We start from the raw sequence: 72,089 nt of genomic DNA on the forward strand, positions 1-72,089 counted from the left end.
GGAAATTATACAGGAGGTGGTCAGAGGCTGCGAACATGGTACAGGAGGTAGTCAGAGGATGCGGACATGGTACGGGAGGTGGTCAGAGGCTGCGGACATGGAACGGGTGGTGGGCAGAGGCTTCTGACATCATAAAGGAGGTGATCAGAGGATGCAGACATGGTACAGAAGGCGGTCAGAGGCTGCGGACATGGTACATGAGGTGATCAGAGGCTGTGGACATCATACAGGAGGTAGTCAGAGGCTATGGACATGGTACAGGAGGTGGTCAGAGGATGCAAGCATTGTACAGGAGGTGGTCAGAGGTTACAGACATGGTACCGAAGGTGGTCAGAGGCTGCCGACATGATAGGGGAGGTGATCAGATAGGGGAGGTGATAGGAGAGGTGATCAGAGGGAGGTGACGTCAGCCCCCACCTGAGCTTTCCTGAGCCTGACAGGCTTCGGAACAGTGCATGCGCAGTTGCACGTCGGCCCACAGCCATCCTTTTTACGGGCGCTACTGCCCGTAACGGGCATTTACGGGCAGCCCGAAAATGGGCTGAAATTTACGGGCTGCCCGTAAATTAACGGGCGTTCAGAAACACTGCCTCACTCCCAGTAACAGAATGGGATCCCGCCATGTTTTCTGGATCCCCGGTGCCTCCGACACACTGCAAGGTACAGCAGAGCAGCACTCCTTCAAAGGATATACGATCAAGAGGCACCAAAAAGGACCAGACCTCAGCCTTCCCCCCCTTTTTTTTAGATCACAGGTGGGAAGGCTGGGACCAAAAAGCCTGGGAACTTAGCACACGCACTACACTCTCCCCCCCCCCACTCAGCCTGGGTCAGCCACTAACTAACGCAGCAATAAACAACCTACTTGCACTTGCCCTTGCCCTTCCCATTTCCCAAACTTGACTAACTAATAAATAATGATACATTACAAACATGGCAATATTCTAATAGTACAACACAGTTTTACAACTAGTAACCATATGAAGTAAAACTACATTTATGCTTAGACATAATAATCGGGGGTCAGCCAGAAAGACCTGTTGTCCTGTGACTGCATGCGTGTCTGTTATCTGGTGAATGACCGGATAGACATTGCCAGGCTTGACCAGCTCTATCCACTCCATATCATTGTGCCGTCCAATGTTCCAGCCCTGGTAAAGTTGCTGGAAGTGGGCCTTGATAAATTAATTCTGGAACTGGAACTCTCAGAGATGTTCCTGTACACAGAGTCTCTCCCAGATGGCCTGACTGTATATTTTTGGTCCTTCCTCTTCCACTTGCCAGACCCCCCGGTTCAGTTCGCACCAGAACACCGTGAACAGAGGAAAAGTTTTTCAAATAAACAAACCCATTGAAGTCTATAGGACTAGAACCTCGAAAATCAAACGGCCTCATTTTGAAGGCTTAAATGCAAGTTATAGCCCCAAAAAAGTGTATGGGATTCCGGGTACTGCCCTGGGTAACATGTAGCAATGAAAAAAACTGTTTTTAAAAGTGATCGTTTTTAAAGGAGCAGTGATTTACTGATTTTAAAATATCGTGCCTGTGGGGGGGGGGGGTCCCCTGAATGTGCCTGTAAAGTAGTGCATCTGTACGATGTATGTAGCCTGCTGCAACAATACTGACATTTCTCAAGCAAAATATGTCATGTACAAATATACATACAAATTTCAAATCGCATGTACTTATACAGGTGCAGAAAAATTGGGCCTTGGTTGTTGGTGGTGCCTGAACACCGTAACCCGCTCACACTTACTCTTCCTGAGCACAGGAACAGGCCCTGCTGCTAAAATATCCATATAAATTTGAAATCGCATGTACTTGTCATACAGGTGCAGAAAAATTGGACCTTGGTTGTTGGTGGTGCCTGAACACCGTAACCCCTCACAGTTACTCTTGCTGGGCACAGGGACAGGCCCTGCCATTAGAAATCAGATAAGAAATTGAAATCGCATGAACTTGTCATACAGGTGCAGAAAAATTGGGCCTTGGCTTTTGGTGGTGCCTGAACACCGCAACTCCTCGCAGTTACTCTTGCTGGGTGGAGGAACGGGCCCTGCTGGTAAAAATTCCATACTAATTTGAAATTGGCAAAGATCAAGTGTTGTATGTGTTCTTATCAGTGATCTAGTGGGGCGCTGTGCTGTCATCTGACCTGGCCAAGGTTGGGTGGTGGCTATGAAAACTGGTTGGAGTGATGGGGACCTGGAAGGTTAGTATCGGCCAGAACTGAAACTGAAATTAGGCCTTGGTTGTTGGTGGTGCCTGAACACCGCAACCCCTCGCAGATACTCTTGCTGGGTGCAGGAATGGGACCTGCTGGTAATAATTCCATACAAATGTGAAATTGCAAGTGCTATACAGGTGCCAAAAATTGGGCCTTTGCTGTTGTTGGTGCCTGAACACTGTAACCAAGCCCTTGCAGATACTTTTGCTGGGTGCAGGAACGGGACCTGCTGTTATGAATTCCATACAAATGTGAAAATGCATGTGCTATACAGGTGCCAAAAATTGGGCCTTTGCTGTTGTTGGTGCCTGAAAACCGTAACCAAGCCCTCGCAGATACTTTTGCTGGGTGCAGGAACGGGACCTGCTGTTATGAATTCCATACAAATGTGAAAATGCATGTGCTATACAGGTGCCAAAAATTGGGCCTTTGCTGTTGGTGGTACCTGAACACCGTAACCAAGCCCTCGCAGATACTCTTGCTGGGTGCAGGAATGGGACCTGCTGGTAAGAATTCCATACAAATTTGAAATTGCATGTGCTTGTCATACAGGTGCAAAAATATTGGGCCTTTGGTGTTGTTGGTGCCTGAACACCGTAACCCCTCACAGTTAGCAGGGCACAGGGACAGGGCCTGCTGTTAAAAATTGCATACGACATTTAAATTGTATGCACCTGTCATACACGTGCAGAAAAATTAGGCCTTGGGGGTTGGTAGTGACCTAAACCAATAACATTGTTGGAAGCTAGCTGAATCAAGGTTGAGGAATAGGATAGGCAGCATATGTAGTCTTCAAGGGGTGGCAGACCCCTAGAAAATTCAATCAGTTACATTAGCATTCAGGGGTTTGATAGCTCTTGTTGATCCAGAACTGGTTCAATTTGATAAAAGTCAGCTGGTCAACAGAGTCTGTGGACAGACGCACTCTTTTGTCCATCACAAAAACTCCAGCAGCACTGGACGTCCATTCGGAAAGCACGCTGGAAGCAGGACAGGCCAGTAGCTCCATTGCATATTGAGCAAGTTCTGGCTAGTGGTCCATCCTCAAGACCCAGTAACCCAGTGGATGCTCAGCTGGAAAGGTCTCCAAGTCTGCTCTTATAATCATGCACCATATGAGTGAGACGCTGCTGATGGTTGCTTAAACCTAACAGCCCTGGGTGCTGCTGAGGACTAAAGAACTGTTTAAAGGCATCGGTCAGCTGATCGCCTTCTTCACACGTCCAGAGAATGTTGACCTCCCAGTGTCTGGAAAGGTGGTCGTCTCCTCTGTGAAGGCAGGATGAGCTCTGCAACTTTACCCTTGTAACGTGGATCAAGAAGGGTTGCCAACCAGTAATGATCACTCTCCTTGATAGCACGAATCCTCGGCTCCTTTCGCAGGCTTTGCAGAATCAGGGTGCCCATGCAACGTAAGTTGGAGGAGGCATTAGCTTCTGAGTCCTCTGGGTCACTAAGGATAACATTGTCAGCAGGAGCAACCTCTCCCCAACCACGTACAACTCCTGGGGTTTCTGGGGAATCAAAACCATCCCTTGAAGACTGCTGTATGCTATCCTCTACATCCATGCTGCCTAAATCCTCATCCTCCTCTTCCTCCTGTGTGTTTTGTGTTCCTGCAGAAATTATATCTGCATAAAGGGGGCCTTGTGAAGAAAGGAAGTCCTCCTTTTTCTGCCGCTGTTCTGCCTCGATTGCCCTGTCCATGATTCCACGCAGCGTGTGTTGTCCAGAAGGTAGACTAGCGGGATAGTGTCACTGATGCATGCATCGTTCTGGCTCACCATCCTTGTGGCCTCCAAGAATGGTGACAGGACAATGCATGCATCCTTAATCAAAAGCCACTGGCGTGGCAAAAAAAGCCAAGCTCCCCCAACGCTGTCCTTGTGCCATACTCACACAGGTACTCATTGATGGCCCTCTGTTGCTTGTGCAGCGCTGCAGCATTGCCAACGTTGAGTTCCACCTGGTGGGCATGTCACAAATGAGGAGGTTGGTGAGCAGGTTGAATTCCCCTTGAATGTCAGATAAGCGAGCCCTGGCATTGAACGAACGGTGGAAATGGCCACAGACTTTTCTGCCCTGCCTCAGGAGATCTTGGAAGTCCGGTTATCTGCTCAAGAAATGCTGCACCACCAGATTCAGAACATGTGCCAAGCATGGAACTTGTGTCAAGTGTCCCTGTTGGAGGGCGGAGAGAAGGTTGGTGCCATTGTCGCATACAACCATTCCTGGCTCTAGCTGTCGTGGCGTCAACCATCTCTGAGCCTGCCCCTGCAGAGCTGACAGAATCTCTGCACTGGTGTGACTCCTATCCCCTAGACAAGGAGTAGGAAACCTATGGCTCTCGAGCCAGGCGTGGCTCTATTGATGGCTGCATCTGGCTCACAGACAGATCTTTAATAAAGGGGGGGGGGCGGACGTGAGCCGCGCTGGACGTGTAGTCCCAGAGCTCCGCCACGTCTACCACTCAATCCAGTGCCATCCGCGTAGCTGTGCCTGGTGCCAAGGAGATTTCTGCACCCAGCGACGGTACATTTTGTGGGCTACCCACCGCTGCCCACAGTTCATCTCTGGGTGACTGGATTGCCATGCTACGGACCCCGCGGCCTACTCACGGTACCACCGTCGGCTCGTGTGCTGTGCATCTGAGGACCTTGGCAATCACCGCCTGGTAAGGAGACCTGTCATCCGCTCCCTGTGCCCCGACAGACACAATCTCCTTCTCCTCAGACACCCGGGGACCCGCGGGAGCTGCCTTTCACATCCACTTCTGAGGCCTTCAGCGGCCGGCCGCCATTTTCTCAGGGCCTATACTCACCTCCATTACTCGCAGGCCTGCAGGTGCTTCACCACTCCGGCCTCATTGGATACCTGCCTGCTCTGCTCTCTTCCCGACCAGACTCCAGGCACTTTCACACGGCTCAATCTACTCACTGTATAGCTGCGGCCCATGAATATGAATATTAAATAAAGGTTCCCGACCCCTGAAATATAGTGAATGGCTCTCACGGAATTACATTTGAACATATGTGGTGTTCATGGCTCTCTCAGCCAAAAAGGTTCCCGACCCCTGGAGGTGGTGGAGTAGCCAGATGTGGCAGAACCAGCACCAGCTTTTTGGAGACATGGTGGCAAAATAAGCTGCAACACCGAACCCTGTCCTACATCCTTTCCAGCTGCCAGCAGAGTTACCCAATGCGCTGTGAAAGAAATGTAACGTCCCTGTCCATGTCTGCTGGACCAAGAGTCAGCAGTAATGTGCACCTTCCTGCTGACCACGTTGTCCAACGAGGCCAAAACACTACCTTCCACATGACGGTAGAGAGCCAGAATGGCCTTACACAAAAAGAAATGCCTTTCTGGGACCTGCCACTGTGGTGCAGCACATTCCACAAATTTGCAAAAGGGAGCTGAGTCTACCAGATGAAAAGGCAGCAACTGTAATACTAGCAATTTGTTCAAGCTAGCACTAGGACGCTGAGCATATGGATGGCTGGGACAGTATTTCTTTCTACGGTTCAAAAACTGGGGTAGTGAAATTTGCCTGCTGCTCAAATCAAGCATTGGTATACTGTTAGCAGATTGGGTGCAAGTCTCTGTGGCACTCATTGCTATACCATCATCCTTCTCAATGCTGGTATTTGAGAAGGCATGAGGTATAGTAGGGTTACAGATCACAGATGTGGAGCAAGTTGATATATGCTTGTTTTTATCTGGAGCCTCTTTCGTGTGCTGTTGCCAACAGACTGCATGGCAGGTCATCATATGCCTTGTCAAGCATGTGGTGCCCAAGCGGCTGGTGTTCTGGCCACGCTTGATCCACTTTAGACAGATGTTGCAAACAGCAATGCTGTAGTCTACTGCACATGTGCTGAAAAAAGCCCACACTAATGAACTTTTGAGAGTCCGCGGGGAGTTTGCAGCACCCTGCACCTGTGCAGCTCTGTGCTGTGACACAAAAGGTTGGCTACTGCTATGGCGGCCCCTGGAGCACATTCTGCCTCATTGGAGTTGTGTGTCCTCCTCACCCCCCCCTCCTCTTCCTCTTCCTCTATCCTGTCAGGCACCCAAGTACAGTCAGTGACCTCATCATCCCCTCCCTCCTCGTCACTGGAGCAAACTTGGCAATATGCTTCAGCTGTGGCAACATGACTGCTGGTTTCTTGTCTGTCATTGTCACCCCCCTCTCTCTAGGCTCACATTATTCCCTTCATCAACCTTCGAACCAACATCACCGATTTCAAATTGCTGCGCATCCTCCAGCAGCATGTCACTGAAACTATGATCGAATAGTTCAGGTGACTCCTCTGTGCATGATGGTGGGGTGACAGAAGGAGTAGCTGTGGAGAAGGAGCCTATGGAACGGGCTGCTTTGGCAGCTGCGGTGGAAGGCAAACTACTGTGAGCATGGGTGTCAGAGGATGAGGAGGATGAGGACAGCTTACTGACCCACTCCACCAACTCTTCCACATGTTGTGGCTGAATAGCATGGGCAGCACCAGAAATAAAGGACGGGCGTACCCCGCCTGCAGAGGATGCACTATGTCGACTGTGACCACCACTTTTCACAATGGACACAGAGGCTGCTTGCCCTCTTTTCGTGGCCTGTGAGCGTCGGCCTCTCCTTGTCGGCCTTTCGGACATGATGTTGATACAGATCAATATAGGGTATACACAACTGACCAATAGATACTCAATGACCTGATATGATGTAATCAATAGCCCTATAGATGAGCTGTGCTGCTTATAGGTGTACGCAAGTGACCGATTAACAATACCCTCACTGATATGATGCCATCAATAGCCCTATAGATGAGCTGTGGTGCTTATAGATGTACGCAAGTGACCGATTAAGAATACTCTCACTGATGTGATGTAAATAATAGCCCTATAGATAAGCTGTGGTGCTTATAGATGTACGCAAGTGACCGATTAACAATACTCTCACTGATATGATGCAATCAATAGCCCTATAGATGAGCTGTGGTGCTTATAGATGAACGCAAGAGACTGATTAGCAATACTCTCACTGATGTGATGTAACTGATAGCCCTATAGATAAGCTGTGGTGCTTATAGATGTACGCAAGTGACCGATTAACAATACTCTCCCTGATATGATGTAATCGATAGCCCTATAGATAAGCTGTGGTGCTTATAGATGTACGCAAGTGACCGATTAACAATACTCTCACTGATATGATGTAATATATAGCCCTATAGAAGAGCTGCGGTGCTTATAGATGTACGCAAGTGACCGATTAACAATACTCTCACTGATATGATGTAATCTATAGACCTATAGATGAGAAATCTCTCTCCCTCTCTGCTAGGAATGAATCACTGGCACTGCACTGTCTGACAAACCGCAAAGAAACGAATCTCTCCATGCTTCAAACATGTTCCTGGCCCTCCCTACACTGCTAGCAATGTCTCAGTGGCGCTGCACTGTCTGACAAACTGCAAAGAAACAAATCTCTCCTTGCCTCAAACACGCTCCTGGCCCTCCCTACACTGCTAGGAATGTCTCACTGGCGCTGCACTGTCTGACAAACTGCAAAGAAAGAATCTCTCCTTGCCTCGAACACGTTCCTGGCCCTCCCTACACTGCTAGGAATGTCTCACTGGCGCTGCACTGTCTGACAAACTGCAAAGAAAAAAATCTCTCCCTGCCTCAAACACATTCCTGGCCCTGCCTACAATGCTAGGAATGTCTCTCTGCACTGTCTGACAAACAAGAAAAGCTACTTTCGCCCTGCCTCACACGCGTCCCTCTCCCTGTCTCTCCGCCCGCACAATCACACTACACGCTGCAGCTGCACAGACAGCCTTTATGTAGTGTGGGGCGTGTACTTGGCCCCTGAGCCATGATTGGCTAAAGGCAGCTTGCCATTGGTCCAATCATGGCAGAGATCATTTGATTGGCCAAAGCATGAGGTCAGGGTGCACGCTTTGGCCAATCACATAACGTGCTGCGTGCGCAGTGCATTTTGGGAATCTTGAATTTCCCGCAAAGAAGCACATTTGTTCATCATTCGACAAATGATCAAACGACCGATGTTCGAGTCGAACTTAGCCTCGACTCGAATTTGAAGCTCATCCCTAGTGTACAGTATGGTGACAGTGTATGGTGATCAGTGGCAGTGTGCAGTATGATGACAGTGTATGGTGATCAGTGGCAGTGTACAGTATGGTGACAGTGTATGGTAAAAGTGATCAGTGGCATTGTACAGTATGGTGACAGTGTATGGTGAAAGTGATCGGTGACAGTGTACAGTATAGTGACAGTGTACAGTATGGAGACAGTGATCAGTGGCAGTGTACAGTATGGTGATAGTGATCAGTGGCAGTGTACAGTTTGGTGACAGTGATCAGTAGCAGTGATTGGTGACAGTGTACAGTATAGTGATAGTGTATGGTGACAGTGATCAGTGGCGGTGTACAGTATGGTGACAGTGTATGGTGACAGTGATCAGTGGCAGTGTACAGTATGGTGACAGTGGTCAGTGGTAGTGTACAGTATGGTGACAGTGTATGGTGATTAGTGGCAGTGTACAGTATGGTGACAGCGATCAGTGGCAGTGTACAGTATGGTGACAGTGTATTGTGACCGGTGACAGTATACAGTATAGTGACAGTATACAGTATGGTGACAGTGATCGGTGACAGTGATCAGTGGCAGTGTACAGTATGGTGATAGTGATCAGTGGCAGTGTACAGACAGTGGTTAGTGGCAGTGTACAGTATGGTGACAGTGTATGGTGACAGTGATCAGTAGTAGTGTACAGTATCGTGACAGTGGTCAGTGGCAGTGTACAGTATGGTGACAGTGTATGGTGATCAGTGGCAGTGTACAGTATGGTGACAGTGATCAGTGGCAGTGTACAGTATGGTGACAGTGTATGGTGATCAGTGGCAGTGTACAGTATGGTGACAGTGATCAGTGGCAGTGTACAGTATGGTGACAGTGTATGGTGATCAGTGGCAGTGTACAGTAGAGCGAAAGTGTATGGTGACAGTGATCAGTAACAGTGTACAGTATAGTAACAGTGTATGGTGATGGTCAGGGACAGACTGACCATTCGGGCAGTCACTCAGGCACTGCCCGAAGGTTTGGGGCCAGCTGGGGACCCCATGAGAGGCTCCTGGTACCTTTATTGGGTCGCCAGCTTTAAAGTGGTTGTAAATTCTGTTTCACCACTTATATCTACAAGTAAGCTTATAATTAGGCCTATAATAAGGCTTACCTGTAGGTACTGAGAACATCCCCTAAACTTTCACCTTTAGAGCCCGTGCCATAAATGGCAGCTCCCGTGCACATGTGTGGGAGTGACATAATCGCGCCCTCCAGCCACTCATGTAGCCAGAGGCTGCATACCTAGAAGGAAGACTGGGTGAAGATGGAATCTAGGGCTGGGGAATATAATCGAAAGATCGATGCATCGCGATTCGACCCTTTGCGATTCTGCATCGCTCCGGGCTGCCGGCATAATCGATTATACGAAGTGACGTCATCAGCCGCGGCCACGCCCTATCGCGCAAGGGAAAAAAAAAAAAATCACAAGATCGGCAGCTGATTGGTGGGTTAGTGGCGGGAGCTTTATAAAAAGGCTCCGCCCCTCCCCTTCCGTCTCTTTGACCCGGGCCGAGGCGCAGCAAGACATCCCCCGCGTGTATCGGCGTCCCACCTGCGGCCTTGCAGAAGCCAGCCAGCCATCCAAGCCAGAAGCCGCCAGTCCAGTGAGTCCACACACAGGAGCGAGGAGCCCCAAGTGCGTCCCCATCGCAGCCAGCCAGCGCCGCCAGCCTCACCTCACCGTAGCCGACAGGCCCTGGAGGCCCAGCCGCCACGCCACTGCCAGTGACGCCAGCCGCCCGCCACAGAGCCCAGAGAGCAGCACAGCACCTGTCCTCCTCTGCAATGCAGTGCACAACAACCCACACAGTCACACAGCAGGTATGTCCAAATAAATTGTGTAATCATTCATGGGGGTCTCTCGTCTGTATCTCTGGGGGATGTCTGTGATGGGGGGGGCCTGGGACAGGGGACGGTCGGTCGGGGCCCGGGGGTACTGTTCTGCTGTGGCAGTCTGGCAGCCAGGGGGGTCAGTCAGTGTCAGTGGGGGCCTGTGGGGGTCTATGTCAGTGTCAGTCAGCTATGGGGGTCTGGGCAAGGGGGGGACTCACTCAGTGTTTGTCAGTGCTGTGGGGGATTGGGGAAGGTGTGGGGGACATCCAGGTCTCTGTCAGTGTGGGGGTCTGTGCAAGGGGGGGGGACTCACTCTCAGTGTTTGTCAGTGCTGTGGGTAACGTTTTCTGTAAAGTAAGTGACATAAAAGTGACATAAGTGAATTGATAAGCTTAAAGCTTATATTTGTAACTCCCCTCTAGCAGCCAATCCATCAACTCACTTGAGTTGACTGGCAGTTGCAGAGGGAAACAAACATCACGGTGAACATGGAAGTTATGCAGCAGTGCACTATTGCCAGGTTCACCCTTGATGTTTGCTACTAGTCAGGAAGTGCTCTGTTTTGTAGAGGACAGGTTATGGCACACCTGGAATTTATTGCAATGCATATTCACATAAAAGGATTTATATATAATGTTTTGTGGGAATTTATGATGACCATTTTCACAAGAATATTAGCTTGGCTGGCTGGCTGGATTCTTCTATCTTGGCTTGCCTTAAAGTACAACTATAGGCCAAACGTTATCCATAATCCAAAAAGTTTTGCCTTTAGTTGTACTTTAAATGGTGGTAGGCCTGGCTGTGGCTTATATTAATATTTTCTTTTATGAAGCAGTAAACTGCACTACTACAGTTTTTTTTACTAATTTTACTGTTACTTCTAGTAAAATACTAGTGTTGTTGTCTGTCTCTGCTATGCTGTTTGCATTTTCAGACCTTCCTATATGTTTGCAGTGCAAGTGCACTAAAGTATGCAGGGCTTGCAGGCCATGACAGGGTCCAGGAAAGTGTCCTTTGAAGCAAATGAAAATAAAAAGGATTCTTTTATTTGTGACTGCTTGATTGTTTGTTTTTTTTGATAAAGTTTTGAAAACCATTGGGCAGTGGGCTGGGCATGGGCATTGGGCAGTAATCGTGATGCATCGTGATGCATCGCGGAATCGAATCGTATCGAATCGCGACCCTAATAATAGTAATCGCATCGAATCGTGAGGTAAGTGAAGATGCACAGCCCTAATGGAATCCCTCTCAGCCCTCTGACAGCGTGCCACTGGAGGGCTTCATTTTAAGGTAAGTCTCTCATAATGTGCTAGGATGCGATGCATACTAGCACATTATGACATTGCCTTACAGGGAATGTTTTCTTCAACTGCTGTTTACTACCGCTTTAAGTCTCCTGCGGCCACATAACTACTGTACAGCCTGGATCAACCACAAACCTTATTGGAAAGGGGGCCATATTAGCCCCTCTTTCTTATGGGATGTTGGAAGGGAGAGTTATTTAATTAAAGATGGATGTCAGCTATAGGAATTAGTTTAAAGAAGGCTAAGGAGGAGATATGGTGTCCTTTTGACCTATATGTTGTTTTCCCTCAGCGCTTCCCGCTCTGGGTTTCCCGCCGGGACGAGTAGCCAGGCAGATTAGTAGGGTATCCAGGCAGTTTAGTCTCCCCTGGGATAAACTAGCGAATAAGCCCCTTTCTCCGCCCGCTCTATTCCACCTATGGGAAGTAAGTTACCTCAGGAACAGGTCAATATAAGCAGCTCCCCGATCCCCCTGGGCTCAATCCTCTTCAGAATCCCATCACCTGTGTTCCTGCGCTCCTGTCTTCTTCCACCTTCGGCCTGTGCCTGATTCCAGAGCGATGTCCCTCATCCGTCAGCTGATAGAGAGAGCGGGAGAGGACGGCGGAGATTAATGGGTCCGGAGGTGCTTACAACTACCCCGGGTGTCGGAAAATGACGGACCGCCGGCAACAGCATCTTAAGTTGCGGCAGCGGCGGAAGTGAGGCGTTCAGCCGAAAGGTCGGAGGGTGCTTCCGCGAGTCAAGGCGAAGCGGCAGGTCCGCCGGAAATGGTCACCGATCACCGGACCCGTGACGTAGACGAGGAGGCGGATCGTGGGACTAGTTCCGGGGCAGTTGGCCCGGTGAAGAGGAGAAGAACCCCGAGGAGAAGATATTCCCCAGCAAGCCCGAGGCGTCCGGCGGGGAGGATCGCAGACGACGCGGAGCGGAGAGGCCCCCCGGAGGATGTGGAACCCAGGAGGAGGATCGTGGCGGCGGGCTCCAGGCCGCCCAGCAGCCAGCAAGCGGGTCGCCAGTCGGGAAGAAGGCCGCCCGCTGCTTCTCAGGGTGCGGCCCCCAGGACCGGAGGTTATCCCTTCCCAGCGCAGCAGGAAGACCAGGCGGCGGTGTCAGCGCCAGTGGACCCGGACCCCCCAGGACATCAGCCTGTCATAGGTGGTGAGTTACCGGGGTCCTCTGACCCAGAGGCTTTATTTAATTTATTTAAAAACTTTTGTCAAAGTTTACAGACTTCTAGGCAGGTGGAGGTGCCCCCTATGGCTGAGGTGTGGGCGACACCTAGTGGCTCGGAAAGGAATTTTATGCTTTCAGCTGCTAAAGAGCAAAATTTGCCCGAATCTATGTTAAGGGAAGTTATGCCCTGTGAGGTATCTCCGCTGGGCTTTCATTTGGCTGACAGCATAAAAGAAAAGATTTGGCTAAGGGGCTTATATAGATTTATTGACCTTGCTGCCGTCTGCCAGAGAATTTATGTCTAGAGGAGACAAGAAAGAGGAGTAAGGTGATAGGAAGAGATTTGTACCCAAATCTATTTTTAATTGGTTGCAGGCCTTCTGCATTTTCTCCTCTGTTTATTGTGAGAAATTTCCTTCTAAAAGTGTGGGTTTGTTTCACCACATCGAGATCATTCTTGAGGCATACAAAGGGTTTGGTGGGGTTGCCTGGTTCCATTATGATGTAGCTTTTAGACAAAAGATGGCTGTGCACCCTGGTTTAAAATGGGGTAGTAAGGACGTGGGTCTATGGTTAGATTTATTTTTGCCTCCAAAGCCGGCCTTTCAGCCCAGGCTGGTGCCGGGTACCCCCCCAACAGGCTGCAGGCCCTGCTGTTTATAAGCTGGGCATCTGTTTTAGCTTTAATGACTCGCAGTGTCGATGGCCGGGTACGTGCAAGTACCGGCACGAATGCGCTTTTTGCGCCGGACCTCACCCGGTCGCAAAGTGCTTCAGGAGAATGGCTGGGGCCCAGCAGGGAAGCATTCCAAAAGGCCCCAACCCCGGTGAGACTGTCAGAGCTCCTACTGTGGCTACAAGTGTACCCCGATCGTTGGAAGGCGGAGCTGCTAACTGATGGATTTCAGTTTGGGTTTCGGCTTCCGTGTTTTTCAGGGGAAGGGTGTTCTATAGTCAGCAATTTGAAATCTGTTGTTGGTATGTCTACTGTAGTGCTTGATAAAATTAATAAAGAAATAGCGGAAGGAAGATTTGTGGGTCCTTTTTGTTCCCCCCCTTTTAGAAATTTCAGGATCTCCCCAATTGGAATAGTGCCTAAAAAAGAACCAAACTCTTTTCACTTAATTCATCACCTGTCATACCCTAAAGGTGATTCATTAAATGAACAGATTGATTTAGATTATGCATCAGTTTCCTATACAACTTTTGAGGATGCTCTGGGCATTATTAAGGGTTTGGGTCGGGGGGGCACTGCTGGCGAAAGCGGACATCAAGTCCGCTTTTAGGCTGTTACCTCTACACCCGTCCTGTTTTAATTCTTTTGGTATCTTTTTTGAAGGTAACTTTTATTTTGACAGGTGTCTCCCCATGGGATGTTCACTGTCTTGCTACTACTTCGAGTGCTTTTCCACATTTTTGGAATGGGTGGTTAAAGCGGAGTTCCGGGCACAAAAACGATATTTTTTTTTTGTGCCCGTCCGCTAGTTCAGCCTAACCTGAAAAGGAATTGGATAGTTAGATTTTTTTTTTTTCAAAACTCACCTTGTAATTGACGATCGTAAATACTCACCTCAGGGTACTTCCTCCCTCGGAGCCGCGGCTCACCCCGTCACTTCCTGCGCTGCGATGATTCCTGGGAGCTAAACGTCATCGCTCCCAGGAATCAATGCGCCGGCACCGCCCCCGGCACCGGCCCCGCTCGTCACTTCCGGGCGACGCCGCATTCCCCTGCTAAACAGCTTCTGGGCAGGCCGGTGCGGCGCATTCTGGGAGAAGAAGACGCGGAAGAAGACGCAGAAGAGGACGTGCCGGCTTCAGCTGCCCACAAGAGAGATGGAAACGCTGTGGAAGAAATTTTATAAGTAGGTATTTCTTCTAAAAGGTAAGTGCGAACCGGGACAGATCAGAGGCTAGCCATTGTGGAATGTGCTAGCTCTGACTGTCCCGGGGGTATGTTCATTAAAAAAATGACATCTGTGCCCGGAACTCCGCTTTAAGCAGGTAACAGGTACATCCCACATCTTGCATTATCTTGACAATTTTTTGTTTATGGGGGGAGCTGACACCTCTGATTGTGATTTTATTTTGAAAACATTTTGTATGTTATGTAAATCTTTCGGTGTCCCTCTGGCCGGGGAAAAAACGGTGTGGCCGTGCACCTGTATTGAATTCCTAGGTATCACCATTGATTCGGTATTAATGGAATTCAGACTGCCATCTATCAAGCTCCGGAAATTACGAGGTATGTTGTATCTGGTAATCAGAAAGAAAAAAGTTTGTTTGAAGGAAATGCAGACGTTGCTTGGTTTGTTAGCCTTTGCTTCCAGGGTTATTCCTGTTGGCAAAGCTTTTTCCAGGAGATTGTATATTTCAATATCAGGCCTAAAGTCACCTTCTGCGCATGTGCGAGTGACACATGACATGAGGGAGGACTTGCTGGTCTGGCTACAATTCCTTTTGAATTTTAATGGCAGAGCAATTTGGCAGGAGGATTTTATTTTAGATAGGGATTTCCTTCTCTTTACCGATGCTGCGGGCTCAGTTGGTTTTGCCGCTATTTGGCGGACACACTGGTGTGCGGAGCGGTGGTGTGAGCGCTGGAAAAGGTTAAAATTAATCAAGAATGTGGTACTCCTGGAATTATTTCCGATTATAGTGGCCCTGGAGGTTTGGGGCGAGAATTTTCGCAATAGACGCATTTTGGTCAGCACAGACAATAGAGGTGTGTTGTACGCCATAAATTGCTTGTCTTCTCGTTCTCCGCCAGTCATTGCCTTGCTTAGATACTTGGTTTATAAGTGCCTTTCGCTTAATGTGTGGTTGAAAGCCACGTATGTTACGGGCAAGGACAATGACCTGGCGGACTCCTTATCTCGTTTTCAGGTACACAGATTTTTTCAGCTCCTCCCAGAAACGGACCATGTGGGTATGCCCTGCCCAGCTCACCTTTGGGATCTGGTTTAGATTTAGTGCGGGACAATATTAAACGTTCTTTAGCGCATAGCACTTGGTCGGGCTACCAAGCGGCATTTGCTATGTGGCTGGCTTTCCTCAACTCGGTGAACAGCCCTCGGGATGGTTTCTCGGAGGAGCTGGTTCTGTCCTTTTTGAACTATTTGTTTAGTAAGGGTTATTCTTGGACTCACATAAACAAAATACTAGCAGGAATTTCATTTTTTGTTAAACTGAGGGGCCTCCCGGCTTGCTCTTCCTTTTTCTCGGTCCAACAGGCTATGAAGGGTTATCGTAGGAGAACTGTGCAGGTGGATCAGAGGCGCCCTGTTACTTTACGCATGTTGCAGGATCTGTGTAGTGTTTTGTCTGGCGTTTGCTATTCGCCTTTCGAAACAGTACTGTTCAGGGCGGCTTTTTCCTTGTTGTTTTTTGCAGCATTAAGAATATCCGAACTTATTCCGGTGCGTTCTATAGTGGGCTCAGGTTTGCAGTTAGTTAATGTATACTGCACTAAAAACAGGTTAAGCATTTTTCTGGCCAAATCAAAAACTGACCAGTTAGGTGAAGGTCAGTGGTGTCATCTTAATAAGTTTCCAGGTTCCTCTGTTTGTCCCGTCTTACTGGTGTCAGAATATCTACAGATCAGGCCCAGGGGTAACCCCCTTTTTCTAGTGCATGAAAGTGGGTCACCCCTTACTAGGTTCCAATTCGAGTTTGTTTTAAAAAAATGTTTTCAGACACTTGGGATGGGTCAGTTGCGGTTTTCATCCCACTCTTTTCGGATTGGGGCCACAACTGAGGCATCTCGGATGGGTTTAGGGGTTGATTCAATCAAGCATATAGGGAGATGGAAATCTGAATGTTATGCTGCTTATGTACGCCCTGACCTTATCTTTGCTCCTTACAGGTGAACGTTTACGTGTGTGGATTGTTGGTCATTCATACATATTTTGGGCCCAACACAGAGCGAGGCGCCGGATATATTCTGAATACCTTGGCCTGGATCAAAACAAGTTTGAAGTATGCTGGTTAAGTAAGAGGGGAATGCGGTGGGCGGAGTTGTTATCTAATTTGGACATGTTATTGCTATCCCGCCCCCCTCCAAATATTCTGGTAGTTCATTTGGGTGGTAATGACGTGGGTAACGTGAAAACATTAGATCTGATATTCCGGATACGGGATGACCTGCAATTGTTGAAATTAAGATTTCCAGAGATGGTCATTGTGTTCTCGGAAATTATTCAGAGGTTAATCTGGTCTTCAGGTTATTTAAAGTTATTAGGTAAGGTCAAGAAAAGGGTCAATAAGGCATTGGAGAAGTTTTTGATGCAAGTGGACATCTTGACCTACAGGCACTCGGACTTGGAAGGGGGCATCCAGGGTCTCTATAGAGACGATGGGGTCCACCTGTCCAATATAGGTCTTGATATCTTTAATGCCAATTTGGGCTCGATAATTGAGATGGCCGCACTGCGGGGGTTTGGTGACAGGCAATGAGGTATTGCCTGTCTGGTGGATGTTTGATCAATCTGTGATTATTTATTATAAAGTTACAACCCGAATTGTTAATGACTGGGTTGTCTGTTTGTTATGTTGGAAAAATTAAACATGGATGTAATATATTGGTTACCAGTTAATAAACAAGCCGCGGCCTTATTTTACCACAATATGTGTCCGAGTGCCTTTTCTTAATGTATTAACCATTTAATGGCCAGTATGGTCAGTAGTATTGTTTTCTGTTATGTGGTTTTATTACTTAAAGGTATCAAGATCAAATCCACTCCTTCCTATCATCCCATGTTGTGACTTTTCCACAGCTGGCCCCTCCCTCTCCCCCTTTACATTAAGTCCACGCCTCCCTCCTCTCTCCACTTTTCCCACCCTGGTCAGCCCACTAAAAGGACAATGGTGAAGCAGGAAGGTGACATCACACAGCCATTCTAATTAACTCAATTGAACAGAATAAAAGCATGGGAAACACACCTGCACACTAGACCAGTTCTCATTAGAGGTGGCCCAAGGGAGTTAAGTTAAGAAGGCTGTCCAGGTGGCTCGGATCACTGCTTGACCTGTTCTTCACTTAGGTACATTGGATCTGAGCTGACTGGACACTTTCCAGGCCCGTGTATGGACAGTAAAGCGGTGTGTGGCTCTGGGGAGGACTTTTGTGGAGGGTTTGGGGCAAGTTCAGGACTGCTGGGCTCCTCCAGGTGTTTGCCAGGGCCATGTGTCAGCCTGCCCTGCAACTGCACGTCCCTCCATTGTTCGGTGTTATTGCTTGGCCTCATGTCTCTGTATGGGGAGTGTGAGATGCCTGCACGGGGCCAGATCTGTGCACTCTGCCTGTTGGAGGTTGGATGTGGGGGGGGGGTGCCTGGACACCCCATTATTGAGAGGTTTACCTCCCTCTCTGAAAATAAAAGAATAAATGGGCGCTAGGTCAATGTAGATAAAAGCATCAACAATTTATTATATATCCACTTACATGAAAGTAACTTGCATGCTGTGTGCAGGGGTGGGAGGTGTACTATTCAAAAGGGCAGTAGACAGGTTGGGCTGGAAGACAACTGTAATCATAAGCCTGGACCCATTAGGGTGTGCATGGGGAACCGGCGGTGTCAGCGAGATTTACGATCGCCACTATCAAAGCCAAGGAGTCCGAGCGCCGGGTGGAGGGGTGGCCACTCACACAAGCCGGACCTGCCGCATGGAGTAGCTGGAAAGCCGGCAGCATCAGCAAGCTCTCACATGCTGCTGTTAGCTGCAATTAGACCAGGCACAAGTTGGGGAGGGGGTGGGCCGCAACGCGTTATTGAGGCCTTTATGCCCCCTCTCTGTTTGCCATTGATGTAACCTATATCCTTCATTGCAATTTCTGGAGTGACTGAGGATAGAGATTACAGTGTGCACATGAGAGGGGTATATAGCCATTTTAGAGGTCATTGGAAACCCCAATATCTGCTGCCTGCTTCTGATTGGTAGGGTGCCCCCAATTGCAAGTAGCAGAATGCCACCTTTGTCTTATCAAAAGAAACTTGGAAATTGATTGTTCTGTTGTCTGATCATCTATTGCTACTTTTAATGGAAATGTGTGCTGTTAGATCTCAATGGAGGTGGCTTGTAACAATCTTAGGGGTCTGTGGGCACCCCAATACCTGAAGGCTGCTTCTGACTGGTAGTATGCCCCCTGATTGCAAGCAACAGATGCCAACCTTACCTGAGCAAAGATAGCAACTTGGAAAAGGTTGTGTTGCAGGAGGTGTGATCTTTTGGGGATCTGTGATGATCTGAGGGTATAGGGGGATATTTGGGGGGAGATGGGATCTGTAGTGATAAGAGGGAGGTGAGGAGACCAATCAGTGGGTGGCCAATGTGGCTGGCTGGTGATTCTGCACGTAGGCATAACAAAGGCACACTGATTGCACAGGAGGGGCCATCAGTGTAGCCTAACTTGCTATAAATTGTGTTCAGATTTTTAATACTGTATCCTATGGATTACTCTGAATTTTTTTTTTTTTTTTGGTGCATTTTGGAAATGTACCTGTGTTGCACTTTCTTTAATGTAAGTTTTATTTTTATGTATTTTTAAAATTTATTAGTGCCGGTGCACACTGAAGCGTCACGACTTCGGGGGCGACCTGTAAAGTCGCGTGCAGCGCGACTTCGGCGCGACTTGCACGGACTTCACAGAATGAATGTCTATGCAAGTCGCTCCAGGTCGCCCCGAAGTAGTACAGGAACCTTTTTCTAAGTCGGAGCGACTTGTGTTGCTCCTATTAGAACGGTTCCCGTACCACACAATGGACCGCGACCGACCGCGACTTGTCAGGCTGACAAGTCGCCTGACAAGTCGTATTAGTGTGAATGGACTCTTAAACATTTATTTTGAACATAGTGTAGAGAAGTTCTGTGACAAATGCATGTAATGTGGGCAGTGCAATATGTAGGTGGGGCTTTGTGTGGGTGTGGTATGAGTGTGGGCAGGGACACAGGGGGCACCCTGATCACCTATTACCCGGGGGCCCCATGAGTTGTCAGTCCACTCCTGCGCTGCAGCATATTTGGCAAGGAGAAAAAATGGATTTTTGTAAGATCTTACCGTAAAATCCTTTTCTCTTAAGCTCATTGACAGACGTAGTCTTCTTGATTCTCAAGAGCTGGGTTATGTTGTCTCCGCAGGAGTAGGACTAGGCAGAAAGACAAAACGTTCTGGCTCCACCTTAGGGGCAGTCCCTGAGGGTATATCCTCCCTCTCTCTGCTACAGGGAATCAGTTCTGTTTTAAAGCAGTACAGAGAATTTAACCCAACCCAACTCAATGATAGAGGGGCGGGTACTACGTCTGTCAATGAGCTTAAGAGAAAAGGATTTTACGGTAAGATCTTACAAAAATCCATTTTTCTCTATCGCTCATTGACAGACGTAGTCTTCTTGATTCTCAAGAGCTGGGACATCCAGAAGCAGTGCCACAAATGAGGGGTGGGATTGACGAAATCAAATCCAATCTAGAAGGCCCAACCGGTGCCAAACTAGAAGTTCTAAAGGCTCATTATAAACAAAGAATGAGACTAAAGAAAAATTTTCCAACGGAAAAAACCCTCGAGGTAGACCACTGGTCTCCTCAAATTGCGGCCTGCAAAACCTTGCGGCCAAACGAGGCATCAGACGATGCCATTACATCAACTTTATAATGTTTAGTAAAGGTATGCACCGACGACCAGGTAGCCGCCTTGCACACCTGGACCACTGACGCCTGATGGCGAAAGGCCCATGACGCACTAAGTGCCCGAGTGGAGTGCGCCTTAACAGGGAACGGGGGCTCCCGACCCTTAATAGAATAAGCCTGTACTACCGTCTGTCTGATCCATCTGGAAATGGTCGCGGCAGATGCAGGCAACCCCTTTTTGGGTCCATCTGGGATCACAAAAAGTGAATCCGTCTTGCGAAACGAGTCTGTCGTTTTCAAGTATACCCTGATCGCCCGGACCACATCCAAGGAGTGTAAAGCAAACTCCCGAGGATGACTGGGCTTAGGACACAGGGAAGGTAATACAATTTCTTCATTCAGATGAAATTCTGAAACCACTTTTGGTAGGAAGGATGGATTCGGACGAAGAACCACCTTATCTCTATGAACCACCAGATATGGTGAACGACAAGATAATGCGGCCAGTTCTGACACCCTGCGTGCAGAAGTAATAGCCACCAAGAAGGCCACCTTCTGGGACAACGTGGGTAGAGGAATCTCCCTAATATCTTCAAAGGGAGGTTTCTGAAGAACCGACAACACTAAATTAAGATCCCAGGGGGGTAACGGCGCGTGCACTGGCGGAGCCAGATGTCGCACCCCCTGGATGAAGTTCCGCACCAAGGAATGAGTAGCCAAAGGCTTCTGAAAGAAGATGGCTAATGCTGAGACCTGACCCTTGATAGTACTCAAGGCCAGTTTCTGCTCAACCCCTTGTTGCAGAAAAGCCAATATTCGACTAATCGAATAAGACCGAGGACGGAACCCCAAAGGTTCACACCATGCAATGTAGGACTTCCATGTGCGATGATAAATCTTTCTGGAAGTCGCTTTCCTTGCTTCAACTAGAGTAGGAATAACTGAAGCTGACAAACCTTTGTCCTTCAGCACCTGGGTCTCAATAGCCAGGCCGTTAAAGCCAGCGATCGTAAAGCAGGATGGAAGATCGGTCCCTGAGACAGTAGATCCTCCCTGAGAGGAAGTCTCCACGGGACGTCCGCCACCAGTCTGACCATGTCGGCGTACCAAGCTCGACGAGGCCAGTCCGGAGCTACCAGGATTACTGGGATTCCTTCCTCCTCTATCCTGCGAAGAAGTCTTGGCAGTAACGCGAGAGGAGGGAAGGCATATATTAGCTGGTATTGCCCCCACGGGGCGATCAGTGCGTCTGCGGTTTCTGCTAGAGGATCGCGGGAGCGAGCCACGAATCTCTGAACTTTCCTGTTGAATCGTGATGCCAACAGATCCACATCCGGGGTGCCCCACCGTAGGCACAACTGGTGGAAAACGTCTGGATGGACGGACCATTCCCCCTGATCCAGGGTCTGACGGCTGAGATAATCTGCCTGCCAATTCTCCACCCCCGGAATGAACACCGCAGAGATTGCTGGAACAAATCGTTCCGCCCAGCGAAGAATGCAAGCCACTTCTTTGGCCGCTCGGACACTCTTGGTGCCCCCCTGGTGATTGACATAAGCCACGGCCGTGGCATTGTCCGACTGAATCCGAACCGGGCTGCCCTGGAGCTGCTCGGTCCAGTGAATCAGACAAAGTCTGATCGCTCTCAGTTCCAATACATTTATCGGTAACCTGGATTCTTCCGGGGACCAAAGTCCCTGGACAGATAACTGACCGAGAATTCCTCCCCATCCGGATAGACTGGCATCCGTGGTCACTATCGTCCAATATATTGGCAGAAATGACTTTCCCTGGCTGAGCATCGGAGACCGAAGCCACCAGACCAGAGACTCTCTGGTCTGTTTGCTCAATCGGATCTGATTGTCCAGGGATTCCAGATTCCGATTCCATCTGAGAAGAATCTCTTGCTGAAGAATTCGGGTATGGGACTGGGCAAATGGGACTGCTTCGAACGAAGCCACCATCAACCCCAGAACCCTCATGCAAGTCCGAAGGGAAGACCAGCTGTTGGACAGTAACAACTGGACTGCTGATTGAATCTTTTGGAGTTTCCCTACCGGAAGAAAAACTCTTGTCCTGACTGTGTCTAGAATTAGGCCCAGATATTCGAGCCTCTGGGTGGGAACCAGAAATGACTTTTGCTGGTTCACCAGCCACCCGAATTCCTGTAAAGAAATCATAGTAATTTCTATGTTTTGTAGCAAGGTCTGAGGAGACTCTGCATGAAGCAGAAGATCGTCTAGGTAACCAAGGATCGATATACCTCTTTGGCGCAGAAGTGCCAACATTGGGGCCAACACCTTTGTGAAGACCCGCGGAGCCGTGGCGAGACCGAAAGGTAACGCCACAAACTGATAGTGGTTCTCCTCTACGGAAAAGCGTAGAAACCGCTGATGTCCTGTGAAAATGGGAATGTGAAGATAGGCGTCCTTGATGTCTATGGACGCTAGGACATCCCCTGGATGCAGGAAGGCTGCTACCGTGCGAATGGACTCCATTCTGAATCTTCTTATGTTGACGAAAGAATTGAGTGCTCTTAAGTCCAGAATTGGACGCACTTTGCCCTCTTTCCTGGGTATTGTAAACAGGTTTGAATAAAACCCTTGAAACCGTTCTGTCCAAGGAACGTGGACTACCACTCCTTGTTGTAGTAAATCTGTGACTGCTCTCCGCAGATCTTCTAAACGATCTGCGGATAGTCGGATATTGGAAGGGAAGAATCGCGCCGGTGGGAGAGATCGAAACTCGATCTTGTACCCTGACCTTATGACTTCGCAAACCCATTTGTCCGGGATTCTGGAAAGCCATGGATCCGGGAACCGGCGAAGACGTCCCCCCACCCCAGTTATGGGTGGGGGCGCACCTTCAGGCTTTGGATGGTTTATCTTCAGGTCTGGAGGGGGCGGGCTTTTGCTTGCCCGACCAACGACCCCTGACGCCTCCTGCAGGAGCTTTGGAGGACTTAGTTTTTTCACCCGCGGGACGAAAAAACCTCTTGTGAGCAGAAAAAGAAGGCCCTCGTCTTTGATGAGTTCCTCTACCTTTAAAATTTTGCGGTAAAAAGGTGCTCTTTCCACCCGTGAGATCTTTAATGATCTCATCTAAGTTGGCTCCAAATAGACGCTCTCCTGAAAAGGGGATATTAGCCAATGCTTTTTTGGAACCTTGGTCGGCTAACCAACCTTTTAGCCACAGTGTACGCCTGAGAACCACTGCTGAGACTGATGCTCGCGCCAATAATGGAGTGGCGTCTAACGCCGCATCACACACAAACTGTAACCCCTGTATCATTTGTTCCAACAAATCTGATACCGCCTGAGGGACCTCTTCTAAGTCCCGGCGTAACCACTTGGTCCATTCAGTTACAGCCTGCGAAACCAGACCAATAGCTATTATAGGTCTGAAAGCTGATCCAATCAAGGAAAACATGGTGCGAGACATAGCTTCTATCTTGCGATCCACTGGATCTTTAAAAGACGGAGCGTCTTCTAAAGGAATAACCGTGGCTTTATTCAATCTAGCAATTGGTGAATCCACCACAGGTGGTTCTGTCCATTTCTTAATAAGGGTTTCCTCAAACGGATAACGCCTGTCAATGCGTTTAGAAATAGTAAAAGTGCGTTTTGGCAGACGCCATTCTTCTTCGATTGGATTGCCAAAACATTTGGGCAATGGAAAAACCTTCGCCACTTTGATGCGTTTTTTAGTCCCAAAAGGGATTTCAGTTTCAGCTATTTCTGATGGAATACCCTGTAACCTTAAGGTCTCTTGAACAGATACAATGAGTGCGTTTACCAACGCTTCCTCTCGGGCTATGGCGGATGCCGAAACATCCTCCTCACTGTCTGAAGAGACAGGACCCGAGACACCAATCCCAGATGAAGTACCTGCAACTGCAGAAATAGGCTCAGAGTCTGAATCCGAGGTTTCAGATAATAAGGGGTTAGGCGGGGGTCGCTTTCTTGCGCCCTGTCCCTGACAAGCCACTTCCACCCGGGACACAAAAGTTTCCATAATAGCTGACAATGATTCAATTGTCAATGGGGTGCTGGAGGATCCCGCAGACCCCTCGAGGGGATCCGGAGGAGATACATGAGTGGCAGGGTCCATGTTAATACAGGACACCTTTGCCAGCAAAACAAAAAAACTTTTTTTTTTTTTTTTTTGTGTGTCTCCCCCTAGCGCAATAGCGCCCCTCAGAGTACCTGCTTCTCGATCCCACAGAGAGAGAGAGAGGGACCCCCAAGGCTCACCAACCGATGCAGTGCAGTTTCCAACCAACTGCAGTCAGCGTCTGTCTTACACAGACTGGAAGGAGCTGTTTGCTTTTTCCCGGGTAGAAGGCGTGGCTCCGCCCCCTGTGTACGCCTTCCGGCGTTCCCAGCTCTCCACGAGGTAGCTGGGCTCACAAAACATGGCCGCCCCCATAGAAGAGACATAAGACTCCAAAAACATGGCGGCCGGCGTGACCTGAGGACATACATGCATTCGGTCTACGGCAAAATGGCGGCGGACCGCCGAAATCGTTATCCCAGCACATCCACCTGCATCTCTGCTAAGAGGCGATATATGGATCTACAGAAGATACATTACACATAAGGTAGGATTATACCTCCTATGTCTGCTGTAATGTTACAGTCTGCTGGGTAGAGTGTTAGCTCTTAAACCAAGTCCATTTCCCACAAACACATGCTGTATTACAAGGGGGACTTGTAAGTATCAGATATATACTGACCATATATGGAGGGGCCCATAATACATACTGCCTCATAACGAGGAAAAAAGGGAACGTTTACTCAACATACCGAACCGACAGGCACCCTCTCTTCACAATACCCTCTCCACCGGGGTGGGGGTTTGTGGACCACTCCGGACGCCTCGACTCTCTGGTACCTGGCGTCCAAGCGAGACTTTTAACTCGCAAAGTCAGTCCCTTCACTGGGACTCCGTCGCGGCCGACCCAGCGCGGAGCTCTGGTCTGCACGCGCTCGTAGGCAGAAACCGGGGTGACCACTGGATCTCAACATCCAGCCCGTCGCCCGGCCCCGCATACTTACTTGAATATGTCGCGGCCGACCAAGCGCAATGCCATGGTCTGCGCGCGCTCGTAGGCCGGCTGGGGTGACCACAAGTGTCGCCCAGTCCGGCATTTTTTGCTTGAAGATCTCACAGGAAAAAACACTGGAGAAAACTACCTAAAAAAATGTCTTTTTCTTAAAGAAAAAAAGTCTTGCCAGGACCAAAAGATCCCAGCAAGGAGCTTAGGTCCTTACTCCTGACTAGACAGAAAAAAACTGATTCCCTGTAGCAGAGAGAGGGAGGATATACCCTCAGGGACTGCCCCTAAGGTGGAGCCAGAATGTTTTGTCTTTCTGCCTAGTCCTACTCCTGCGGAGACAACATAACCCAGCTCTTGAGAATCAAGAAGACTACGTCTGTCAATGAGCGATAGAGAAATCACTGTATATATAAAATAAAATGCAAAGTGGTTGGAGGGAAGTATTAGAATGGCAAATATGTTTTTTATTACAAATTATGTGAGCAGACTGCAGTTCCTCTTTAAGCCCTTTTTGTTTCTATTAGCACACACCTTTTCACACGTTGTTACTTTTATTTTTTTATTTTTTAAGGAGAAAATAAGGAGAAAGTTATAACTTGCTTTATTTTGTATTACATAGGACTTTTCAAAGTTTTTGTATTGAACAGTATCCATGATTCCACACCAGAGCCCTGTGGCATGTATTTGCTATGATGTTTTGGAAGAACCTTGAAATTTTCAAAGCAATGCCTACATTACCACATTAAAATAATGACCAGCTGCCTAATTATCCCTATATAGATTACATTTTAAAGACAAAAGCCAGCAAACAAACAAGGGATCTCTCCAAGTTGAAAATATAACTATGATCATCATTTGAACTGATAATAAATAGTAAAAATCACACCTTACATACACAGCTTTAGCAGTTCATGTGAACACATCTACAATTCTAGATGTGTGATATATTAATTGACGTATATGATTTGATTCTTACCTGCATGGAAAATGTATGTCGTTGCCAAGTTTACATCTGACTCCCAGGTATTACTTTGTCATTGCATATGGGCTAAACTCTACACATAGGAATTCTGATTATATTGTAGTTTCATATCATGGGAGATACACGATACTTTGGCACACTTTAGTGGTTATTTATTGAAATGACAGCTTGAGCAAACAATGTAAGGCATAATCTATATTTTAGAAATTGTACATAGAAAGAAGAAATTAATCTATTTAAAATATTGCAAAATAATTACGGCAGTGTGTTATTTGAAAATTCCCTAATAAATAGTATATCTGGATTAGTGTATATCAGAATTTAGAAGAGTTGACATACAGGCTTTTTTGTGCAAAGAATGTAAAATGTAAATACTCAATCTGTTATAAACAAACACACACACTAAAACTACTAACCTTATTTTCTGTCTCTGCATAGCGGTTTAAGTGCAGGTTCACACATATGCACGGGAACCTTGCGAATCCACTGCATTGCACTCGACTCGCAGGCAGTTCACACTGACATATGCGAATCGCTGGGGATGTCAATACAAAGTTAACAACATCCCCAGATCAGTTTGCATAATGCAGTCGGAACTGTCAATTCAGACATAAATCGGATCGCATAGATAGGTGTGAACACCCATGAGATCTGATTCTGGTGCAGACTCAAAAAAGGGTCCTGTGTGAGTTGTGTCCAAATGCGATGCAAATTCAGCTATAAAATCTGACGCACAGACATCGCATGCGATTTGCAGAGCAGTGCAATGCGAATCACATGCAATGTCTGACATCGTATATGTGTGAACCGGCACTAAAACACATAAAATGTGACAAAGCTGTAGCACTGGAATGTGTAGCTTGGCTATATCAGGAGGCTGGCCCTCAACATGTAAGGATTGTGTAGCGCCCTCCTCTAGTTAGGCTGCTAGGTAAATTTGACTATTGGCTCCACTGTAGTGAATAAAACATTGATTGAATGTGTTGGTCTATTCAGGGTTTCCTGAGCTGAGATTTTGATTACTTCCCCCTGCCTCTGAAAGAAGTTTCTAGAGCATAGGGCTGGGAGATTAAAATGACCAGAAGGTGGCTGGGAAGGTTAAAAAAAAATGCAGGAGGCCTATACAGAGTGTTCTTTTCCATAAGGGAAGATTCCAGGTTCTCTTAGAGCTGCCCCTGGAGGAAGCTCTACTTAAAGCGGAGTTCCGGACACAAAAAAAAAAAAATTCAATAAACATACCCCCGGGACAGTCAGGGCTAGTACATTCCACAATGGCTAGCCTCTGATCTGTCCCAGTTCACACTTACCTGCAAGAAGAAATACTCACTTTTAAAATTTCTTCTCCAGCGTTGCCATCTCTGTTGTGGGCAGCTGAAGCCAGCGCTATCCTCTTCTGCGTCCTCTTCCGTGTCTTCTTCTCAAAGAATGCGCCTTCACCAGCCCTTCTCGTCACTTCCAGTGCGGCGCCGCATTCCTTCCTGTTTAGCAAGGAATGCGGCGTCGCACCGGAAGTGACAAGCGGGGCCGGTGCCGTCGCATTGATTGCTGGGAGCGATGACGTTTAGCTCCCAGGAATCATGTCAAACCGGAAGTGACGGCGCAGGCCGCGGCCACCGAGGGAGGAAGTGGAAGACAGGTGAGTATATCTTTCTACAATTACAAGGTAAGTAAAAAAAAAAAATCCTAACTATCCATTTCTGTTTCAGGTGAGGAAAAGCAAGCGGATGGCCACAAAATTGGTTATGTCGATTTTGTGGCCCGGAACTCCGCTTTAAGACAAGAAACTAAAGTCTGGGCCTCAGGAGCAGCTGGGTTGAGTCTTCAGGAAAGATTTCCTGAAGATTACATTTGCTGGAGGGCTCTGCTTTAAAGTCCTGAGTGTGGAGAAGGATCTAGTTAATCTCCCTCATTTTGGATTTACTTGAAGATGCTGGGTGGCAGACAACTCTTGAGACACTGTGAGTAAAGACATTGCTGGGGACTGTTAGTTGTGTAAGTGCCAGAGGGGAACTAAGAGCTAGTGGTTACTATATGGACTGCTATGTTAGGGTCCAAGATATACTGGCCATTCCCGGCTACCTCCATAAAGCTGTTTCTGGAATATTAGAGTATTCAGTTTGTCCTTCTACTGTTGGTACTGATTGCCTTGGAGTATCCTTTGACCCTAAACCCCTCTTTTGTTAAAGTTCCTCAGCTATAAATACTAAAAAGACATCCCCTAGACTGAGCCTGAATTGTCAGTGTGTGTGGTACTGTGCTTGTGTGACTGGCGGCCTCTGTACTACAATGGGAGACCTGGGCATATATTCAGTGGCTCCTTCAGGGGTAAGTGCTACATTTAAATGTATACTCTTGCCGGTGACACACGTGTGATCCTGCTATTGGCAACAATTGGCTAATATGGATAGCGAGAGGGGAATTCGGTGAAAACAGGTGGATAGTTTCTCTGATCTCTTTAGCGATCCTGTCACTGTCAAGTTGTCAGCGACAAGATAGCACATGTGACATAGAACTAAGAATTGAAAGTGGACCTGTGCCTAGATCATGCAAACTATTTATACAGTACAATACAAACTGTAAAAGAAGAGGTATATGATCAGTGTGTGTAGTATGTACACATACCTCCCAACTTTCTTCGATGGGAATGAGGGACATTTATTAGCAAAACTATGTAGGCATAGAACACTCCCCCTGTCACGCCCACCTTAAAGGAGAATTGTACAAAAAAAAAAAAAAAAATGATTGGTTAACCCTACAAGTACTACAATTCCTTTATATTGGCTTTTGGAGTTACAAATGCAGCAATTTAGAAATTGAATGAAAGGTTTAGCACTGTAAAATACTTTTTGATGAAGAAGTAGTGCATTTTATATAAAACTATATAGATCAGACCACAATCATTCTTGGTGACTTCAACATACCTGTTATTCTTAACACTCCTGCTACTTCTAAACTTCTGAGCCTAAACTCCTTTTTTTGACCTAAAACAATGGACACATGCTTCTACCCACTAATGGCAACTGCCTTGACCTCATGTTCTCCTACCTATGCACTCCTCGCAACCTCTCTAACATTCCATTCCCTCTCTCTGATCACCACCTCATTAGCTTCACTCTCATCTTGTCCTCTTCCTTGCCTTCCAACTACCGAACAATTACTCGTAGAAACCTTCACCATCTTAACCCTTCACTTCTTTTTTCTGCTACAGTTTTTCTCTACAACACAATCTCATCCCTGTCCTGCCCCAACCTTGCCACATCTGTCTACAAAAGTTCATTGTCATCCACCCTGGATACCTTGGCCCACCTCACTACACACAGAATCAGGCCCCGACTGCTACAACCCTGGCAGACAGACAATACCAAAAGCCTCAAAAAATGTAGCCACGCTCTTGAGCGTCTGTGGCGTAAGACTAAGTCACAGCAAGATTTCAGCTAATATAAATCTGCCCTCCAAAAATACAATTCCTGCCTCCACACAGCCAAACAGACCTATTTTATCACTCTCATTAACACCCTCTCACACAGTCCCTGTCAACTCTTTCATACCTTCAACTCTCTACTTTGTCCTTCATTACCTCCACCCACTAACTTACTCAGTGCCCAAGAGATTACCAATCACTTCAAAAACAAGATTGATACAATTCGTGATGAGATCCCTACTCTACAGATATTTCCCTCACCTTACACCCCTTGTCCTCCTGCACAATCAATACTTCCCTTGTATTTGTACTTCCGCCTCTACCCTACACTCTTTAACTCATATCTTCAACCTCTCCCTCTCCACTGGCATCTTCCCCAACCCTCTAAAACACGCACTAGTCACCCCCATACCAAAGAAAGCCTCACTAGACCCCACCAATCTTACCAACCTAAGACCCATCTCCTTACTCCCTTTTGGCTTTAAACTCCTTGAATGTTTAGTCCACAACTGACTGAGCAAGCACCTCATTGAGAATAACTTTCTTGATCCCCTTCAGTCTGGAATTATGCCGGTAGCACTCCACAGAAACTTTTCTCCTAAAACCCACAAATTACTAACAGCTAAAACTAACGGTCACTACTCCGTACTCTTATCTTGGACCTCTCTGCTGCCTTTGATAAAGTTGACCACCCCCTCCTCCTCAAAAAACTCAGTTTGCTTGGTCTCCTTGACTGCGCTCTCCATTGGTTCGAATCTTACCTATCTTACCACACCTTCAGTGTCACTTACAACTCCACTTACTCCTTTGCAACTTCTCTTACCATTGGGGTCCCCTAAGGGTCTGTCCTTGGACCTCTGCTATTCTCGATCTACACCTCCTCCCTGGGTCAGCTAATAGCCTCCCATGGCTTCCACTACCATTTCTATGCTGATGACACCCAAATCTATCTCTCTACCCCTCAGCTCACCCCCATCAGTCTCCTCCCGCATCACTGATCTACTAACAGACATATCAGCCTGGATGTCTCACCACTTCCTCAAACTGAATCTATCTAAAACTGAGCTCATAATATTTCCTCCCCCACATGCCCCTTCCCCTGAATTCTCTGTCAAGATCAATGGAACAACTATCAGTCCTTCCACACATGCCAGGATGCTAGGGGTAACCCTGGAGTCTGCACTGTCCTTTCAGACTCACATCCAATCCCTGTCCAAATCATGCCGCTTTAACCTCCCCAACATCTCTAGAATATGTCCCTTTTTAACCAATGACACCACCAAGCTTCTAATTCACTTCCTGGTTATCTCTCGCACCGACTACTGCGACTCCCTCCTCATTGGATTACCTTTACATAGACTATCCCCCCTTTAGTCCATAATGAATGCTGCTGCAAGACTCATCCACCTTACCAACCGTTCAGTGTCCTCCACTCCTCTCTGCCAATCCCTTGACTGGCTTCCACTCACCCAATGAATAAAATTCAAAGTACTAACAATAGTTTACAATGCCATCCACAACTCTGCCCCCAGCTATATCACTAAACTGATCTCAAAATATCAACCAAGCCGCTCTCTTCAGTCCTCCCAAGACCTCCTGCTCTCTAGCTCCCTTGTCACCTCCTCCCATGCTCGCCTCCAGGATTTTTCCAGAGCTTCTCCCATCCTTTGGAACTCTCTACCCCAACCTGTCTGACTGTCCCCTAATCTATCCATCTTTAGACGATCCCTGAAAACCCTTTTCTTTAAAGAAGCCTATCCGGCTTCTAACTAATACACTGTTTCACTTTCTCTCCATCAGCCTCATCCCCCACAGCTATTACCTTCTGTATCAATTGACCCTCCCTTTTAGATTGAAAGCTCTAACGAGCAGGGCCCTCTGATTTCTTTTGTACCAAATTGTATTGTAACTCTAATGTCTGCATTCATTTTGTTAAGCGCTGCGCAAACTGTTGGCGCTATATAAATCCTGTATAATAATAATTATAATATAATAATAATCAGACCAAAATGAGGGACAAATGAAGAGGAAATAGGGACAGAGGGACTGTGTTCCAAATAAGGGACATTCCTTCGAAATCAGGGACAGTTGGGAGGTATGTGTACACACCGCATAGGTCCCAAGGCTCTGAGGCCCACCAGGCAACCACTGCTCACGTTGGAGATCAGGGTCGCCAACGACATACCTCCAAACTTTCTGAAAAAAAAAAAGGGACACCTTATACTGCAAAATATGTAGGCAAAAGAAACACCCCTGCTATGTCCCCAGTATTGGGGATCTTGATAATTTGTAAATAATGTAAAATCTAAAAGTGCCTGGATCACTTTCCTTCTCATTCTTATTAACATCTTTCTCTTAGTATGTAATGTTAGGGAATGTTACATGAAGAAGAAATTTTTACACAAACATTATAAACATAATGGGTATACATTACACTTGCAGGAATGTTAAGACTTTCTCAAAGCAAACTTTTTATAAATAGACCCTAGAAAGTGCAGGGAGTTCTATAACTTGTGAATATTGCTGCAGTTTTGCTGTTTTTAAAAGCTAGCACAAATAAATTGCTGGTATCCAATGTAAAATTATTCTATAGAGCATTTTACAAGCAGCTGTCCACAGAAAAGGGAAAGTATGCTCTTTCCTGAAAAATGAATGCCAGCTATTTTCTTGAATAAACTATCCCTGTGTGCCTATGAAAAATCCACTAGAGGGCAGATGTATGCAGATTGGATGTACAGTACTTCACTTTTTTAGTTAAAAGTGTTTGTAAAGGCAGAACATATTTTTATCCTTCATGCATTCTATGCATGAAAGTAAAAACTTTCTGCATGCAGCTCCCCAACAGACCCCCCCCTCCCCCAATACTTATATGAGTCTAATCTCGATCCAGCAATGTGCAGAGGCTCAGGAACCTGCACGTGTGCCACCACAGGAAGCCCCTTCCTATGGTGGCAAACAGAAAAGAGGAGCGCTGGCAAGGGAACCCCAGAAGAGGAGGACTGGGCTAATAGTGGCTCAATATGGGGGCACTTGGAGAAGAGAAGGAGCCAATATTGCCAGCGGGAGACCCCAGAAGAGGAGTTTTGGGGCATTCAGTGCAAAACCATTGCACAGAGCAGGAGCGTATCACGTATTTATTATATTATTGCTGTCCCAATGCTTATGTTTTATTATGTTTAAGTAGACAGCTGCTGCTATAAAAGACGTGGTGTCCTTAAAGTGGAGTTCCATCCAAAAGTGGAACTTCCGCTCATCTGCTCCCCCCCACCTCCGGTGCAACATTTGGCACCTATCAGGGGGAGGGGGAATGGGTACCTGTTTTTGAAAGGTACTCTTCCCCACTTCCGGGAGGCAGCGCCGTGGCGCTGTCCCTCGGAAGTTTAGCCCCCTCCTCATTTTCCCGCTGAGCAAATTAGAATGCACGGCACGCTTTGTGCATACGCAGTAGGGAACCAAAGGGCTTCACTGCCAGTTTCACTTAGAACGAATGGTGGCGGCAGAACCCGGCAGCCGATTTGAAAATTGGCTGGGGTGCTGACATCGCGGGCTTCCTGGACAAGTAGGTATCTACGTATATATTAAAAGTTAGCAACTACAGTATTTGTAGCTGCTGACTTAAATTTTTTTCTCCACAGCTGGAACACCGATTTAGGTGTAAAATGGTGTAAAGACCCAGCGCTGTCTTAATCATATAAAACAATGATCATAAACTCAAGTATATCTATTTGTGTAAAAATGAAAATGAAATTAAATAAAACTTAATGTGCAAATTATATTTAAAAAATTGTGTTATATCAGTACAATTACACACAAATAAATTGTCCGTATGAGAATTAAATTCCAATAATAAAAATGTTCCTTTAAAGTGCAATCCGTGCTTTAAACTTGTGCTGATACTGTGCAGTGGTCAGCAATAAGGTGCTGTGCTCCTTTCCTCATGTGCCCTCACTCACTGACTCTTGGTGGTTATAGCGCCTATTGGATATGCAGCAATCCCCAGGAGGTCTGTGCTGAGCGATTCGTTGTTCCTCCATGGTTTTCAACAGGGTGATGGCTCTCACGCATACATGAGATTGAGATATAATTGTGCACTACCCTTATAAAAAACAAAACTGTGATAAAAATTAAAAGCTATCTGCTGCTACCACCTAAATGTGTTCCCACATATGAAATAAATAAAATGAATGAATGTGGTAGCGCTGCTTAACTATTTCTAGGCCAGAAGATTTTCCCCCTTAATGACCAGGCCATTTTTTGCAATTCAGCACTGCGTTACTTTAATGGACAATTGCGCAGTTGTGCGATGCTATACCCAAATAAAATTGATTTAACTTTAAATCTCTTTCCTAAGATGACTTGATGAACTAAGGTTATCTTCAGGACACTCTCCTCAGTATCCTATTTCTCAACTGCTGACACCAGTCCACTGACTGTCCTACTCTTGGGGTGCCCCCCCTCAGGTCAGGCCCCTTGACACGAGCCACTGTACTCACAATACTGTTTTCTAGGGTCTCCAGTGTCTCCCCCTCAGTCAGCTCTCCTGGACCTCTGGGTTCAGCTCCATTCCTCTGGCCCTCAGGAACGACCTCCTGAAGCTACATGCCACTGCTACAGAGGAGGAGGCAGCCGCCACTGTCCCTCTGGGACTCTGCTCTCCAGCCAAAGACCCCTCAGCACATGTGCTCCTGGCTTTTATACACTATCCCAGAATGCTTGGAGGTGTCCTACCCCTGCTAATCACCAGGACTGTACCAAAGCCTATGCACCCATTTATCAGGTTTCCTCCCACTGTCCAACATGTCTCCCTATTGGACCTCTAGACATAATGAATCACATACTGAGCACAATGAGCAGACCTCACTAACAGATCCTGCTCTAATAGGCAGTGAGCAATATTGATTTGCCTGCTGCTCCTCTGATAAGCAGACAGAGCTAAAAACTATACTCTCTCACTAGCACCTACCTTGGGGGGGGGGGGGTGCTAGGGGGGGGGTGCTACATAAATAAATGCATGATTTAAAAAAGTAGTGGTCCTGGCATGCAAAATTAAAAGAATGCATGAATTTCCAGTTGGTTTTTAGAGCCGGCACCCGCTGCCCCAAAGGGCCTGGTATGAAGTGCATATCACACAGAGTGCAGTAGTGGGTAACACAGTCCAGTGTATAAGGAAAACTACCTTCCCCCATCCTCCCCAGTACAGTGTTACTCGCAACCCCCCTAATGCAGAACTTTCCCCACACTCACCTTTCTCCCAGTACAGAGGTCCCCTCCACACTATGGAACTCTCCCACCACCTCCCTCACTCCAGTACAGAGCTCCTCCTAAAGGTATAGAGTTCCCCAAATAGGCCAGGGTTCCCCACAGTACAGACCCCCCCCCCCACATACAGAGCCTCTCTCAAAGTATAGAGTACCCTCTACAGTAGAGACCCCCCCCCCCCCCAAAGTACAGAGCCCCCCAAACAATTCAGAGCATTAGATCCAATGAAGCTAAGCATAGTGGATGGTAAACCTAAAAGAGCTTGTATGATCAGATGGTATAATCAGCTTCATAGCTTAAGCCTAGTACACACGGGCCAAATGTCTGGCGGCATCAGCCTGTTCAATAGATCGGGTCATGGCCAAAGACGGTCAGTGCTCTTAGCCAAGTGTGGCTAAGGAGTGTTCTGGCGGGTGGGGGGTTGTCAGAACACAATAGCACAGCAGGTGAGATCACTGTTCTAACATCGGATTGTTAGTACAGCGGCTCTGACCTGAGCTGTCGGGTTTTTTTTTTTGTTTAATCCAGCGGGAAAAAAAACTAGTAGTGTGTACTAGGCTTTAAGCTGGCAACAATAGTAGCTTGGCCAAAGTCCAAGCTTGAGCTGTGACAGCTGTGTCAAAAAAAGGTGAGAAACCCTGATTGTGGGTTGAATTATTTTCCCTACCTAAAAACATATTGATTAATCTCTTTTCTTTAAACAAAGCCCTTTTATGCTGTTTTTTTATGTAGTCCCTAAAGAAAATGACTACCGCATCTATAACAATATAGATTTTTTAGAGTCAAGTCATGAAATCCTATCAAAAACCTTGCACATAGTGAGGTCATTTCACATGACATTATGAAAGTGTTTTAATAGAACTTTTAAATGATATTGTAGCAATATTTCCAGGCCTTAAGCCTGAGGTGGGTCTGTCATTGTTACCGGTGACACCTCCAACACATTTAAGTTGTGAACCCAAGTGTGAGAACTGAGACAATGACCATTCCGGCATCTTTGGTTGGTTTTTTTTATTGTATTTTGGGGATGGGAGAAGGGCATGAGTGGGATACTCCTCTGGCCTAACTAGGTTAACTGAGACTTCATACAAAAATGCCCTTGGCGCTGTCTTGACCGCCAGCTGAATGCCAACCAGCGCTTCCTGACGTTTGAAGATACTGCTTTGCTGAACTAGTGCTGGAACCTCGACTTTAACTTGTTTGTTAACTCAGAAGATCCAGGACTGTAGAACACTTGACTCCTGACACTCAATTTAGCTAAAAAGTGAACAGCTCCCTTCAGTTCTTCATTGACAAAGATATCTCCTTGTCACTGCTTGTGCCGCTGCAACTCCAAACTCTGTACACTTCACACTGTACACATTAGCTCTTCAGGGCCCAGCCGCTGGCGCCCCCTCAAACGCTTCAGGGTCCTCTGACTAGGCACCCCCTTTAACCGCTAACTGATTCCTGGATCCCTGGAACCTTCTGTGGAGTGGTCCCCTCTACACTTTGCAGACCCCTAGGGGCAGTTCACAGTACTCACTTTCTTGGCAGGCTTTCTTGGAGCTGAACCCCTCTTCCTCCACTGGTCCTCGGCACACCGGATCCCTTCTGCAGCTCAACTCAGCATCCTCTGGATTCCCAGGCAGCCAGCCGGAACACCCGATCCTTCTGACAGGAGGAGAGACAGCCGTACTCTCCCTCCTGGGACTCTGCTTCCCGCCAAACATGCTGCGTCATGCGTTCCCCTCAAACCTATACCCACTCCCAGAATCCTCTGCGGCAGAATCTGCCTTCTGGGGTAGATACAGGCCTGAATATGTCTCTGAATGGATTTCCTCCACTGCCCAATGAGAATCCTCTCATGGAGCCAGTGGGGAGACTCCTCTCTCAGCAGACACACCTGGGAGACATGACAGCCCAGCTGAAATTATAGCCCTGCTGTTAGGCAGCCAAGGCCCACTATACTTTTACCTAGCACCTACCCTGTAGGGTGCTACATCATATTGGAATTTTTTAGAATATCCCCATTATTCTTGATGCCACTATGTTCAGCTCTGTGGCTTTGCTTTGAAACTCCACTTAAAACTCTACCTTGGCTTGCAGCCTATTTTGGTTTGTATAAAAGCATCTGCAATGCTCCAAAACCATGGAAACTGAACAGAACAAACCAATTGTTACAAGAGGAATGTTGTGTGGTTGTTTTATTTTATACTGTTGCCATGGCATCTTTACTTCCAGACATCCACCTAAATTTCTCTGTATTTTTATACTTGTAAATCCTTTCTTATGGACTGTTGATAGAATATTTAGAACAGTGGGCGACAACAACTACAGTGCAAGTACAAGTTACTTAGATATAATATCTGTTGGGAGTGCACATTCCAAACTGGTTTTAAGACATGATCTGGATTCTGGATAGGCAGTGCAACCCTAAAGTATATTTACACACAATGTTTTATTTATACTCCATATATGGTTGTATATGGTTATTCTTTTACATAATGATTAGTGATAAAAAGTTTTCTTTTGTTTAAAAATAACAAACATGTCATACTTATCTGCTCTGTGCAGTGATTTTGCACAAAGCAGCCCAGATTCTCCTCTCTTGCGCTCCTGGCCCCTCCCTTCTGCCGAGTACACCCACAGCAAGCAGCTTGCTATGGGGGTACCTGAGCCGAGCCGCTGCTCTGGGTATCCATTAGAACACGGACCTGCTGTTTGGCCCCGGCCCTCTCTCCTCAATGGCTCACTGACTATGATTGACAGCAGTGGAAGCCAGGTTTGCCGCTGCTGTGTCTCAGTCAATCAGGAGGGAGAGGCAGCTGAGGCTCTCAACATCACTGGATCGAGATGGGTCTCAGGTAAGTATTAGGGTTAGAGTTCGAGTGCAGCCACCTTCTCTTCATTGGTTCAAGCGCACCCATATATATTTAACAAGTATTAGGGAGGCTGAGGGGGGCTGCTGCACACAGAAGGTTTTTTTTATCCAAATGCATAAAATGCATTAAGATAAAAAGCCTTCTGCCTTTAGAACCACTTTACATTACATTTAGCAGTAAAGAGAGATAAGATTAATCGTACAATAGGAATTGAATGATGCTATGATGTGCTAGTATGTACCAAAAACACATTATGGCAGACTCGCCTGTCAAACACAACCCCTCCAGCGCTGCATTGACACCGTACCTGCTGGTCCCGAGTGCTTCCATCTTCACCTAGTCTTCTTTCCAGGTTTCATTCCTTTGGCCTCTTAAATTGCTGGGCTGCGATGACGTCACTCCCGTGCATGTGTGCGTCACCAGGAAACACAGAGGGTGTCGTAATTGCATGTGCTGCTCAGATCATAATACAAGACAAGCGGGGGGGGGGGGGGGGGGGTTAATGACAGAAGAGGCCACTAGGGTCCCCTCTATTATAAATACCCTGCCTGTCACTGGGTTTTAGTTTCTGGGGTTCAATTGCATTTGAAAATGTTCACAGGAATGAAGAGACTACTTCAAGGGGATATTACAGACGCATTCAGTGACAGTTATTACATACATCTGTTCAATGCAGAAGCTTAACTAGAACCTTCAGGGCCCCCGTGCAAGAAACCATTAAGTGCCCCCCTGACACCCGCCTGGGGCCCTTTGCTCTGAGCCCAGTGGTGAAATGCTAGGGCCCAGTCGCAAGTACGACCTTTGTGATCCTGGTAGTTCTGGCACTGGTGTTAGCGTTTTTTTTTATTTTTGTTATTTTAGTTTTTTATTATTTGTTTACCATTTTATTTATTTATTCTTTTACAATGTTATTTTTTACAATCTATAGGAGCCCCGTTATGGGGCTTTGGTGAAAAAATCAAGGGTCTAAGCAGACCTCTGATGTCTCTCTTTTGAGACAGAGTAAGGATATTGAGGACACAGCTCTTAATCTCCATCTCTGCAAACTCAGCTGCACAGAATGAATGGACAGGAATGTCTCCGTACAGAGATTCCCAGTCATTCACAAACTGAAGAATAGTAAACACATAGTTAGTGAGGTTGAAAAAAGACATCAGTCCATCCAGTTCAACCTATGATGTGAGTGTGTGTTTGCTTTTAACCGTACATTGTGTACCCCTGTATGTTGTGGTCTCTAAGGTGCCCATCTAATAGTTTTTTGAAACTATCAATGCTCCCTGCTGATACGACTGCTTGTGGAAGAGAATTCCACATCCTTACCGCTCTTACAGTGAAGAACCCCTTACGCATTTTAAGGTTAAACCGCCCTTCCTCTAGTTTTAGTGAGTGGCCATGTGTCTTATTGTATCTCCTTTCTCTGAATAGTTTGTTCCTTATGCTAGGGTCGCCAGTACAGTATTTGTACATTGATATCATATCCCCCCTCAATCGTCTCTTCTCCAGAGAGAATAGGTTCAGTGCTTGTAGTCTTTCCTCATAGCTGATGTCCTCCATTCCCCTAATTATTGTTGTTGCCCTTCTCTGGTCTCTTTCCAATTCCAGCACATCCTTCCTGAGGACCGGTGCCCAGAACTGGACAGCATACTCCAGATGTGGCCGGACCAGAGTCTTGTAGAGCAGGAGAATAATCTCTTTATTTCTGGAGTGAATCCCCTTTTTTATACATCCCAGTATTCTGTTGGCTTTGCTTGCAGCGGCTTGGCATTGCATGCCACTGCCAAGCCTGTTGTCTACCAGTACCCCCAGGCCCTTTTCCATCCTAGACTCACCCAGAGGTTCCCCCCCCTAGTGAGTAGCTTGCTTTCTGGTTTCAGGCCCCCAAGTGCATTACCTTACATTTTTCAACATTAAACCTCATCTGCCATGTAGTTGCCCACCCCGTTATTTTGTTCAGGTCCGCTTGTAAGGTTTCCACATCCTGCATAGAAGATATTGGCATGCCTAGTTTAGTATCATCCGCAAATACTGAGATTGTACTAGATATCCCCTCCTCTAGATCATTTATGAATAAATTAAACAGGATTGGTCCCAGGACAGAACCCTGGGGGACCCCACTTTCCACACCTGCCCAATCCGAGTACTCCCCATTAATCATCACCCTCTGGACTCTCCCCTGGAGCCAGTTCTCTATCCAGGTACTCACCTTATGGTCCATACCTACCTTCCCTAGTTTGTACAGTAAGCGTTTGTGGGGAACGGTGTCAAAGGCCTTTGCAAAGTCCAGATACACCACATCCACAGGCTTTCCTTTATCTAGGTGGCAGCTCACTTCATCGTAGAGGGTTAATAGATTGGTTTGGCAAGAACGATTTTTCATGAATCCATGCTGATTACTACTAATAATACCGTTTTCATTACTAAAGTCTTGTATGTGGTCCCTTAACATCCCCTCCAAAATCTTGCAGACTACAGATGTTAGGCTGACCGGCCTATAGTTACCCGGGATACATCTCGGCCCCTTTTTAAATATTGGTACCACGTTGGCTTTTTTCCAATCAGCTGGCACCATACCCGTCAGTAAACTATCCTTAAAGATCAAGAATAATGGTCTGGCAATCACCTGGCTGAGCTCTTTCAGAACCCTCGGGTGCAAGCCATCCGGTCCCGGTGATTTATTTATGTTAAGTTTCTCTAGTTTAGTTTTAAGTCTATCTTCTGTTAGCCATGGCGGTACTTTCTGAGGTGTATTATTTAGTTTATCATTCCAAGCTGCGTTAGTGTAGCTCCCCGATTCTTTTGTGAAGACTGAAGAGAAGAAATTATTTAACACTTCCGCCTTTTCTCTGTCCTCAGTGGCCATATTTCCTTTGTCATCTTTTATGGGGCCAATGTGTTCTGGCCTCGCTTTCTTACTGTTTATATACTTAAAGAATTTCTTGGGGTTCTTTTTACTCTCCTCCGCTATATGTCTCTCGTGTTCTATTTTAGCCGCCCTGATTTCGTTTTTACATTTCTTATTACACTCTTTGTAATGCTTAAATGCTGCCAATGACCCCTCAGTCTTGTATTTTTTGAAGGCCTTTTCTTTAGCACTAATATGCATTTTTATGTTGGAGTTTAGCCACCCAGGGCTTAGTTTTGCTCTTTTAAATTTATTTCCCTTTGGAATGCACTGGTCAATCCCTTTGTTAAGTATGCTCTTGAAGCACTCCCATTTTTCCTCCGTGTTCTTTGTTCCCAGGGTTCTATCCCAATTGATATTTTCTAGCAGCGAGCGCAGTTTTGGCAAATTGGCTCTTTTGAAATTCAGCGTCCTTATATTACCCCTTTGCTTCCTATTACTGTAATTAATACTGAAACTTATTGACCTATGGTGACTGTTTCCTAAGTTGCCCCGTATTTCTATATCCGTGAGCAGGTCTGTATTGTTGGTAATCAGTAGGTCAAGTACCGCAATGTTTCTTGTCGGTGCATTCACCATCTGACCCATGAAATTGTCCTGCAAAACATTTAGGAACTGCCTAGCCTTGGCTGAGTGTGCGGTTCCTTCTGCCCAGTCTATATCAGGATAATTAAAGTCCCCCATTATAATGACATTTCCCATCCTTGCTGCCAATCCTATCTGTAAAATGAGGTCCGCCTCCCCCTCCACAGTTTACTATGCTTAAGTTATGAATGGACAGAGTCGATTCGAGACTCTGTCTTCTCGACAGAGTCGAGAAGAAGAAAGAGAGCGAGACAAGAGAGTAGTAGAGAAGTTAGAACAGACATGCCCAGACAAGTGGTCCCCCCAAAACCAGACCCGTCACTCCATTGCTGTCCTGCCATTAGTCCGATCATTGCAAATATCCAAGCCAAGGATCCCAGATCTTACCAAATTTGGATTGTTTATCTAATAAAATACTAGCCAGTTTGTCGTTTATCATAATCTATGAAATGTTCCTTTTGGCAGCCATTAATGGAACAACAGGGGATTTCCATGCCTTAGTGATTGCCATTTTCATTGCCAAAAATATTTGGGAACTGCGATGCGCTCCGCCCGTTTCCGTCCCTCTCTCCCCCACCCCGTTCTATTGGCCGGGAGGGGGGCGAGGGGCGCGGTTGCGGCCGCGGCGCATCGGCGCCACGACTATCCGTGCAGAGCATGACGTCATCTCCGGGCGTCGGCGTCTCTGCACGTGACTTTCCATCTGCGTTCATATGTGGGACGCCATCCATAGCAGCCGCAGTCGGCTCGGTGGTGTCTCGAGTTTCTGAACCGCCGGTGACGCTGGGAGCTATCCCTGCCTCCGCCACTGTACAGGTCCATAACCGTGCACTTCCTTATATCACCTCTATTATTTCATTTCACTTCATTTATTTATTTATTTTAGTTGCCTTTTTTCACCATGGTGGTTACTTAGGTTTTGTCGGTTTCCTCTCTCTTTCTCCTTCTCTCCATCACCAATTGGATGGTTATTCACCCCCCTTGTGTTGTCCTCACCTACACCCCACTTCAAGCTTTTGATACCACGCTTTACATGCAACCTGGCTGGGCTGTAAAGGTCTTTTGCTGTCCAACACTTCAATCCCTTTGTTAAGTATGCTCTTAAAGGTAATGTCATCTGTTTGGCTTTTGAGAGATCATAGAAAATTAAGTATTTGATGCAAATGGTATACTTCGGAAGGGGCCATTTGAGTGATGGAAGAAAATGGTCTGGGTGTTTAATCCCTTTATGATCTAAGAAGTGATGAATGCGGTATAATCCTTTGTTGAAAAATATTGGGAGTTAAGTCCTGGTGGAATATAGGATTATTAAAGATAGGGGCAACTGACGTCTGCGTGGACCTGAGTGAGTATAGTTTACAGGATGTGTCCCAAAGAAGAAGGGAGTATGAGAAAGTGGGGCACAATATAGATTTACATTGTTTACAGGTAAGCCACATGAGGAGGTCCATGGGTTGTGGAAACCCTGCTTTTGACTCTAGCGTAATCCATTTGGGTTGATAAAGTGGGTTCTATATTTGAAATAACTCAGCTAGTTGGGCTGCTCTGTAGTATCGCAAAAGATGGGGCACTCCCAAACCCCCTGAGGATTTATGAGCATACATTGCTTTGCAAGGTACCCTGCAACCCCTGGATCCCCAAATTAAGTTAAAATTACTAGGTTGAAATTTCTTTAAAGGTTTAGAGGGTATAGGAATAGGTAATGTACAAAAGTAATAAAGTACTCTAGGCCAAGCTAAGTTTGAGTGGGTCTCCAGGGGAATTTACTGAGAGCAGGGCCAGGGCTGTCCAGGCATCAGCAGTGCACTGTGTTACAGGTAAGGAGCAGGCGGGGCCTTGAACTCCACTGAGGCTCCGACCCGGCCCCTTGCCGTGTGCGCTGTTCTGTACAGGAGGCGGCGCCTCCGGGTAGGACTTGGACTGAGTGGAGACGTTATCAGAGTGCAGGCCATCGGATTGGAGCTGAGCGCCAGGACCAGTCACCAGGTAGGGCAGACACTGCTTGATGGCTTATGTATGCTAGTTGGCGACCCACATTTGCACAGGAATATCAGCCTATTGATTTGAATGGGCTGTTATGCCAGCGTTTTCCGCTGAAAAAAGGTGCATGCAGAATTTAAAGCAATGCATTGGCCCATGAAATCCATCCTGCTTTTGCACCATGCGACTTACCTGCAGTTCCTGCACACTCAAACTGTGTATTTAAATGCTGGGCCCATGTATATAAAAATGCAGAAAGCCTGCCAGTGCAGGAACTGCAGGTAAGTTGCATGGTGCAAAAGCAGGATGGATTTCAAGGCCACTGCATTTTTTTAAATGCCGCATGCATCTTTTTTCTGCAGAAAACAAGGGCACAGCAGCCCATTCAAATCAATGGGCTGCTATGCCTGTGCAAATGTGATCCGCCAACCTGCATACATGTGAACCTGGCCTAAAGCAGTAGTAAAGTAATTTACAAATAAAAACACTGGTCCCCCTGCAGGTTTAACCACTTCTGGACCACAAGGATTTGCCCCTTAATGACCAGGCCATTTTTTGCGATTCAGCACTGTGTTACTTTAACTGACAATTGCGCGGTCGTGCGATGCTGTAACTTAATAAAATTGATGTCCTTATTTTCCCACAAATAGAGCTTTCTTTTGGTGGTATTTGATCACCTGTGCGATTTTTTTTATTTTTTGCGCTATAAACAAAAAAAGTGTGTGTGTGTGTGTGTGATTTATAAAAAAAAAAATGCTGATTTCAGAGCATCGCTCAGCGCTCACGTGGCTGGCCAGCTGTCTCCTCCTCTCCTCCTGGCTGACATTAGCGGAAGTTTCTCGGCCCCGCCCACTGCAGCTGTCAGATGAGGAGAGGAGAGAGGCAGCTGGTCACGTGAATGGCGCTCTGAAATCAGGGATAATCAGAATTATTTTTTATAAATCACACACACAGGGGCACACAGGATTAGAAGACAGAGCGGATAGTATATTGAGGTCAGAGTGGCTTAAACCACTTTAAGCTCATCTAGTCCTTACTGACTTTTTTGGCCAGTGTCTTACCCTAGAGATAACTTAGGCTTTTCATTTCTGTGCAACTCTTCTTTACCTGCATCATTTCATAAGAACACTTGTAATGCCTGTTAAGAGCAGCAACGAGTGATACAATCTAATCCCCTGCTGCTGATTGGCTGTCTGTGTGTTACATCTTACATGCTAAACTGTGTGACTAACATATTTGTGTCTGATACTGAACTCATGATTTATCGTGGATCACATTCTCAACAAGAGACTGATGTCCAAGTTCCTCAAAGAACCAATGGCACACATTATACATGTGTTTTATATTACTAAACCTATTTAATAAAGTAGAACAAAGTGTATTGACGATGTATAGAGCACAATGGCCCATAATAGCTCATCAGATAATAGTATATCATAGTGAGTCGTTTTCAGATGAAAAAGATGCGATCTGACTATCATGAGTTGATGCATTTTACGCATACTAACTGCAGCCCACTAAATTATCTATTTAGTGGGAGAAATAGTGCCCCATCACTGGTGTCAATGGGAGGAATAGTGCCCAAATGTTTATATCTGTGGGAGGAATTATGCCCCATCATAGGTTTCAGCGGTAATGATAGTGCCTTATTATTGGTACTACTGAAAGGAATAGTGCCCCCTTTTTGGTGTCAGTGAGAGGAATAATGCTCCATCATTGGTGTCAGTGGAAGGAATGGCCCCTTATCATTTGTGTTGGTGGGATAAATAGTGTCTAATTTCAGTGGGAAGAATATTGCCTCTTATCAGTGCCCCAAGGCTAGATAATCAAACTAAGGGATACATCCAGCCCACAGGCCACAGTTTGGAGAACACTGCTCCAAACCAGCCATGAGTGAATCATGGATGCTGCTGCTATTTACGAGCTCTCCTTCTAAAGATGCCTGGCTGAACCTTCTACTTCAATACTTTGAATTATTTACCTAGAACAAATACAGTTGGGAAAGAATTAAAGTGGTTGAAAAGCTTTGTTTTTTTTTTTTTTTCCATAAAAAGAACAAACATGTCTATACTTACCTGCTCTGTACAATGGTTTTGTATAAAGCAACCTCGATCTCCTTCTTCTGGGGTCCCCTGCCAGCGCTCCAGGCCACTCATCTTTATTGGATGCCCCCAGGGCAATCCACTTTCCATGGGGGCACCAATGCCTGCTTGCTCCCAGGTCCCACTACTGCATCAATTGACATAGACAGCGGGACTCAGCCTCTCCCCCACTCCCGTGTCACTGGATTTGATTGACAACAGTGGGAGCCAATCGCTCCCGCTGCTATCAATCTGTCCAATGAGTAGAGAGACAGTGGCGAGAGCCGCCGCACTCATGCACATTGCTAGATCAGATGGGCTCAGGTAAGGAAAAGGGGGGGATTAATGTGAAAAACCCTAAGGATTTAGAACCACTTTAAATCTATTTATTTAGCCGCACCATAAAGCCAGTCAACTAGGATTTTAGAACAGTGTGACAAATAGAATATTTACTGTGTACTAAAGGATTAATATTTCTTCCTTCCTATTAGTTTACATTAAATAGATTTTTAATTAGTATGGCCCCTCTCACATTTTTGAAGTTTTTTAGTGCTTTATACAAATTCCTTTAAAAAAGTTCTTACATAAACCACCAGATGGCGATCTTATTGCACCATTAGGGAATTTGTAGGCACGTTCATTGTATTGTGATATTGGTTTTCATTTAAATAAGCAAACAATTGTTTAGAAAAAAAAGGTACTGGCAGTTTTTATATGATACGCTCTGAAGACTCAGAATTTTTATGCACAGTAGTCAGATTGTTTATGTATTTTACAGAACTTCAATAATAACGATAACTTGTGCAGCAAGTATTTTGATGGAACATGTATTTATGCAGTCACAATATAACAACGTACGTTTTGATCCCAAGTGAAATTTTGAAAAACAAATGCAAATATATGAAAGAGAACATTGCTTACAAAATACTAATGGTTATACTATTATACTACACATGGAGTGTGTAGCTCTCTTTTGGGGGTTTATTAGAAATGGCCCTCCCCAAACAGGAAAATGTGCTAAACCTGCTAAACCTGTTGGTAAATAAGAGAACCAGAAACCTTGCTAAGTGGAAGAGTGGGTTGGATAATAAAGTTGCCAGTGCCTCCACCCAGAGCAGAGGGGATTCCCTTCCTCGGAAATCCAATAATCGAATCAAAGTAATTGGGAGCAGAGGAACTACTGCAGCTAGCATGTAACATTAACCATAAGTATGTTGTATATAGATGCACATCAGTATGGAAATAATACCAGCTTTATATAAGAAAAGAATAATAATAGTACATATATCCACTGTACATACAGGTATTATCCAGGACTTCTCCACTCCAGGGCCTCTCCCATCCTCTGGAACTCACTACTCCAATCTGTCCAGCTAGCTCCTATTCGGTCCACTTTTAGGCAATCCCTGAAGACTCATCTCTTCAGGGAAGCCTATCCTGCCTTCAGCTTATAACCGAGTCTGCTATTTCTGCCATCAGTTCATCCCTTACAATTATTACCTTTTGTTGCACCAGCCCCACCCTATTAGATTGTAAGCTTGCAGGAGCAGGGCCCTCCTACCCCTCTTGTATTGAATTGTATTTTTGCTGTATTGTCTCCTTTTATATTGTAATGCGCTAAACAAACTGTTGATGCTATATAAATGCTGTATAATATTAATATTTAGCAAAGGGAATTGTGACCATATTCCAAGGTATATATAGTTATTATAAAAGATACTTCCAGATGAATGTTGCAGCAGTTGCAGGGGCCCCTGAGTATGATTGTGATGCAGCGTCTGTCCTGGTGTTAGAAACCTGAAGGCAAGATTGGCAGTGATAAATAGACCCTCCAACTATTGTCAAACCATCCTGGAATGCAGTTTGCAATGGCTCCTGCTGTTATCAATTTGCCCTGTGAGGAGAGAGAAAGCCACTGCTCTGAGGCATTGCGCTGGATCGAGATCGAGCTCAGGTAACTATAAGGGAGGTGAAGGGGGTTCCTCTGGCCCATAAGGTTTTTTTGTACCCTAATGCAGAAAATGCATTAAGGTAAAAAAAACAAAAAAAAAAAAACACTTAAGCCTTTAGAACCACTTTAATAATATATATCACTGCTCCTTATTCAACAATACATGCCCCCAATCATAATTCCAAAATAAAAACATTTGTATAAAACACCTAAAACACATTTAGGCCCCGTTCACATAGGGGCGACGCTACTTCGCACCGCGACCTCCGAGGTCGCGGTGCGAGCAGCGCGCCGCGACCTCGGAGCGGCTGCCACGGACTTCATAACATTGAAGTCTATGGCGGTCGCCTCCTGGTCGCCCCAAAGAAGCTCCGGACCCTTTTTCTAAGTCGGAGCGACTTGTGTTGCTCCTATTAGAACGGGTCTGCAGCTTCCCTATGGGAGGCGACCTACGGCGACCTGTGAGGCGACCAGGTCGCCTCACAGGTCGCCTTAGTGTGAACGGGGACTTAAAGGTGCTGTTCCCAGCACTATGATAGATTGCTTGTATTCCCAATGTAAGTACCATGTTACATGATGTAATTTTTTATACTAATTATTGAATTTAGATTACATTTACTTCATTGAGTGGCCACCTGTGTTCGCCTCATTTAAAGTCCCAATTTTTTTGTTTAATATGTTATTAGGGATGTTGGCAATACCCATCTAGACTCCAAGATCCGAACAAACAATATACAGTTAAACCTTGGATTGCGAGCATAATTAGTTCCGGAAGCATGCTTGTAATCCAAAGCACTCTTATATCAAAGCGAATTTCCCCATAAGAAATAATGGAAACTCAGATGATTCGTTCCACAACCATTCATTCATAAATCCTTCAATTTATAGTCCATATAAAAAGATTATAGCATTGCGATAGGTTATATAACCATAAAATGTCCATCCACAAATAGCCGCTTCCACAACGGGATTAGAAGCAAAATCCAGCAGGAGCTACAGAGTATCAAAGAGAAGAGTGGCACCTCTAAGTGTAGCAATATGGTTCCATTTAATGAAGGTGCAATATTTAGCAACTCACAAGGTTGATGAATAAAATAGGCACATCTAAGTATGCAGGCATCCGGGGTAAAGCTGTCCACATAGACTATCTTCTGCACCGCCGGCTGTCAGTCTGTAATCCTGACCGGGAAGACCACCCTGCAGTAAAGCGATCTGAAAGCGAGGGGCAACATGGAAGGGATGACGTAGATGGCGATGCGGAGGATGGTCCTATGTGGACAGCTTTACCCCTGATGCCTGCATCCTTAGATGTGCCTGTTCCAATCATCAACTATGTGAGTTGCTAAATGTTGTACCTTCATTAAATGTAACCATATTGCTACACTTAGAGGCGCCTCTCTTCTCTTTTATACTCAGCTGTGACTTGAGGCTACTTGTATATCAAGACATCGCTTGTAAACCAAGTCAAAATTTATTTGAAAATTTTGCTTGTCTTGCAAAGCGCTCTCAAACCAAGTTACTCTCAAACCAAGGTTTTACTGTACATTTAAAGTCCCAGGCCAACCTTCCCTTTCTGTATGTAACTCACATCACCAGTAGCAGACAGTTTCATGGATGTGCATGCAGATAACGCAATGATTTGTCCTTCTCTATGTGTTTCATTTTTGTAGACTTTTTTCAAAACCTATATTGAAGAAATGGCAAATTAAAAGTCCCTTGTGGCTTTATTTTCCAATTATACAATATAACTCTCTCTGGTTCACATAACAAGCTGCACAAAATTCTTAGAAAAGCAATTGTGAAAGAAAAGAACAAACTATAGTCAACAGATTATGTTAATATTCCTTATTATACTATTGTGTCTTTTGTTATGTTACATAATAATCATTCTACTCACCACAAAACATTTGCACCATTTATTATAAAATTGATGAAAGCACAATCTTTACTTTGAAGTTTAATGTATTTATTTTTAGCTTCTTTTTTTTTTTTTTATAAACTACATAATTTCCATGACATGTAACCTAAATGCTAATGGAAATATCTCTACATAATATTCTGTATCTTAAAAGCATGATATGTTCTGTTTGCTGATTCACAATCTTGTAATACAACAACTGCATAGTGTGACTCTACCATTTGACTCCCAAATAAACAGATATAAAACAATGTAATTTGTAATGGTGAAGGCGCCTGGTTCTGCTCTCTTTGCAGTAATATGTTTGTACCTGCTGCCTCTTTTTATTGTGGGAAACACAAAAAACCTGGTATAGTAAAAATGAAGAAGGCGCTGGTATCGATGAATAAGTGTTCCTTAGGTAAGTATATACCAATATATTCTAGGGGATGACTCAATGTACACACAATAGAGCTATTAGTACTGGTGTGAACCAATTTGTACCTGAGCCCCTAATTCTAAAGTTTGAATATGTGCCCTGTGAGTATAATAAATTCACATCTAAATATATTCAAAATAAATGTGTATAAACATATATTTTATAGCGCCCCCATCATTGTAAAAGAAAAAAATATTAAATGAAGAAAAAGCTTCAAAATAAATATACAGTATATGACAAAATTGGTGCACTTATTAACTACACTTGTCAGATAAATGACACAAAATTGGCCAATCTATAGCCACAATTATACATTTATCGGCTATAATGAGCACAAATATAAACGGGCAGTTAATAACAGTTATTGTGCAAAAGGTGATTATAGTTTGTGCAGCAAAGTAAAATATAAATAATATGTGACAATATATTGTGCAAATGGTGCCTTTAGTTCGTGCAGTATTGCAGCACAAAAAATTATATATATTTATAAATGAATCTTTAATTCGGGTGCTCCGCCTCGTGCTCTTGTGATAGTGTGGTAATCAATACTGCTTACCAGATATTATCAGGTCACACAGACCTATTGAGCCTTTAGATCCGTATTCAATTAGGATGGATCAATTGGTTAACACCAGTACTAATAGCTCTATTGTGTGTACATTGAGTCATCCCCTAGAATGTATTGGTATATACTTACCTAAGGAACACTTATTCCTCGATACCAGCGCCTTCTTCATTTTTACTATACCAGATATAATAACCAACTTGCTCATCCATGTCTTTATGGACCTTGCTTTGTGCACTGGAACAAATCATTTGGTGGAAGGGCGATTATGGGTTGGGGTTGTTTTTCAGGGGTTGGGCTTGGCTCCTTAGTTCCAGTGAAGGGAACTCTTAAGGTGTCAAGACATTTTGGACAATTTCATGCTTCCAACTTTGTGGGAACAGTTTGTGTATTGTGCCTTCCTGTTCCAACATGACTGCGCACCAGTACACAAAGCAAGGTCCATAAAGACATGGATGAATGAGTTTGGGGTGGAGGAACTTGACTGGAATGCATCTGACCTCAACCTGATAGAACACTTTGGGATGAATTAGAGTGTAGACTGCGAGCCGGACCTTCTCCTCTACATCAGTGCCTGACCTCACAAATGCGCTTCTTAAAGAATGATCACACATTCCCATAGATACACTCCTAATTGTGGACAGCCTTCTCAGAAGGGTTAAAGCTGTTATAGCTGCAAAGGGTGGGCCAACTCAATATTGAACCCTACTGACTAAGACTGGGATACCATTAAAGTTCATATGTGTGCAAAGGCAGGCATTCCAATACTTTTGACAATATAGTGTAAGTTGTCACCAGGCACAGACTGGTGAATTATCAATTATTCAACACAGTGTTGATATACTGCTTTCAGTTTTTACTATGGTGATATTACAACAAGATTCTGTAACTTATGGAAAAGGGCTGTAAACAAGATTGGGATATTTCAGCTTAAAGTGGATGTAAACCCTCAAATTTACCCAGCAAAGTGAACAGCCTCAGATGATACACAGATATGAAACAAATCCTTCTACATAGGTTTTACTTGTTTATCTGCAGTCTTCTCTTCCCTTCACTCCTTCAAAAGGGCAGATAAGTGTTACAATCCTTTTTCATCTGTCAGGAGCACAGAGGAGGGGCAGAGAGGCTGCAGTAACAGTGTGTGAGAGCTGATTGGAGGAAAGGCTCACACCCCCCTCCACACAGCAGAAAAACTGCGTTCTGAATAGACAAGCTGTCTGCTGAGCTCTACCCCGCCCCCCCCCCCAACACAAATTTATATCATGTGACGGGGTGCCTACTGTATCTCAGAAGTGACCCATGCTGATAACAGAGAGATGATATCAGAGGAATGAAGCACCAGAGAGAAATTACACTTATAGCTTTGGGGAGAGATAAGTAAATACTGCATATATATATATATATATATATGTGCTTTGCTCAGATTTCATGACTAAGGTTTTCAACCACTTTAAGTTTTAGTAAATTATTCTTAATCATAATGATCGTTATATTTTGTTCTCTTACTATATATCTAATATTAATTGCTATAACTATCTGCACTACTTCAAATAATTATGATGCCAGATATTTAATTTTACAATGGTTGCCTAGGAAACAATGTTTTAACAAAATTATCGTGTTGATGAAAATATAACCCAAATTGAGAGGAAAGTCGTGATCCCTCTTAAGGGATTGTTAAAACATAGCAAAATGCTATTTTTAAGTATAGAAAACCATGACTGCACCAGAAGGGTGAACTTTAAACTTTAAACATACTGTACATAGAAACATTAGGTGGACAAAAGTAGAATAACTTAACCAGTTTACGACCGCCCGCCGCAGATGTACTGCAGCAGGCAGCCGCTCCCAGGCGAATCGCCGTAACTGTACGGCACTTGGTCTCCGGAGGCTAGGGAGCGAGCGTGCGCTGCTGGCGGCGCGCTCCCACCCCCGCTGGTCAGCGGGGAAGCTGATGCAGTGGGCAGGCGGCTCCGATTGCTGCCTGACACCCGCGATCGTTCCCAGCTGAGAGAGAAAGACGGGCAGCTGTTGTAAACACAGCCGACCGTCCTTCTCCCTGGAATGATCATAGAGCCCATGTGATCCTTCTATATAGGATTTCAAAAAGAATTTCAAAAGTCACGCCCTCCCCACAGTTAGAATCACTCCCCTAGGCTCACATTTAACCCCTTGATCACCCATAATGTTAACCCCTTCCCTGCCAATGTCATTATTACAGTAACAGTGCATATTTTTAGCACTGATTACTGTGGTAATGTCACTGGTCCTCCCAAAAGTGTCAAAAATGTCAGTTAGGGGTCCGATCTGTCCGCCACAATGTCGCAGTCCCGCAAAAAATCGCAGATTTCCGCCATTACTATAAAAGAAAATAAGTAGATGCGATGACTTTTGCGCAAACCAATCAAAATACGCTTATTGAAATTTTTCTTACCAAAAATATGTAGCAGAAAACAAATTTGTGAGAATGTCATATAGAAGAATGTGAAAAATATTGTTTTTTTTTTCAAAATTGTCGCTCTTTTTTTGTTTATAATGCAAAAAATAAAAATCACAGTGATCAAATACCACCAAAAGAAAGCTCTATTTGTGGGAAAAAAGTAAGGAAGGGTTAAAAAACCTCTGTCAGATTTTTTTCGCCATCTGTGTCTGATTTCCCTTCCTGTCCCATAGCCAAACAGGAAGTGAGAGGAAGTCCCTGCAGATTAAGGGAATTCCATAGCGACCCCCAGGTCACCAGAACTAGTGTCCCCAATGGAAGTATTTCCCCTCTATTACTTTTCTGGGGACAGCTCAAAATTTGAGGTTTTCTTTTACTTTCACTTTCAATGATAATGGTAAACAGGACAAATGGAGAGGGCGAATCTCCTTAACAGGGACACAGCGAGCAATAAAAACCCAACAGGTGTTTTAACCCCCTCTCCTCTCCATCCAAAACTAAAAAATGTTTACCTGTAGTTGACTTGAATGTATTTTAAAATTATTAAAATGTAGGTTAATGTGCGACCAGAGATGTATAGTAACGAAGTAGAACTACTTCACTACTGTACTTAAGTACTAAAAGGCGGTATCTGTACTTTACTAGAGTATAACTTTTTTCTCCTACTTCCACTTTTACTTCAGTACATATTTTCAATGAGTTTAATACTTTTTTTATGTGCTGCATCGTTACTCGTTACAATTATAAAAATGTTACGAATCATTCCATTCCAAACCCGCACCGCTGCTGTCTTTTTTTACTCAAGTCTCACTGTCTCTGAGACTCACAAGTCACGACCAATCCCCGACGCGGTACGATGGCTCAGGGACAGAGTCTCGCCGCCTCTGCCCTCCCTCGGCTCGGCCTGAGTCTCACCTCCTGCTCGGCTCTCAAGTGAAGTGGTGGTGGCGAGTGAGGAGAGACACCTGCCTGCGGAGTGATCTCTCTGGGCCCTAGATGGGGGAGGGACTGTGAGTTACTAGAGTCTAGACTACTAGACTGTTGCTGTGCACTGTGCAGCACGGGAGAACTCGATAGAGGTAGGAATATATTCTTCTTTCAGCAGGGGGGGCTGGACCGGGGACTGTGGAGAGAGAGGCTTGAGGACTCGAGACAGCCTAAGGTAGGAGAAGTAAGAACTGTCTTGAAGTCAAGTCACTCACTAAGGGGATCGGATCTATTCAATGGGGGGAAGGACCTGTCCTGGCCTGCCCTACTCTTAGGGGGATCTATAATGGAAGAGGGACCCTGGCCTGCTCTAAGGGGGCTCTATAATGGGAGGGGGACCCTGGCCTGCTCTAAGGGGAATCTATAATGGGAGGGGGACACTGGCCTGCTCTAAGGGGAATCTATAATAGGAGAGGGACACTGGCCTGCTCTAAGGGGAATCTATAATGGGAGGGGCGCCCTTGCCTGCTCTATGGGGGATCTATAATGGGAGGGGAACTCTGGCCTGCTCTAAGGGGGATCTAAAATGGGAGGGGGGCCCTGGCCTGCTCTAAGGGGATCTATAATGGGAGGGGAACCCTGGCCTGCTCTAAGGGGGATCTATAATGGGAGGTGGACCCTGGCCTGCTCTAAGAGGGATCTATAATGGGAAGGGGGCCCTGGCCTGCTCTAAGAGGGATCTATAATGGGAGGGGAACCCTGGCCTGCTCTAAGGGGGATCTATAATGGGAGGGGGACCCTGGCCTGCTCTAAGGGGATCTATAATGGGAGGGGGGACCCTGGCCTGCTTTAAGGGGGATCTAAAATGGGAGGGGGCCCTGGCCTTTTGACTATTTTTTTTAATAACTACATAACACAATACTTGTACTTTTTCTTTCAGTACTTGAGTAGTAAATTTTAAAATAAACTACTTGCAATAATTAAGTACAAAAAATGTTGAATACTTTAGTACTTCTACTTAAGTGTGGTGCTTAAAGAGCATGTTGGGTAGGCAGGTAGTACCTCCTTCATGTTCCCCTCCTCCTTGGGCTCCAAAAAAGGGCCCCATAGGAGGCCTACCCCGAGGTGGGTTCTTCTGGGCTACGTTAGGCACCTTGAACAAGGTCACTGCCTTATACATGGGATACCTTTGCTTGAATGGATTACTGCTCTCTAGTAGGGATAGGTGAATGGTTTGGCCCGATCATTGGCTGTTCGCCCGTTTGAGGAATACCCAAATTATCAGGGTGTTCAACTGTTCTTTCGGCCTGCCGAATGACCACAATATACTGTGCAGCTGCTCGGTGCATTGAAAGCCCTGATTGGCTAAAGCAATGAAAGCTTTACCCATTGCAAATGTGCTCCCTCACTTGTACCTTACTCACCAGAGAACTCTCCCCTCTTGGGGTTAACCAGCATCCACAGCACCCAGTAGCTGAGACAGCAGACCTAATATCCACATTCGATGGTAATCATTTTCCTTTTCCCTCGTTTTACATGTGGAAACATGAAAAGCAATATCCCAGTGCAATATTGCATGGTTTCTTTATTTCAAACACATCCCAATACACCTACAACAAGCCGGCGTTTGAACTGCATGAAAGAACAGGAAGTCCGGGTTGTGATGCGTTCCACGGACTCTAACCGGAAGTGACTCAATGACGCTGGTAGCTCCGCCCTATGCGTTTTATCACAATTACGTCATCAGGAGCACGTTTGTGGAACACCAGCAACAAGCACTAATTTAAAGAGTAGTTGGAGTACCGTAAAGAGCACCTGTCACTTTATGAGTTTGTGATGAACTTTTCAAATGGACCGGGTTTTTAATATATATTTTTAATATATATATTTTACTCATCATCAGTTTTCTTTTTTTTTTTTTTTTAAACAGTTAGGTTTTATTGAGTGAAAAGCAAAAATAGTACAAAACAAAAGCATTTCAGTACCTCTAGGAGAGAGGGACGAATAAATGTTGAACAGGCACATTTTCAAGTGGTACAATGAAAAACAGTTTTGTAGTGTAAACCATTCAAGAACAAGGTAACAAAAATAGCAAATTCAAATAAATTACATTTAGCGATGAAGATGGCAAAATGCAAAACAAGGAAACTATATAAGTCCTCGGTCCTGAATGAAAGGAATAGAGAAGACCTCGGCCAGTACCACGTGACCATCGAAGTCATAATGTCAAAACTGGTTCCATTAAGTTAACTTAAGTAAAATAAAGTTAGCAGTAGAAGATGCTAATATCGAGTAAAGTGTATGAATGAGGGGGGGGGGGGGGAAGGGCGAGAAAGGAAGAGGAAAAAGTAGAGAGTGGATTGAGGAGGGAATATAAGGGTAGAATGTGGAAGTTGAAGGGAAAGGGAGAGGGAAAAAGTGGGATGTTATTGAGCGGAAAGTGCTGAACAGTAAAAGTAACTCCCAATAGGACGTTGCTCCTTATTCAAACTTGTCATGCATTCAGTGGTAAAGTTCTACATACCATGGATAGTATCAACACAGGTAAAATAGGCTGCTCAAGTAGAGAGTATCTCATGAGTCAAGAATCAAGCAGGCATCAGCTCCGAGTAACGGTCAGATAAAGTAAACAACTGCCAATTGGCCCATACATTTCTGAATTTGGCAAGGCTGTCGTCTGACATGGTAAGGGTTTTTTCCATTTCATGGACTCTTCCGATTTCCACTAACCACTCTTTTATGGTAGGAACGACTTGTGACTTCCATTTCCTAGGAATTAGGATTTTTGCCGCATTTAATAGGTGTCTTGTCAGGGTGTTCCTATATTGTGAGACAGTGTGGGAATGGACATTGAGGAGGCAACGAGCAGGGTCGTTGTGAGTCTGAGCACCTGAGATTTCTTGTATTAGATTGCAGACTTGCGTCCAATAATCAGCTATTAATGGGCAGGTCCACCAAATGTGTAGTAGTGTTCCCTTCTCTTGACCACATCTCCAGCATAAGTCGCTTGTCTGCGGGAACCATTTTTGTAATTTATCTGGCGTAGCATACCAGTGCGTAAGTAATTTATAGGAGGATTCCTGCATTTTTGTACTAATGGAACATTTGTGTGCCAGGACACAGGCTGTGTTCCATTGTTCGTCAGAGATTGTCAAGCTTAGCTCGGATTCCCAGCGCTTCTTAAAATTATCCGGAGATTCATCATGTTTAGCTTGCAGCCAGGAATATGCAAGAGATGTGGTCTTTCTAATAGGATTACCTGCCAGGCAAATCTTTTCAAGGGCAGTGAGTTCCTGTGAAAATTGAGATTTTTTCTTATGTGTGGTAAGGAAATTGTGTATCTGTAAATAGGTCCAAAACGGGATATTAGTGTTATTACAGATAAGTTGCAAATCGGATTTAGTGATAATTTTGGAATTCGTCAGACAGTGTTTTATCCGTAAGGGTTTGTTATTAGTCGTTTTTAACGGGTGGGGTGAGGATAGGCCTGGTTGGAATTCAGGGTTTTTGAAAATGGGGGATAATGGGCCAGGAACATTGGCTAAGTCAAATTGTTTTGCCAACTTATGAAAAATTTCCAAGGTGTTGGAAATAAGTGGATGACCTGTCATTGTGTCCGAGTAGAAGGATTTGGTAATCCAAGGTGAGAGGGAAAGGGGTAGGTCTGCGTGTGAGTGTTCTAAATTGACCCAGTCCTTGTCGTTAGCATGACAATTCCAGTCTATGACCCTGCTGAGTACGATTGCGTAGTAGTATCGTTTAAAGTCCGGTAGGCCCATGCCGCCAGAAGTTTTTGAGCGGGTGATAAGTTGGAATTTTATCCTAGGTTTTTGGTGTGACCAGATGAAGGACCTTTGGAGTTGTTGGAGCTTTTTGAAGAAAAGAAGAGGAAGTTTGATCGGGAGAGCACTCATACAGTATAAAAGTCTGGGGAGGACTACCATTTTTATAATGGCAGCCCTTCCGAACCAGGAGAAATGTTTTACATTCCATCTCTTGAGATCTGAGTCAATTTTGTTTAGCAACGGGGTGTAGTTTTGCTTATATAAATCTTTCCAATGTGGGGTCAACCATATGCCCAAGTATTTAAGCGAATCGTGGACCCAACGGAATTTACAGTTTTTTTGTGCCCTGTCTTTGTCCTTAGTTGGCAGAGAAATATTCATGGCTTCTGATTTAGTATAATTTATCTTAAAATTGGATATAAACGCAAATGTCTTAAAGTCTGATAGCAAATTTGGAATGGATATGTGTGGGTCGGACAAAAAGAATAATAGGTCGTCGGCATAAGCAGCAATGTTGTATTCCTTTTCATTCAACTTGAAGCCATGTATAGAACTGTTGGAGTTGACTGTTCTAATTAGGGGTTCTAGGGAAATTATAAAAAGGAGAGGGGAAAGAGGGCAACCCTGGCGCGTGCCATTTTTAATGTGGATGTCTTCTGACAGCGAACCATTTACCTTAATTTTGGCGGTGGGATGGTGGTATAGCGAGGAAATTCTGCCGAGCATGTGTGGTCCAAGTCCTATGTGAGAACACACCGATAGCATGTAGTCCCAAGATACCCGGTCAAAGGCCTTCTCCGCGTCCGTCGAGAGGAGAAGGCCCTTGACGTGTCCCTGTTGTGCTTTGAAGATGAGGTTAAGAGCTTTGGAAATATTGTCCCTCGCCTCCCTGCCTGGCATAAATCCCACCTGTTCAGGACCCAAAATTCTTGCTAATAAGGGGCGGAGCCTGTTCGCTATGATCTTTGCAAACAGTTTCACGTCGTTGTTCAACAGCAAAATCGGCCTGTAATTAGAACAGTCAGATGGGTCCTTGTCCTTCTTGGGGATCACAGCTATATGGGCCCCGAGAAAGGAGGGAGGTATATCCTGTTGTGTGGAAAGGGAATTAAAGGTGTCACATAAGGGTACCAAAAGTAGGTCTTTGAAAGATTTAAAATACTGGGACGTTAGACCGTCAGGACCCGGGCTCTTCCCTGGTTTTAAACTTTTGATGGCACATAATAATTCTTGCGTCTCAATGGGTCTATCAAGCAATTGAGTCTCCAATTCAGAGAGATGTGGTAGCTTGCTATTTGATAGGAATTCCGAGATGGTAGTCGGTTCATGGGCAGGTTTGTGTTGTGCAGGTAGGTTGTAAAGTTTGGTGTAGAATTTGTGGAAGATGTTCGCTATGGAGCGAGTATCATGTTCCACTTCGCCTTTCTCATTTTTAATGCCGAAAATGTTCTCCACTAGTTTGGCCTCCTTCAGAGCCCTGGCAAGCAATTTGCCACTCTTGTCTCCCTTCTCGTAGTAAACTCTTTTCCTGAAAAAGAGGGCCCTCTTGTAGTCTGCGTCAAGAAGGTCGCGAAGTTCCCTTCTTGCATCATTAAGTTTCGACAGACTGATTGAGGCCAGGGATTGTTTATGAGAGGCTTCGAGATCATCAATAGTGGAGGACAAATCCGTAATTCTCTTAAGTTTTTCCCTTTTTTTCCTAGCTCCCCATTTGATTAGTTCTCCTCTAACAACACATTTATGTGTTTCCCATGTGAGGATATGTGAGGTTAACTCTGCTGGGTTTGTCTCAAAAAATATTTTGATTGTATTTGAGATGTCAGTAAAGATTGAGTCTCCAGTTGTAAGTTTTATCTAGTGATGTCGCGAACCTAAAATTCGCCGTTCGCGAACGGCGAACGCGAACATCGGCAACCGCCATAGACTTCAATAGGCAGGCGAATTTTAAAACACACAGGGACTCTTTCTGGCCACAATAGTGATGGAAAAGTTGTTTCAAGGGGACTAACACCTGGACTGTGGCATGCCGGAGAGGGATCACGCAAAAAAAAGTTCTTAAAAATTATAATTTTTTGATAGAGAGCCAATTATTGGAAAAATTAAAAAAAAATAAAAATAAAAAATTTCTTTGGATTTAGCATCTGGGGGGTCTAAATCTAGTGTACCTGTGAAGTTTCAGCTCTGTAGCATGTCCAGAACCCCTAAAAAACAGCATTTGTCTTATATTTTCAGGAATATGGCTTCTCTGCGGCTGGCTTTTTCTCTTGCAGGCATTTATCGGGCATTTTTTTAGGCAGGCATGTCATATTTTGTATTTAGTGTCTGGGGGGTCTAAAAAGTGTACCTGTCAAGTTTCAGCTCTGTAGCATGTCCAGAACCCCTAAAAAACAGCATTTTTCTTATATTTTCAGGAATACGGCTTCTCTGCGGCTGGCTTTTTCTCTTGCAGGCATTTATCGGGCATTTTTTTAGGTAGGCATGTCATTTTTTGTATTTATTGTTTGGGGGGTCTAAAAAGTGTACCTGTCAAGTTTCAGCTCTGTAGCATGTCCGGAACCCCTAAAATACAGCATTTTTCTTATATTTTCAGGAATATGGCTTCTCTGCGGCTGGCTTTTTCTCTTGCAGGCATTTAGCGTGCATTTTTTTAGGCAGGCATGTCATTTTTTGTATTTAGTGTCTGGGGGGTCTAAAAAGTGTACCTGTGAAGTTTCAGCTCTGTAGCATGTCCAGAACCCCTAAAAAACAGCATTTGTCTTATATTTTCAGGAATATGGCTTCTCTGCGGCTGGCTTTTTCTCTTGCAGGCATTTATCGGGCATTTTTTTAGGCAGGCATGTCATTTTTTGTATTTAGTGTCTGGGGGGTCTAAAAAGTGTACCTGTCAAGTTTCAGCTCTGTAGCATGTCCAGAACCCCTAAAAAACAGCATTTTTCTTATATTTTCAGGAATATGGCTTCTCTGCGGCTGGCTTTTTCTCTTGCAGGCATTTAGCGGGCATTTTTTTAGGCAGGCATGTAATTTTTTGTATTTAGTGTCTGGGGGGTCTAAAAAGTGTACCTGTCAAGTTTCAGCTCTGTAGCATGTCCAGAACCCCTAAAAAACAGCATTTTTCTTATATTTTCAGGAATACGGCTTCTCTGCGGCTGGCTTTTTCTCTTGCAGGCATTTATCGGGCATTTTTTTAGGTAGGCATGTCATTTTTTGTATTTATTGTTTGGGGGGTCTAAAAAGTGTACCTGTCAAGTTTCAGCTCTGTAGCATGTCCGGAACCCCTAAAATACAGCATTTTTCTTATATTTTCAGGAATATGGCTTCTCTGCGGCTGGCTTTTTCTCTTGCAGGCATTTAGCGGGCATTTTTTTAGGCAGGCATGTAATTTTTTGTATTTAGTGTCTGGGGGGTCTAAAAAGTGTACCTGTCAAGTTTCAGCTCTGTAGCATGTCCAGAACCCCTAAAAAACAGCATTTTTCTTATATTTTCAGGAATACGGCTTCTCTGCGGCTGGCTTTTTCTCTTGCAGGCATTTATCGGGCATTTTTTTAGGCAGGCATGTCATTTTTTGTATTTAGTGTCTGGGGGGTCTAAAAAGTGTACCTGTCAAGTTTCAGCTCTGTAGCATGTCCAGAACCCCTAAAAAAACAGCATTTTTCTTATATTTTCAGGAATACGGCTTCTCTGCGGCTGGCTTTTTTTCTTGCAGGCATTTAGCGGGCATTTTTTTAGGCAGGCATGTCATTTTTTGTATTCAGTGTCTGGGGGGTCTAAAAAGTGTACCTGTCAAGTTTCAGCTCTGTAGCATGTCCAGAACCCCTAAAAAACAGCATTTTTCTTATATTTTCAGGAATACGGCTTCTCTGCGGCTGGCTTTTTCTCTTGCAGGCATATATATCAGTGGTGGGTGGGCAGTGGCACAGTACACTCTCTGTGGACCTGACAGCAGTCACTGGCACCCAGGCAACTGCAATTTAAGAGGGCCCTCTTGTAGTCTGCGTCAAGAAGGTCGCGAAGTTCCCTTCTTGCATCATTAAGTTTCGACAGACTGATTGAGGCCAGGGATTGTTTATGAGAGGCTTCGAGATCATCAATAGTGGAGGACAAATCCGTAATTCTCTTAAGTTTTTCCCTTTTTTTCCTAGCTCCCCATTTGATTAGTTCTCCTCTAACAACACATTTATGTGTTTCCCATGTGAGGATATGTGAGGTTAACTCTGCTGGGTTTGTCTCAAAAAATATTTTGATTGTATTTGAGATGTCAGTAAAGATCTCTGGGTTTAGTAGAAGTGCGGGGTTGAGTCTCCAGTTGTAAGTTTTATCTAGTGATGTCGCGAACCTAAAATTCGCCGTTCGCGAACGGCGAACGCGAACATCGGCAACCGCCATAGACTTCAATAGGCAGGCGAATTTTAAAACACACAGGGACTCTTTCTGGCCACAATAGTGATGGAAAAGTTGTTTCAAGGGGACTAACACCTGGACTGTGGCATGCCGGAGAGGGATCACGCAAAAAAAAGTTCTTAAAAATTATAATTTTTTGATAGAGAGCCAATTATTGGAAAAATTAAAAAAAAATAAAAATAAAAAATTTCAGCTCTGTAGCATGTCCAGAACCCCTAAAAAACAGCATTTTTCTTATATTTTCAGGAATACGGCTTCTCTGCGGCTGGCTTTTTTTCTTGCAGGCATTTAGCGGGCATTTTTTTAGGCAGGCATGTCATTTTTTGTATTCAGTGTCTGGGGGGTCTAAAAAGTGTACCTGTCAAGTTTCAGCTCTGTAGCATGTCCAGAACCCCTAAAAAACAGCATTTTTCTTATATTTTCAGGAATACGGCTTCTCTGCGGCTGGCTTTTTCTCTTGCAGGCATATATATCAGTGGTGGGTGGGCAGTGGCACAGTACACTCTCTGTGGACCTGACAGCAGTCACTGGCACCCAGGCAACTGCAATTTAAAAAATATATATATATTTTTTTACTTTGCAAGCTGCTGTGCCACTTTATATATCAGTGGTGGGTGGGCAGTGGCACAGTACACTCTCTGTGGACCTGACAGCAGTCACTGGCACCCAGGCAACTGCAATTTAAAAAAATATATATTTTTTTTTACTTTGCAAGCTGCTGTGCCACCTTATATATCAGTGGTGGGTGGGCAGTGGCACAGTACACTCTCTGTGGACCTGACAGCAGTCACTGCCACCCAGGCAACTGCAATTAAAAAATATATATATTTTTTTTTACTTTGCAAGCTGCTGTGCCACCTTATATATCAGTGGTGGGTGGGCACACAGTGGCACTGCAGTGGGCACAGTACACTCTGTGGACCTGACAGTAACTGGCAGCCCAGGCAACTGCAATAATAAAAAATATTTTTTTTTTCAATTTATTGCAACAAGATGCTGTGCCACCGTATATATATCAGTGGTGGGCAGTGCACTGCAGTGGGTACAGTGCACTCTGTGGACCTGACACAGCACTCACTGCAATTATGACAGAGGAAAAAAAAATATTTTTTAAAATGCAAGGTACTGTGCCTGTGCCACCCGAAATGAGTGTGGTGTGCACACAGTACAGTCTGTGGTGGGTCTGTGGCCTCTCACACACAGCGGGCAGGCAACTGCAGTGTACAATAGATATATATAGATATATATATAAGGAAAAAACTCTATTACCTTACCAGCCCTTAAAAGGGCTTTTGGGGACACTATATATATATATATATATGTATATATATAAATAAAAAAAATCCTCAATTACCAGCCCTTAAAAGGGCTTTTGGGGACACTAGATAGATATAGATATATATATATATATAAGAAGAAACAACTCAATTACCAGCCCTTAAAAGGGCTTTTGGGGACGCTAGGTATATATATATATATATATATATATATATATATATATATATATATATATATATATATATATATATATATATATATATATATATATATAAAAAAAAAAAACCCACAAATACCAGCCCTTAGAAGGGCTTTTTGGGGTGCTGATATTACAGCAGTAGTGGACCAAGAACACTGCAAGACCAGGAACACTGACTAACTGTCCCTAGCTTAACAGCAGCAGCAGCAGCAGCAGCAGCAGCAGCAGCAGCAGCAGCAGCAGCAGCTCTCTCCCTACTCTCACTACACACACTGCTTCAGAATGATCTAAGATGGATGCTGCCCTTGCTTATTTATAGGAGGTGGGAGGGTGTGGGAGGGAGGTATGCTGATTGGCTGGAAATGTGTCTGCTGACTGTAAAGTTCAGGGTCAAAGTTTGCCTCAATGATGTCTTATGGGGGGCGGACCGAACATCGCATATGTTCGCCGGCAGCAGCGAACGCGAACATGCTAAGTTCGCCGGGAACTGTTCGCCGGCGAACAGTTCTATACATCTCTAGTTTTATCCTGCTTTTCATCTAAATTCATGTGTAATGAAGTAGGTGCGTGGTCAGATAGGGTCTGGGTGCCTATATGAGCGTCTTGCAGAACCGGGAGGTCTTTTTGGGTGATAAAGATATAATCAATACGTGAGTATTTGTTGTGTGGGGGGGAGAAACAAGTGAAATCCTTACCGGAGGGATTAAGGATTCTCCAAGCGTCCACCATTAGAAGGGATCTCAACGCCTGCTTGATTCTTTTAAGGACCTTGTATGCGATTGCCGTTTTGCCATCTGATGTGTCCTGAAGGGGACTCAATGGAACATTAAAATCCCCGCCTAAAATTACACACCCCGAGGCAAACCCCTTCAGCTCGTCAATCACTCTGTTACAAAAAGAAATATGAGACTTATTAGGAAAATATACATTCGCCACTGTCAAAGGCTTGCCTGCCCATGAACCCTTCAGAAACAAGTAGCGACCATCTGGATCTACCAGTTGATCCGTTATCATGAAATTTGCATCTCTACTTAGCAGAATTGAGACCCCCTTGGTTTTAGCCAAGGGATTTGTAGCGTGAAAGGCTTTAGTGAAATAATTATTTGTGATGTTAGGGATGTTGTTTGATTTAAAATGTGTCTCTTGCAAGAACACTATCCTGGGGCGGATTTTCCTGAGTTCTCTCAGGACCTGTGACCTCTTTTCTGGGATATTGAGACCTCTAATGTTATGTGAAATTAGCAGAGGGTCTCTGCCCAAAGAGGTGGAGTAGGCCATGGCGATAATAGGGGTAGGACCAGGGTTGGCGAGGAGACAGATAGACAGACAAAAAAAAGAGAGGGGGGGGGGTAAACGTAGGAGAATAGACAAGGGGAGGTGCAGGAAGTTAAGGAAGAAGAAGGGGAGGAGGAGGGGGATTGGAAGGGGTTGACTAAGAAAAAATCAGGGAGTTATATTAACACAACCTTTGACCAACTGTGTCAATGGTTAAGTAGTTCAAAACCACAGAAAAGGGGGGGGTTAGTGGGAGGTGACAGTAGCAAGGAAGGTGTATTGTATAAACCTTAGTAGATCCCAGGTACGGCGTATAACAAAACTATGAATATGAACACATACCAGGTAACCGATCAACGGTTATATAGAGGAACTACTATAAGAACACCAACATAAGTCACGGGATGTTATCCCGCTCACGGCCGCAAGTGTTGAAAAAGGCAGTGAGCGGTTCAACATGCTTGTATTATATGAGCAGTAATAAAACTTTTCATGAACCTCACGTATGCCCAAAACAGTAAAAAAAAGTGAACCTTGTGGGAAAGAAGTAACTTCTAGTAAAGGCAAAGTGAACCAGCTAAACTCTGCATTAGATCGCACATTTTCTTATGCGTGCACTCTTCTCATGTGTAACAACTCCAAACAAACAGTAAAGTTCTGTCAGCAACATGTGGAAAAACTATGAGAGAGTGCAAACAACTAAGAGGCTCGGTTAGACTCTGAAGTTCCTTAACACTTTGAGGATGAATCTCTGGATGAGTGCGTAGTGACCCTTGGATCAGTCAGCACCCAAGTCACCCCAAAGTGCCGAGCCCGCTCCCCAGTTGACCTCGTGTGGGGCGGATGATCTCACAAATCTCCTTACAGTTTTCTATGCATATGCACTGTTGTAAAGCACTTTTAAAGAGCACCAGTTACTTTTTTTTGTCACTGAAGGACTTATTTAATGTAGCATATTCTAAGTATGTAGAATTGCTGTTTAATTTTGCACATGTTTTTTGTTTATATTAATTAATTTATTATTTATTTATATATTAACTTTTTACAAGCACTATTCCCCTGTTATGTATTTTTAGTGAATTCATTATCACTAGTACACACATACAGTATCTCACAAAAGTGAGTACACCCCTCACATTTTTGTAAATACTTGAATGACACTTTGCTACAATGTAAAGTAGTGAGTGTACAGTAAAGTAGTTAGTGTAAATTTGCTTTCCACTTAAATAACTCAATACGCAGACATTAATGTCTAAACCACTGGCAACAAAAGTGAGTACACCCCTAAGTGGAAATGTCCAAATTGGGCCCAAAGTGTCAATATTTTGTGTCGCCGCCATTTTTTGCTAGCACTGCCCTAACCCTCTTGGGCATGGAGTTCACCAGAGCTTCAGAGGTTGCCACTGGAGTCCTCTTCCACTCCTCCATTATGATATCACGGAGCTGGGGGATATTAGAGACCTTGCGCTCCTCCGCCTTCCATTTGAGGATGCCCCACAGATGCTCAATAGGGTTTAGGTCTGGAGACATGCTTGGCCAGTCCATCACCTTTACCCTCAGCTTCTTTAGCAAGGCAGTGGTCGTCTTGGAGGTGTGTTTGGGGTCGTTATTATGTTGGAATACTGCCCTGCATTCCAGTCTCCAAAGGAAGGGGATCATGCTCTGCTTCATTATGTCACAGTACATGTTGGCATTCATGATTCTCTTAATGAACTGTAGCTCCCCAGTGCCTGCAGCACTCATGCAGCCCCAGAGCATGACACTCCCACCACCATGCTTGACTGTAGGCAAGACACACTTGTCTTTGTACTCCTCACCTGGTTGCCGCCCCACACATGCTTGACACCATCTGAATCAAATAAGTTTTTATATTGGTCTCATCAGACCACAGGACATGGTTCCAGTAATCTATGCCCTTAGTCTGCTTGTCTTCAGCAAACTGTTTGCGGGCTTTCTTGTGCATCATCTTTAGAAGAGGCTTCCTTCTAGTTCGGAAACTACACGCTGCTTAGTGCGGCGATCAAGCGGTCCATATTCTCATGCATCTCTGCTTTTCAACTGTAAGTTACCTATCGTTTTGCAATAAATCTATTCTTATTTACTACACTATTGAGCCCCTATTTTTTTTACATGATAGAACTACTAAGGGGATGCGCACCACCAATACATCTGGCTGTCTGTCTATAACATCCTGTTAGCTGAGCCACCATCATCATTGGAGTTTCACAGAGGAATATCATATCTATGACAAAACACTTTATTTTATCTATATTTAGGTGAGCATCCATTGCACTCAATGTTGGATTCTATGTTGGGATTGTTCACATCGGTGACACTGTGTGATTCACTTGCATCACGTTTTTGGTTTACCACCAGCTGCTTAATATTATTTTCTGCACTTTCAGATGTACTTCTTACATTGAGCTTTATTTATTTATTGTTTATGATAATTTTATTTATTTTATTGCATTCACTTGGATTTTAATTCATCATCATCATTTTATGATTATTTATTATTGCTTTATATCCATATGTTATTAATTTGTGAGTGGGTTCCCACAGTTTTGTTTTAATTAGCCCCAATTTTTTTCACAGTTTTTGATTATATTGGTATGTGGGGACACTACAGAAATTGGCAGCTTTTTTTCACGTTTTTTAGTGTTTGATCACAGATACATTATACTTTATTATTTTTACATTTACTTCACTGGTAGCGCATTGGTCATTTGTTTTTTATGTTTCTGTGCATTACTGCGCGTTCAGCGCAGTACATTTCTGTGCATTATGTGCCGTTTACTGCAGTATATTTCAGTGCATTACATGCCATTTCCTGCAGTATATTTCAGTGCATTAGTGCCATTTTAACAAGGTATATTTCAGTGCATTAGTGCCATTTTAACAAGGTATATTTCTGTGCATTACTGCACATTTAACGCAATACATTTCAGTGCTTTACTGCACGTTTAACGCAGTATTTTTCTGTGCGTTAGTGCACGTTTAATGCAGTATACTTTCTGTGTGTTATATGCCATTTAACGCAGTATATTTCAGTGTGATATGTGATGTCTAACGCAGTATATTTTTGTGCGTTAGTGCACAGTTAATGCAGTATATTTCAGTGTGTTACATGCCGTTTAACGCAGTATATATTTCTGTGCATTAGTGCATGCTTAACACAGTATATTTCAGTGTGTTACGTGTTGTTCAATGCAGTATATTTCAGTGCGTTAGTGCACGTTTAATGCAGTACATTTTAGTACATTACTGCTTGTTTAACACAGTATATTTCTGTGCATTACTTCAGGTTTAGCGCAGTATATTTCAGTGCTTTACTTGCTGTTTAAAGCAATATATCTCAGTGCGCTAGTGCATGTTTAACGCAGTATATTTTTAGTGCGTTACTGCACTTTTAACGCAGTATATTTCAGTGTGTTACTGCACATTTAACACAGTATATTTCTGTGTGTTGCTGCACGTTTAGCACATTATAATTCAGTGCGTTATGTGCTGTTTAATGCAGTATATTTCAGTGTGTTACTGCACATTTAGCGCAGTATATTTCTGTTTGTAAGTGCACATTTAACGCGGCATATTTCAGTGCGTTACTGCACGTTTAATACCGTATATTTCTGTGCGCTAGTGCACGTTTAGCACAGTATATTTCTGTGCATTAGTGTGCATTTAAGGCAGTATATTTCTGTGTGTTAGTGCAGTTTTTCTGCAGTATATTGTAGTGTGTCTTAAGCACATGGCAAAAAAACACCAGCTATTTTGATACCACATGCTTGACAAGGCATTTAACCTCCCACCACTCAGGCCGTTGGCAAGAGAACCTGAAAGCCCCACAAAAAAGATGCAACTTGGTTGCTCCTCCTTACGTACCTCAATTTACCCCCGCTATACCGTTATGAGCCTCCACTGACAGGGATGATGGTATAGCGCAGGGTGTCCCAGGTTTCTTGCCAATAGCACACCACCAGCTGTAGACTAAAGCTGGCAAATTTCTCTGCCCCATCTGCTGCAGCTGAAAAAAAATACAGCCACAGTACTTGTACTATGCCTGCAGTCTCCGGCTGTCTCCTGTATGAGCCCTGCAGTCTCTGGCTGTCTCCTGTATGATGCCTGCAGTCTCTGGCTGTCTCCTGTATGATGCCTGCAGTCTCTGGCTGTCTCCTGTATGATGCCTGCACTCTCTGACTGTCTCCTGTATGATACCTGCACTCTCTGACTGTCTCCTGCATGATGCCTGCACTCTCTGGCTGTCTCCTGTATGATTCCTGCAGTCTCTGGCTGTCTCCTGTATGATGCCTGCACTCTCTGACTGTCTCCTGCATGATGCCTGCAGTCTCTGACTGTCTCCTGTATGACGCCTGCACCCTCCGGCTGTCTCCTATATGATGCCTGCAGTCTCTGACTGTCTTCTGTATGACGCCTGCACTCTCTGGATGTCTCCTGTATGATGCCTGCAGTCTCTGGTTGTCTCCTGTATGATGCCTGCAGTCTCTGACTGTCTACTGTATGATGCCATCAGTCTCTGACTGTCTCCTGTAACATGTTTGCAGTCTCTATTGCAGGAGAGAGCTCGGGGGGTGACACCATGGTTTACAGCACCAGGTGACACCAACCCTAGTGACGCCACTGCCCCCCGCTCTTCTGCTCTTACTAGCAGGGGTGTAATTGCCATTTTTGGGCCCCTCTCTGACCTCTGTGTTGGTGCGAGTGTAGGGACTTTTTTTTTAGATATTTCGAACACATGTGTATTCCGGGCCTGATCCTTTTGGTGGCTCAATTTCAAGTCCCGGCTGCCTGCCGCCTATTTTCTTCCCTTGCAGAGTGATCTTCCTCCGCTCAGCTCTGAGTTAGGCCCGAGACAGAGAGCGAGTGGCTGTGCGGCGGGCAGAAGCAGCTGATTGTCGGTTGTGAGTTTTATACTGCATTGCACTGCACACTTACTGCACATATTTACTATGAATGGCATGGCGTAGCATAATAAATTATCACTTGAAGACAAACCTGCACTTTGTTTCAAGGCGGGGTCTGGGGAGGGGACAAGGGTGGGGCTGAAGGGGGCCCCGTCAGTTAGGCTGTACGGGGCCCCATGATTTCTATCAATGGCCCTGCCGGTGATGCTCAAAAACTGGTCCCCACATTATTCAGATAGATGTTGGAGATGCCTGTCCCATAAGGGAACCTTTCTCCACATCTGGTGGTCATGTGCGCTGATAAAGAGTTTCTGGTCTAAGATTGTGTATCTGATTAAATTGATTACTGATACCACTTTAGAATTGAATGCTGCTAGTTGTCTACTTCATGTCAACAGTTTTTCATATAGGAAGTACAAGAGATCATTGACGAGACATTTGCTTAACGCAGCCAAATCTATCATTCCGTTGTACTGGAACTCTAAATTGACCCCATCAACCAAAGATTGGATGGATAGAGTAAGAACAATATACGAAATGGAGGAAATATTGGCCATTAAGAAAGAAAACAGCATCCCCTTCCACAATATGTGGAGACCTTGGCTGATGTTCACTCTATCTTCTGGCTATGAAAAGCTGGTGACACCCTAAACTTTTATGTATGGATATTGTATGATTACCCTTTTGTTGGCTACTTTGATATTGAGAAAATATACATACTTCCCGGCACGCATACTCATGACTTATGAGATTGTAAAGACAGTGAACCCCCAGTCCCTTCCCCTCTCTCCCCTCTTCTCACCTCTACACTTATTCTTTCCTTTCTAATCTTCTTTCTTTGGCCTTCTTGGCCAACCTGTGGAGTCCGACACGACCCTTCTTTGCAGGACTTCATGGGTTTGACGTATAGTACTATGCTGGAATTTACTTGATTGTCCTATTACATGCTGGACAGATATGTTTGATATGTCTACAAACTTGATATAATCTGTTGATTGGATTGCCTGTTCATATTTGTTAATTGTATATGTGCGCATTTCATATGTATTGTTCACATTGTTAATCTTATCTTTGTATTTAATTCTCAATAAAAGCCTTTTATTGGAAAAAAAAATAAAATTGACCTTTCCTTATTAATTTGCAGTGCTGTAACTTTCTGTAAAACACAATGCAATATAATAGGGCACACAGATGGAGTACATAATCCCCCAGAAATGTCCTGCTTATGTGATTGGCTCACAGATTTTCCAAGAATTCTGCATCTGCAACAAAAATGTAATTTTTGGTGAGATACTTCCAAAAGGAAATCACATCTAAAGGATGTTTTCCTCATTAGAGACCTGCAGGTGCAGTGGATAATTATAATAATTATAAAACCACTCCCATACATATTCACTCACAGTCCAGAAAAACAAACAGCTATTTCTTCAGAATAAAAAAGGTAGGAATCTGCAACAAAGTTTATTAAAATTCTTGCAATGTACATAGATCACCCAGAGGGGAATTTTTTTTCTCAACAAAACAGAAGGTGCTCTTTAACTCTTGCTTTTCCGTACCTGTGCACAGGTTGAGGACCTCTGTGGTGCGGATCTGTTCCCATTGCTATGGGAGACAGACCGCTCATGGAGAGAGTGCCAACAATAACTCTTCCTGCAAGAAGCTATCCCACCTGTCACATGTACATGCTTACGAAAGGCTTCTAGAGAAACCTTTGTTACCCTTAGTAACCACTTGATGTTTTCTGTACTGCATTATTCTGCTGTCTTCATACTCCAGTGTGTTTCAACTGACCCAACTGTAAACTATGTGTGCAGGTTACTTGTTTTACACATTTCTAGTAACTTCAGTCCAGGCAAAGACCACGTTTCTACAGTTTTACTTGAGTAACATGAGCATTACAGATGAAAGTAACACAGTTCCACCTAACCTAAGCCCTAACTTAGGCATTGTAGCTGCCCCAGCATACCTGCACCGTGAAGAGTCCATAATGACAGATCTGATTACCTTATCTATGGGGCGGACTGCAGATTCCAGCAGTCCCTTACACTGTAGAGGGCTCTTTATCCATAGGTGCTCCATATTCGGTAGCAAACTGGGCGGACTGGCTTCCAGCAACAGCATAGTGTCATCATGTCTTGTGCTAAGAGCCTCTTGGGATCGGACCCAAGAAAGCCTGCCAAGAAAGACCAAGGAAACATGCTAACTCCAATGCTCCCGGCTGAGGCGGCTATAAACTAACCTGCTTACATGTGTCTAAACATTCTTACCACCGTATGAGTCTTCCTGAATAAACCTCTTGTTTTCTACATTGCACTTATAGACTCCATTTTTCTATAGGGTTTAATAACTTAGCTATGCACAGTTGGCTTAGTCCAATTTATTTTTTATGGAAGGCCCATACTTGTGGTGGCCTCCAGCCATCAAGGGGAGTATTGGCAAAACACAGGCCATGTGTGTAGTTTTCATGGTACCAATACCCACATGGAAGAAAAATATATTTAAAATATATTTAAAAAAAAAAAACATTTTTTATTTTTCCCAAATATATTGGAAATATATTTGAAATGCTACAATTTTGGTC

The sequence above is a fragment of the Pelophylax lessonae genome, assembly GCF_965119305.1.
Source record: "Pelophylax lessonae genome assembly, chromosome: 6".
NCBI classification, from domain to species: Eukaryota; Metazoa; Chordata; class Amphibia; order Anura; family Ranidae; genus Pelophylax; species Pelophylax lessonae.